Source organism: Quercus lobata, chromosome 9 (genome assembly GCF_001633185.2).
Source record: "Quercus lobata isolate SW786 chromosome 9, ValleyOak3.0 Primary Assembly, whole genome shotgun sequence".
NCBI classification, from domain to species: Eukaryota; Viridiplantae; Streptophyta; class Magnoliopsida; order Fagales; family Fagaceae; genus Quercus; species Quercus lobata.
Genome location: NC_044912.1, coordinates 3,341,511 through 3,407,423, shown reverse-complemented (window position 1 = coordinate 3,407,423; position 65,913 = coordinate 3,341,511). Strand labels below are relative to the sequence as shown.

General features: G+C 33.4%; 6 protein-coding genes and 2 long non-coding RNA genes across 8 annotated transcripts; all 8 read right to left on the bottom strand.

The window, feature by feature from the left end:
* Positions 1 to 912: 912 nt before the first annotated feature.
* On the bottom strand, positions 913 to 6,492 carry LOC115960804 (12-oxophytodienoate reductase 2-like). The gene is made up of 5 exons (XM_031079794.1): positions 6,286 to 6,492; positions 3,644 to 3,784; positions 3,402 to 3,532; positions 1,898 to 2,074; positions 913 to 1,530 (listed from the first exon to the last, which is right to left on the bottom strand). The coding sequence occupies exons 1-5, from the start codon at positions 6,354 to 6,356 to the stop codon at positions 938 to 940; spliced, it is 1,113 nt and encodes a 370-aa protein (XP_030935654.1). The 5' UTR covers positions 6,357 to 6,492; the 3' UTR covers positions 913 to 937.
* Positions 6,493 to 10,083: 3,591 nt separating this feature from the next.
* LOC115960395 lies at positions 10,084 to 10,869 on the bottom strand. The gene is made up of 2 exons (XR_004085176.1): positions 10,481 to 10,869; positions 10,084 to 10,388 (listed from the first exon to the last, which is right to left on the bottom strand). It is a non-coding gene; the product is annotated as an uncharacterized LOC115960395 (long non-coding RNA).
* Positions 10,870 to 12,638: 1,769 nt separating this feature from the next.
* On the bottom strand, positions 12,639 to 22,293 carry LOC115961062 (probable disease resistance protein At5g66900). The gene is made up of 8 exons (XM_031080109.1): positions 22,177 to 22,293; positions 22,060 to 22,084; positions 19,789 to 19,982; positions 19,152 to 19,365; positions 17,947 to 18,037; positions 17,224 to 17,435; positions 17,020 to 17,141; positions 12,639 to 12,866 (listed from the first exon to the last, which is right to left on the bottom strand). Exons 1-8 carry the CDS (start codon positions 22,291 to 22,293, stop codon positions 12,639 to 12,641), a joined length of 1,203 nt encoding a protein of 400 aa, XP_030935969.1.
* A 5,206-nt stretch (positions 22,294 to 27,499) lies between these two features.
* On the bottom strand, positions 27,500 to 33,407 carry LOC115960394 (probable disease resistance protein At5g66900). The gene is made up of 5 exons (XM_031079277.1): positions 32,524 to 33,407; positions 29,781 to 30,181; positions 29,005 to 29,366; positions 28,501 to 28,712; positions 27,500 to 28,404 (listed from the first exon to the last, which is right to left on the bottom strand). Exons 1-5 carry the CDS (start codon positions 33,131 to 33,133, stop codon positions 27,566 to 27,568), a joined length of 2,424 nt encoding a protein of 807 aa, XP_030935137.1. The 5' UTR covers positions 33,134 to 33,407; the 3' UTR covers positions 27,500 to 27,565.
* Positions 33,408 to 36,735: 3,328 nt separating this feature from the next.
* LOC115959758 lies at positions 36,736 to 37,311 on the bottom strand. Its single transcript, XR_004084985.1, has 3 exons — positions 37,224 to 37,311; positions 36,853 to 37,125; positions 36,736 to 36,746 (listed from the first exon to the last, which is right to left on the bottom strand). It is a non-coding gene; the product is annotated as an uncharacterized LOC115959758 (long non-coding RNA).
* Positions 37,312 to 39,025: 1,714 nt separating this feature from the next.
* LOC115961061 (TMV resistance protein N-like) lies at positions 39,026 to 41,228 on the bottom strand. The gene is made up of 3 exons (XM_031080108.1): positions 41,142 to 41,228; positions 39,919 to 39,971; positions 39,026 to 39,554 (listed from the first exon to the last, which is right to left on the bottom strand). The coding sequence occupies exons 1-3, from the start codon at positions 41,226 to 41,228 to the stop codon at positions 39,026 to 39,028; spliced, it is 669 nt and encodes a 222-aa protein (XP_030935968.1).
* A 6,687-nt stretch (positions 41,229 to 47,915) lies between these two features.
* LOC115959165 (probable disease resistance protein At5g66900) lies at positions 47,916 to 55,160 on the bottom strand. Its single transcript, XM_031077477.1, has 9 exons — positions 55,096 to 55,160; positions 54,618 to 54,907; positions 54,023 to 54,508; positions 52,565 to 52,620; positions 51,162 to 51,758; positions 50,037 to 50,437; positions 49,286 to 49,647; positions 48,878 to 49,089; positions 47,916 to 48,779 (listed from the first exon to the last, which is right to left on the bottom strand). The coding sequence occupies exons 5-9, from the start codon at positions 51,739 to 51,741 to the stop codon at positions 47,941 to 47,943; spliced, it is 2,394 nt and encodes a 797-aa protein (XP_030933337.1). The 5' UTR covers positions 51,742 to 51,758; positions 52,565 to 52,620; positions 54,023 to 54,508; positions 54,618 to 54,907; positions 55,096 to 55,160; the 3' UTR covers positions 47,916 to 47,940.
* On the bottom strand, positions 54,066 to 61,701 carry LOC115961059 (probable disease resistance protein At5g66900). Its single transcript, XM_031080107.1, has 6 exons — positions 61,321 to 61,701; positions 60,880 to 60,945; positions 60,394 to 60,755; positions 59,888 to 60,099; positions 59,166 to 59,789; positions 54,066 to 54,508 (listed from the first exon to the last, which is right to left on the bottom strand). The coding sequence occupies exons 1-6, from the start codon at positions 61,699 to 61,701 to the stop codon at positions 54,066 to 54,068; spliced, it is 2,088 nt and encodes a 695-aa protein (XP_030935967.1).
* Positions 61,702 to 65,913: the final 4,212 nt, after the last annotated feature.

Genomic DNA, 65,913 nt, shown 5'->3' with positions numbered 1-65,913 from the left:
TTAGCAGCAGAGGGATGACTGCAAAATGGTCTCAATGATTTTGATATATTGGTTCCTGAAGATGTTGCTAGCTCTGGTGTTAGCTTTGATTGATCTTTGCACAGTATATTCACCTTTTCATTTAGTAAACAACAAGTAAATCCAGTAAGTAGAACCCATTACAGTTCTACTTAAACCACGTTATCATGTCAGCAATAGATTCAACACACATACCCATGATATGTGTTATGTATATGTTCTCTTCAATCCAGAGATAATCCTCCTGACTTTTTTTGCTTTTGAACTATAAACATTGGAGCTAACCTTATAATGCCAATTGTGAAACATAAATAACTTTTCTTAGACTCCTCTTGGTTGCCAAGAAACTGATGAAATGCTGTTTGCAAATCATGTGTATGTGTATAATTCCATTTGTAAACTCCACTTGTGTTTGTGCTTAATGTCAAATATTTTGTACAAAATTGGTCTTAAGCTTAGAAATATAAGGTTGACAGCTAGATTGAAATTTAGTCACTTTATTATGAACGGAAGTGAGAAAATAAGCCTACTTGCCCTAAATATGGATAATATCACAAGTAATTGAGTAGCCACTTATAATGGTTCAATGCAGACCTTATGTACGCCAAAAAGTAAAGGAGATTGAGTCCATTGTAGCTAAAGCTGAAGGCAAAATCCTATGTGCATAGTTGCCAATTTAAGAAAAGAATCATTGCTTGTAATAGCCAAATTATGCTTCAAAATCATGATTAGTCTAGCTCAGAAGCAGATCAGCACCAACAATATTATCACTAGAAGAGAATAACCACTTCAAAATTATTTAGATCTATCAAATTTTTTTGTTGCACTTGTACAGTACAATGAAAACACGAAAAACAAGAAAGAAATTACATAGGGCAATGTTTTTGGACAATATATTTTCACTCTTCTACTTGAAAACCTAAGCAATGTCTTCAAGGAATGGATAATCAGTGTATCCAAGGATAGGGTCAGAGATGTAGAATGTGTCTCTGTTGTACTTGTTGAGAGGAGCATTGAGCTTAAATCTCTTAGGCAAATCAGGATTGGCTAAAAATAGACGACCATAAACAACAAGATCTGTACGGTTTTCAGCAATAGCTCTGTTCCCATCTTCCCTGTCATAACCCCCAACAACTAAAAAGCTACCCTTAAAAGCCTTTCTCATTGGCACAAGACTATGGGGACTTTCACTCTTTTCTCCAAGTGTCTTCATTCTTGGCTCAACCATGTGGCAATAAAGAATCTTATATTTGTTTAAGGATTCAGCCATGTAAAGGCCCAAAGCTTCTGGATTTGAGTCTCCGGATTCCATGTAGTCTGCAAAAGGAGATAGCCTTATTCCAACCCTATCTGCTCCTATCTCATTAGAAACAGCTTCAACTATTTCTAGAGCAAACCGACAACGATTTTCGAGGGATCCACCATATTGATCCGTTCGATCATTCACTTGATCCTTCATAAACTGGTCAATTAGGTAACCATGAGCCCCATGGATCTCTACTCCATCAAAGCCTGTGTATAAGACAAATAATGACATTTTTTTTTTTTTGATAAGTAATAAAGATTCATTGATATCAAAAAGAGAGAGACACCCAAGTACACAGGGGTGAACAAATCAAAAACGAACATTACAAAAATCAAGTAAATCCAAAATAGAAGAAAAAGGGTGGTTTCTCTGCACAGAGAACCAATCAAGTAAGGTTCTAAAAAAAGAAGCTTGAGATCAGGCATGGAACGCTCCTTGACAAATAAAGGTAACCATGAGCCTTGTTGTTCTTTCAGTTTTCTTTCATCAAGTACAAAGTACATTTCTTCATTCCCTTGTATGTTTGACCAATCAAATATCATTTATCTTATATAAACACATGAAAAGAATTACCAGCTTCAATAGCATTCCTTGCAGCAAGTCTAAAATCATTGACAATTTGAGGAATTTCCTCTATCCTCAGCCGCCTTGGAGGAGTGAAGTCTGCAACGTTAAATCCATTAGCTTGAATTTGAGGGGTCAAAGGCCTGTCAGAGGAAGAAAGTGGGGCTTGACCACTTGGCTGAAAACCTGTAAACAACAATATAAAGAAAAATAAATATCCAATTAATTCAAATGAGTTTGATAAGAAATTATCAATCACCACTTAAAGAATTAGAAAAATGAGAGTTATGATTCGTTAAATTACTTTGAAAAAGATGTTTCTTCATAAAGATTTAATTTTTATTTTAAAAAAAAAATTATCTAAAGAGGTAATTGACAAGACCTTCATTGATTTGAAAACCACAAAAAAAAAGAGAGACAAAATTAATACTTCTTTTCGATCATGAAGGCATAATAGCTCCATTATGTGTTTCACATGATTGTACAGTAAGGATGGGGCTCCATAAATATTCCACTCCAAAAAAGGAAATTTCAAGATCTTATTACATTTTTAAAAAAGGAAAGCTCCTGATCTTAGGGCTGTCTAACACGCCAAAAAGTGGTGGTTGGTTGTCTATGACTGCCATAGATATAGGACTCAATAATGATTTTGACAACTGATTTAGAGCAAGTGGTGTCTGCAAATCTAAAACAAAACTACGAAGATTTTCAAAGACCAGCCAACTGAAAGAACCATGCTTTTGAAAAAGTGGCATGCAACCACCACTCTAGCCTTTTCTATTGAAATGACCAAATAATATTCTATTCAATGGTGATATAAAACATCCTTTTTAGCTGAAATGGCAACAACATTAGCATTTTGTCCAACCAACCACAGTGATTTGATTTTGTTAAAGGTGTAACCTTATTCGTATCCTAAAAACAAATTTACATTAACATATCAGACTTATAATAGAAGATGCCCCTTCCACTGAGGCAATGATCATCATAAAAGCCCCCTTGTAATAAAAAAAAAAAACCATTTATAGTAGAGAAGAAAATGCAACAAAATAATTATATTGTTGCATAAATTTCCTTTACTCCCTCAATCCAACAATGATCATCACTTTTGCTAATTTTACTTTCTCCATAATGAGAGTCCATCCAATTAATGCTCTTCCTCAAAAAGTATGTTTCTATTTCAAATGTGAAACTTATTATGCAGGGAATAACATTCTACGGCACCAACGGATGGTTATTTCAGCAGTCAATAAAAACTTCAATCCAATTTGATTCTCTACCAAATAGGTTCACATGCAATACTTCCTTCAGGATCAACATCAATCAATAGTTAAATAGCACAATGTGGTATAGAAAACCCAAATCTACTCAATTCATGAATCATTTACCATATAGTCTTTGTAATTTATCATATTGCAAAACATTCAACTCTCTCCATCCATTACAAAAGTTTAATTGTCAACAAGCAATATTAGAAGAGAAGATATAAAGGTGGTCTCAGTCAAAGACAAACCTTGATTTGAAACCCTCCCCGTATGCCAAATTTGACAAAAGAAAACTCCACCTTTGGCATGAACAGCATCTACAATGGGTTTCCAGGCTTCAACTTGCTCTTTTGTCCATATTCCAGGTGTGTCTGCATACCTTTACAATAGCAAAGAAACCTAAGAAGTCATAAAAATTTTCAAGGCAAGAAAGGGAACCCTCAAAATGGAGATTGTCTCTTAGTGTGAAACATGGTAAGAAATTGATTACCCTTGAGCAGTGTTAGAAACTCCAGTGGCTTCAGCTATCAGTAGACCACCTTTGGAGGTTCTCTGAGAATAATATAAGATAGCATGTGGCTGAGGAACATTGCCATAAGATCTCTGTCTCATCAATGGTGCCAAAACAACCCTGAAAATACAAATTAAATGATAACTTGAGTAAATCAAGTAAGAAATCTTTCTAATTGAAGAAAGCAGTACCCTATAAGAATGAAATATATATTTCCTGTAGCAAAGTCGGGAAGAATAATATGATTAAGCCCCTTTCTATATGTTATACTAGATACTAAAAAATAAAATAAAATAAGGCAAGTAACAAATGAAACCAAATCAAACAATTCATTTTTGAATGATTATGGTGGAGATAAGGACAGCTTCACAACTTCACCTGTGGATTGCTAAAATATAAACTTTTAAATAAGGTTTGAGAAGCTGAAGAAAAACACAAAATCAGAAAAACTCTGCCTATAATATAATGCTTTTCCTTTTGAGTAGACAAATAAAAACCTAAATGAGAAAGTGATAGAGAAAGAGACAGAATGTTTGACTTGATCTATAATTTCTTTTTTTCCTTTAGAGTTTGTTCATCGTTAAAGTACAACCATATTGTCAAGTATTAAAGATAGATTTCACAAAATGCTGTACTGGAGTGGGGTAGGAGAACCTCAAAGATCCTATATGCCCTTCAATTATGATAATTTCTATATCATTCATAGCTAATTTGCCATGCACTTGAAATTTGAAAATACTTAGGGTCTGTTTGGATAGAACTTATTTTGTTGAAACTGAAAACTGAAAACACTGTAGCAAAATAATTTTTAAATGTGTGAATAGTATTGTGGGACCCATTTTTAATGAAAAAGTTGATGAAAAATATAATTTGTGGGACTCGTGAACAGTGCACGCAGAAAACGCAATGCAGAAACGTGGGATCCAAACTGCCCCTTAGTTTCAAGTTCAGGGCCTACGTTGTTCTTAATTCGTGTACCTCTCTTTTCAACCTATGTTTATATCATAAGCTCACCTTTTCCAACACCTACAAAGCCGCAGCAAAGAGCACTAAGTTTTTTTTTTTTTTTTTTTTTTTTTTTTTTTTTTTTAAAAAAAAAGAATGGCACTTTGTTTAGGACTGTTTTCGAACATAAAACTTAACAATTCTAATGCGAGCATTTTGGAAAGAAGGCAAGTATATATTAGTGTAGTATGGACTTCAAAAGTGACTGCTTATGACATTTCAACTCTTGTAGTATCCAAACCTAGCCTAGACTTAGTGTACAATAAGTTAAATTGGTGAAGTCGCTTCCACTCCTGGTCCAACCCCTGTACAAGCAGACCAAACCGAATGCAGCAGTTGACCTCGGATATTTCTTATTTCAACAGAATCACAGTCGCTGCTTTTCTAAGGTAGAAAATCATATTTTGGCAGATCCAAAAGGAAGTTTGTACTTCCCAGTTGTCTAGTTTAAACACCCTTGAGTAAAATCCCATGAGTACTGTAAATTTGCTGCTGAGGGGCCAGTGGCTTGTGCAATACATGCATGGCCACGTGTTACTTTGAGAAAATACTAGAAAAGATAAGTAAGAAACAAAATGAAGCATGTAAAAACTTGATGAATTTGATGAATTTTTATGCACAGAATGGGGTGAATTAGTTCTGTTAATCACATGTAGGTTCAAGATCATCAAATGATAACATACAGCATTTGAAGAATGACTTGGGTACTATGGCAGGATATAGATGAGGCAGCCAAACTGGATTGCTCTTCATCATACAGAATGTGCAGTCATTGGTATCAAAACAAAACTGATAAATAGAAGGATTTCATCCCCCCTCCCCAGCCCCAAAAAAGTCAGACCAAAATTGTTGAGAACTGGTTTTATAACTATAGATTGATATCTTATATAATCAAAGCAACTGTAAATAAATGTAAGCACTCTCAATCTCTCATGATGAAGCTACAAATACATTACTTAGAGGTTCTGAAAACACAAAGAATCCTGACGGCCAAGGTGATCAGATACCTTAATCTGCAAATCTGAAACCAATTTACACAACAGAGATGCCGTACAAGATTCAGGTAAACCAAATGACAGCTTGATTTTCCTTTGAGATCAAGTAAACAAAATCATCACTAACAACTCATGAACTGAGTAAAGCTCAGCAAGACAGCTAATACAGTTCCAACAAAATCCATCAATCTTAACATTAGAAAAATTAGCATAGTCTCAGACTTTTAGCAGATTAATATTGAGAATTCTTGAAAAAAAATGTGTAATTTCTTGGTCAGAACACAAAACAAACACAAATGTGAACTGACAAGAAAATGCTTAAAAGGGCAATAGTGTTACATAATGAAAACGACATATATAAATAATCAACTACGATTTCTTGAAAGTTGAAACCTTTGTAAACAAAACAATTCATTATCCCAACTGGGATATGTCACAAACAACTTTTTTTTTTTTTTACAAAGTCAAAGTCAAACCAAAAAAAAACATAACGTGATTCTTAAAAAAAAAGAAAACCCAAAAAAATAAAAAATAAAAACACATCACACATATTAACAATTCGGATCATACTAAACAACAAAGACAAAAAAAGAAAGAATTTTGCAAGGTGTATTGGTATACCTATGGGAAAGGTTGAACTTGCCAAGTTTGTAAGGAGTAAGAAGAGGAATGGTGGGAGCTTCAGCAGCCATTTATAATGATTCTATTCTATTCTTTCCTGTTGAATGCTAGTACTTTACTTCTGTTCCTGATTTCAGACAAAAGTGGGAATGAAATACTTGTTACACAAATGGGTATTTATAGAAATGAAAAAAGCATTAAAGATTTGTGTCCCAAAAAAAAAAAGTCTCCTATAAGCTAGCAGGATGGTTCCATTTGGACAATGATGTTTCCTTTTAAAATGGTATTCATGACTTTTTTCACAGCGCCTGATGTCTGTGGTGACGTTTGGAAGCAAACACGTGGCGGGAATGGGTCTACACTATACGTTGAACCCTCAAGAAAATTTGGCCACCAACGTGGACCATTGGCCTATTTAACTAGAAAATACCATGTATACTGGATGCGTGATATACCACCTTTTATTTAACTATATGTTCTGCTTCTATGAACAGAACCACTTTAAGTCCACAATCAATTTCATAATTTTTTAAAATAATTTTTTTGAGAATATAGATTGTGTTTAGATTTTTGTATATTATTTTGAGTAAAACTTAGGTACAATATTTAGGTTTTATTGTTTAGGTTCTCTTTTTAAAATTATGCCATTTGGATTTTTTCTTATAGGATGAAAGTGTATTTTTTAATTAAAAAGCTACATGGTTGAATCTTAAAAAGAGAATCTAGGGAACAGCATCTAAGGTATTATACCTAAGTTTTGTCCAATTATTTTTATATGAGATCACCACTGTTTTATTTTTTATTTAAAGAAAAAACATTTTTATAATATACTACTCATAATTTATGTCCTCAAAAATCATGAAAATATAGTTAGATTTGTCATGTCATCAATTGTTCTACTTAAAAAAAGAGCAATCTTTGAGACATAAAAGAGTTCAATTTTTTTTTAATTTTTTTTATAGCTTCTTAAGGCGGTAAATTAATATTTATAGCCAAAAAAATTATAAATATTTTTCTTAATATGAACCACATATATATATATATATATATATATTTTAATTTTGAAAGAAAACTAGAATTTGCCAACTCTTTTGAGGATATATATATTTGGAAGGTAGGGATAGTGCCACCCAAGGAGGCCATGGCCCCTCTAGATTTTTATTTTTAAAGTTAAGAGTATATATGTTTTATGAGTTTTTTAGAATTTGGCCAAAGAAAATTATTTTTAGCCCCCTTCATATAATTTTTTCCCCTTTAAATAATAAGAAAACGACAATGGTGACGACAAGAACAACATAATTATTTCAAATAACAACAAAACATCTAGCCCATACAACAACAAAAATTAGCCCAATCAACCAAAACATCACTTTAAAAATCATTATTTATCAAATCTTTTTTTTTTTTGGAGAAAAATTATTATTTATCAAATCTGGTCAATGAATCTTAGATCTATTAATTATTTTTTTATATAAAAAAATCCCTAAATCTATACAATACCGATCAAATAAAGAGAGAATATTTCCAAGACATTGACGAATGACTAATACGCATAGACACAATTAATTAATATCATAATGATAACCTATAAATTTACAGTTAGTGATTGTTGGTGGATGGGTGGGAATCATTATTTTTTAACTTACTACCGTAATACTTTAGTTTATTTATCTATTTCATTGGGTGGTCCACTATTTTTTTTAAGTAAAGTTTGTGATCTATGTCTCAGTGTTTTGAGCACTTTAGCATTGTTAGGCTTACTAAATATAATTCTCACTTGTTTGTTAATTTATTTATTATTATTTTAGTTTTGACATTTTTTTTTCCTATCGGATTCCCTGTATTGGATCGAGTAATTGTGGTTTTAGAAGACCACACTTGCCTTTTCAATTTGAATTTCTACAGACACACTCAAATTTATATTTGATCTCACATGCTTGAGAGTGTCATCTTATGGTACATAAATATTTTTTTCTTTTTCATAACTAGTCGACCCATTTGTAAGTGACGAACCAATTGACAAATTGAGAATCAAGCATTTTATTTTTACTCTTGTTAAAGGCAACAGATTTTTTTATTTATTTTTATTGAGTAAGTCCATAAACACTCTCTTTCATTTTTGTCAAGAAAGGCAACTCATTATGACTTATGAGAACGACCAAAAAAAAAAAAAAAACCCTCATAATTATGTATATACAGACTACGTACAGAGGACTCCGGTGATGTGGATGGATCATCTGTTTTCATATGATATGAATTTAGACGAATGGCTGTCGAAATTCAGATTAGAAAGGAAGTAGTATAGAAAAGAGCTTCTTCTTCTTCTTCTTCACCAAGTAAAAACCAATGGGTGGTCAAAGAATGAAAATTTTAAAACAAAGACCAGCACAAAGTAACAAAGTTCGTCTCATTATTAAAGTTTGCATGGAATTTGAATTTTTGTTCTTATAAACTATTAGTTTTCGTATGGTCCTTAAATTATTAAAAACAATTTTACTTTCTGTTGATTTTCTATCATGTTTGTCTGATTTCAAACAAACTTTAGATATGAAACCAATAAATTCTTCCCAAAAGATAAAATCATAAAATTAAGGAAACACAAAAATCTACATAATTCTAGGATTTACAACAATCATATTTTCTACTGATACATATTTTTTTATGTGTTCAATCTGACCGAAATGTAAGAAAAAAGAAACAAAGAGTAGAAGATAATGATAATAAGTTGACAAAGCCTACAAAATTTTCCAAAAAGAAACAATTCTCATAAATCATGGTTTGAGAAGCCAAGTCAAGTTGATATCTTTTTCAGCCACCTTGACCTCTAGATTGGTAAGAACTTCCTTGATAGGCTCCCAAAACTTAGCCCTCTCTTCATCACATATCACAAGCTTCAATTGCTCAAGATTTGTGGTTGATGGTGGCAACTCATTACGCAAGCTCAAGCACCCTTTCATGTGGATCTCCTCTAATTTACGTAACTCACCAATCTCTTTTGGCAAGTGTCCAATGCTTAGGCAATCAAATATGTCGAGAAGTCTTAAGTTTTTAAGGCCTGTGATAGATTCAGATTTTTTAAGGCTTGTGATAGATTTTGGCAACTCAGATAAATCAGTACAAGACCTAAGCCTGAGCACTTCTAAATTCACTAGCTTTCCAATCTCTTTGGGAAGTGTAGATAGTTGATGACAATTGGTGATAATGAGTGTTTTTAGGAGGATAACATCACACAACACTGCAGGCAATTCACTACAAAAAAAGAGTACTAGCGATGGTAAAATGCCCTCGCAAAAATTCAAATATTGTCGCAAAAAGTTATTAGCGAGAGTGTATGGCTCTCGAAGGCTGTCATATTTGTTGTTGTTGCTAAAATAGATTTTGCGACTGTACCTTCGCAAATAGATAATTTACAAGGGCAATCCATCATCGTTACTGAACAAATCTGCCCTCACAAATATATTATCAAATGACGAGAAAAGTCAACGACTTATTTTTAGTGAGGGGAAGCAGTCGTCGTTAACAACTATTTGTGAGGACCTTTATACCCTCGCAATTAGTTATTTGCACTACAAAAAAATTGTACTATTGTGGCGGGCCAAAAATGCCGCTATAGGTCTTCAATTATATTAAAATGTTTGCCCTTTAATGGCGGTTTTTGCTCACTGCTATGGGTTATTTTTTTTTTTTGTGGAGAAATTTCCTCATGGATTCTAAACCCACATATGTATTACAAATAACTTGTAATAATTTTAGTTCCACTAAAACAATACCACAAATGTAATTAAATAACACCATAAATGTCTCCAAACTAACATTATATTAACATAGAAATATATTATCAAATACATAACGTTGTCTATAACCATTATCAAAGTTCCAAAGTATTTAAACAAATCCTTCAACACTTCCAAAAAATGCAGTTGTTTAAATGTGGTTCTTTGTACATAAAAAGCTATCAAAAAATCAAAGCATCTTCAGTATTGTAGCACCATCATTAGTAATTGTCACATCTCCAATATCATCAACAAGCATCTAAAACCATCAACCAAAAAGCGAATCAAAATTATACCCTTTGGTAGAACCACATAGTCCAAATAAACCACCTGTAAACAAATGAAATTGTAATTAAAAAGCAAGAAAAAAAAAAAATCATTGTGTTGCTTTGAAATCATAGATTGAAAAGTATAATTGTTACCATTCAAGCATTTTCTTAGTGGTATAGCTTGACCAAGTCGAGAGAATATCAAACATGGAAGTAAAAGTGGAAAGACCAACTACATTCCACAAATAGTGGGAACAATGATTTATGGTGCTCAAATTTGCTGATACGTAAATCTAAGTAGCAAAGAAAGTTAATAATAAGTGAGTATCAGTATGACATATTCAACAACAACACCAGTAACAAGAAGCTTTAGTCTTAAAATTTTAGGGTTAACGAGTATTACCCCATTTAAAAGTTTCCTTCCACTAGCAGGCAAAATGTTGAGATACTTGGAAGCCATAAGGAAGCCTTAATCTTTCATCTAAGATATATATTATAAAAAAACAAAAATAAAAATAAAAAGGTAAGGAAGCCCCAGACTTCCTTACAATATAGTATAAGCCAAGATGCAACCCTCATAATCATGCTTTTATACACTGGACTAGGGCTGTCCACAAGTCGAGTTTGTACCTAACCAGGAATTGACCCGACTAAATCGGGTTTCAAAAAAACTCACATGCTGCTGACCGCCGGAGTAAACAAGTTTGGCGGATCAGACTTCAATGGGTACACAAACAGGTCGATCGGAGTCAAAGATCTGAGAAAACGACAAAAAAGGGCGAGGAAACTGAGAGAAAAGGTGAAAAAAAACCTAGATCTGGCAAAAATCTCATCGGAATCTATGAGATTTCGCCAGATCCGATGGTAATCTCACCGAATTTGATGAGATTTCGCTAGATTCACTCAAAATTTTGTCAGATCTACGTGAAATAGTGCCTGAATCCAGGTTTTTTGGCCGAGATCTGGGTTTTCTATTGCTAGAATCTGGAATTTTCTCGTCGAAATCTGGATTTCTTGTCAGAATCTGGGTTTTTCTTCAGATTATGGGTTTTTTTGCTGGTCGGTTTGGGTTTTTTTAGGTTTTTGGGGAGAGAAACAGAAACCGACCCACCGGAGTCGATTTCTGGTGGAGAAAATCTGCTGCCAACCACTGGAGTAGGTCGGGTCGGCTGGTTTCGAATTAGTTCCGATCGTGTCTCCGATGGGTCGGGTCATCAGATATGTTTGGACAGCCCTACACTAGACAAAGCACATCAGCCTTGACAAAGTAAAAATAATCAATCCCAATCTACAATACTATAAACCCAAATATACATCTAACATCTCTAGAGTACCAGGATTCTCAATTTGTCATTTGAATCTCCATAATTAAAATAATTCCTTTCTATTGGTAACAAGATCCAACTATTATTAGATTGCCAACTTGGCAATTTTGCAGGCCAGGCTTTTGGAGGACCACCTAATGGCCATAATTATAACACGAAATTTAACAAGTTCTTTGCAAAAACTTATCCTTTGCACATGAAAAATGTAGACAAAAGTTGAGGAACTCGAAAGTCAAAATGACATGAGTCCAATTATACGGGCATGGCCCACAAACCCATGCGATCCGACCATTCTCCTAACACCTTCATTGCTCCTTTCTTGTCCCATCCGTACCGTTTGCTCAGCTCCCTCACTCTCTCATGCCTAAACACAAAAATTGAAAGCTTTTAATTTTTATTTTTTTTAGACTTATTCTAATATAAGTAATAGATTTAATATTTTTTGGCAAAATTTTTGTTGCCATTCATGGGTTAGTAGCAACAACAACAAACTCAACACTTTTAAAGTGAAGTGAGTACCTTAGCCGGGTAGGGCACTGATTCATCCGCATCCAAAATGCCATGAACCCCAGGAGAGCTAGTATAGATCAGTCTCTTCACTTTAAGCTCAATACAAGCATCAACAACATTCTTGGTCCCTATAATAGATCATAAACAAACCACAACATAATAAGACAAACAAATCCAAATACCCAAAACAAAGAAAGATTTAACAAAGTACAAAGGAACATCAAAAAAGCCAATAGGCTAGATACCCATCCCGCGCCTAGCACTCTGTACCTTCCACATTGACCGAATAATGTAGCTGGTAATCGTTCATCGAAGAACTCATCGAAGAATGCTGTTTATTATCATTATTAAAACAAAAAAAAAAAAACAACAACAACAACAACAAAATTCAAAACTTATGCAGAAAAATTTTCAGCTAGGCATTTTTTCAAACAGTTGGAAGGGATGAGCAAACCTTTGAGAACTTGGGCCTCGTTTCAAAGATCCATGGAAACATAAACAGCTTGAGCAGAGCGCAAGGCTTGGCTGAGAGTTCCATTCTCCTCATGAGGGTCAAGGTTAATGGTGGGACCCATATCTGCAATTCGGACGAGGAACATGTTATATGAGATGAGCTTTTCAACCAAATGACGAGCAGCAAAACCACGACCTCCTATCACCACGCACCATCTCTCAGTGCCATCATCCCCAGATGCCATTTCTCTCTGTAAAACCAGAAAAACCCAATTGACTAAAGCATTAATTGTGTGTATTTGTAATGTGTTTGACACAGATCTTGATAAGGAAGAAGAATTATGAAGTAAACTTTCAATAAGGGAGTGGTTGATGGCTGGGCTCGTCCAAAAATATGCATCACAAAAATTAAATTACTTCACCAAATCCAAACCCAAATTTCATAAAAATCATAAAATAAAAATTAAATAAAGTATCTACATATTACACCACAAAATCCAAACCCAAATTTCACAAAAATCAAAACTGAAAATTAAATAAATAACCTAAATGTTAAGTATCCAAATCCAAACCCAAAATTTCACAATAATCAAAAACAAAAAATCAAATAAATAACTTACCAAGCAAAATCGGAATGGGTATGGGTATGGGTATGGTGAGGAAAAATGAATGGGTATGGGGGTGGTAATGAGAGAGAGGGAGAAAAGGAGAAAGGATCTTCTAGTGAGGGAGAGAGAGATCGAGGAGGAGAGGAGTCGATGGCTGGGCTCAGCCTCGTCGGCGTCGTCGCTGGGCTGGGCTGGGCTCTGCTGGTCGACGCCGGCGGGGTTGTGTGTGTGTGTGCGCGTTGTGTGAATGTGAGAGGCCGTGTGAGAGATAGAGAGAAAATGAGAGAGTTTTGTGAGTAAAAACTTTGTGTGAGAAATGAAACTTTTGTGTGGGAAATGAAAATGTAAGTGGGAAAATTTTTTTGGAGAATTTTGTGCGGGAAAGGAAAAAAAAATTTGGGGGGAAATTTTCTTCCTAACACCTCTGTTCTTTAACTTTTCATTTTCGTCCTCAACTACCTAACTCCTTATATCTATCTATATTTGAGCAGTGAACAGCATTTGGTTAAGTGTGCCCTTGACAAGTGACAACATCACTACACTCATGTGAAGTACTGAAGTTTAATGGAGTGTTTATTCAACTTTTTTTTGAAATTTTTTACCATCTGTCAAATTGATAACGTGTTGTGCACCACAAATACTATTATTATTATTGTATTATTATTTATTAAATAAATAAACTAAAAAAAACTATCTATTGAGTATTTATTGAATAGATAAACTATCTATTATTATTATTAAAATGAGCTAACATTTTAAGTTTTTAACTAAAGTTTAGCATATTATTTAAGATATAGACTTATAATTGTAAATATTTTTAATAAATTATATGGATTTTGACTAAAGAACTTATAAATAAGTAAATAAATAGTTATATAATTATTTTTATATATACATATATAAAATTAGCGGTAATCCCGAAATGGTACACTAGTTTTAATCGGTACTGAAATATTTCATTTATTTGATCAAACCGAAATAATCTCTGGTACACTAATGAAAATTGCTTACATGACAAACAGAGTCCATTGTTTTCATACTAAATGCTGACATGACCATTAAAAAAATGATCTTGAGACCATTAGACTTGGTGAAATTCATATTCAAATCTTAATCAATAGAATTGAAGAGTATGGTGACACACTAGACAATTGGATAGTCAGATTGAGTAAACATAACCATACAAGTACAAAGCACATGTCTATCATGCGCTATACTTAGATTTGAAATCTAACCGTTAGATTTGAAGAATATAATGAAAGGTTAATTCTAGTAAATTATGATAATAATCAAATTATTAGATTTAGAGAAATGCGTGGTCAAAGTTGGTCAAATCCGATCAAACTTAATAGATGGTCCCAATAACACTGGATTTGGTGAAATTCATATTCAAATCTTGATCATTAGGATTGAAGAGTATGGTGACATATTGATGTTGGTGAAATTTGAGACCAACTGGATGGTCAGATTAAGAGAATATATATAGTCATATAGGTACACAACACATGTCCATCACGTGTCATACTTAGATTTGAAATCTAACCATTGGATTTGAAATCTAACCACCTAGTAACTTATTATTGAAATCATATTTTGGAAATCCAATCATAAAATTACATTTTCTATATGTTTTTAACATGCATGCCAATTTTCATGCTAATCGGATGTAATTTACCATTTATTATATAAACTCATCTTTTATGCATTATTTTAAACTATAAAAACTTGAATTTAGACAATTGATTGTTGACATACCTATTAATTTTTTATTACCTTCAAATTTTATAACCATAAAAAATGTATGAAAATAATGTAATCTAACGGTAGATTTGTCAAAATTCACATCGAATTAAGAAATATAGAATTGGGTTCAAGTTATACCTGATGTAACTCTAAAAAATGTTACACCACCAATAACTTATTATTGAATTCATATTTTGAAAATCCAACCATTGGATTACATGTTCTATATGGTCTTAACATGCACGCCAATTTTCATGTCAATCGGATGTAATTTACCATTTGATCTCTAAACTCATATTTTATGCATTGTTTTAAACTACTAAAACTTGAATCTAAACAATTGATTGATGACATGGCTATTAATTTTTGATCACTTTGAAATTTTGTAAGCATGAAAAATATATGAAGAAATTGCAATCTAACGGTAGATTTGTCAAAATTCACATCGAATTAAGAAATATAGGGTTAGGTTCAAGTTACACTTGATGTAATTCTAAAAAATATTACACCACCCAATAACTTATTATTAAATTCATATTTTAAAAATTCAACCATTGGATTACATGTTCTATATGGTCTTAACTTGCATGCCAATTTTCATGCCAATCGAATGTAATTTACCATTTGATTTATAAACTTATATTTTATGCATTATTTTAAACTACTAAAACTTGAATCTAGACAATTGATTGATGACATGACTATTAATCTTTGATCACTTTAAAATTTTGTAAGAATGAAAAATATATGAAGAAATCGTAATTTAATGGTAGATTTATTAAAATTCACATCGAATTAAGAAATATAGGGTTGGATTCAAGTTACATGTGATGTAACTCAAAAGAATGTTGCATCACCAAATAACTTATTATTGAATTCATATTTTGAAAATCCAACCATTGGATTACATGTTCTATATATTCTTAACATGCATGCCAATTTTCATGCCAATCGGATGTAATTTACCATTTGATCTATAAACTCATCTTTTATGCATTATTTTAATGGGAATAAATTTTTATTCATTTTGTGAGAGAGAGAGAGTACAAAAGGCTGAAATTCTTGAATTTTAGGCTACCATTTTGAAGTTGAAAGTGCTATCATTTTTTTATGGGTACAATTGTTTAGAAAATAAAGACAAACATTTCTTATATATGATGTATATAAAAGGTTTTTTAAACAAAAAGTTCACCTAAAGAATACAAAGTGCTCTATGTTTATACGTTTCTTTTTATTTTTCTTTGAATTTTAGAATAACTTTTATCTCCAAAAAAAATTAATATTTTAATGATTTTTTGCGAAGGTCAATTGTGACCCTCTCAAATAATTTAGTGTTAATAAGGGCATATTTTTAACCCACACAAAAAATAAACTTTTTACAAGGGATTTTTATTGTCCCTCGGAAATAATTTGGTAGGAATATTTCCCTCCAAAATTTTTGACATTTTTAATGATTATTTGTGAAGGTCAATTTTAACCCTCACAAATAATTTAGTATTAGTGACAGTTTTTTTTTACCGTCACAAATAATACACTTTCTACAAAGAGATTTTTAATTGTCCCTCGCAAATAATATGGAGGGAAAATTTCCCTCCAAAATATTAGTATTTGTGATGGCTATAACACATAATTGCGACAGCTTTTCTTGTTAGTAAAAAATATTTCACATTTTACCAAGTATTTGAGAGGGCTTTATTTTGCCTTTGCAAATAAGATTTTTTGAGAGGGCTTTTTGGGTCTGTCAAAAGTTCTTAGTCGCTAATAGGCATTTTTCTTGTAGTGATTCCACAAGATCATTACAATAGTCAATGTTTATCTCCATTAGATTTGGCAATGCATCTGAAACTTGGATAGTACAATTCCCAAAAGCCTGAGCAATATTACACATGAACAAGGATATTTTCTTCAAACTCTTCAACAATATAGGGGCATTGCAAAGGGAAGGGATTGAAGCCTTCTCCAATCTGATTGTCTTTAAATTGGGTAGAGAATTGAGTAGTTGAAAATTTCTTAATTCAGTAGGAAAGAAACCATAATTGGTGATGATCAAAACCTTGAGATTATCCATTTTATCCACAAACGCAGGTAAGCTGTAATTATTTGTTTGGAAGTTCAGAACTAGAACCTCAACTTTGGGTGCTTGAATGTTGCACCAAGTTGACGAGAATGATTCATCTGCAAAAAGTATTATAAACGATGTGAGAGGGCACTCAACATGTATTGTGTGCATGTGTGATAGAGGGAAACATAAACAAACCAGTTAAGATTAATAACAAGCGGGCATTGATGGGTTGCTGAGCCTGTTTTGTGCACCAACTTGGTAGAGTGTTTCTACTTATGTCCATAATCAATCTTTGCCTTTGTCTTTTTGGCCCTTGGCAGCTTTCAAATATAGCTAGCTCTCTAAGAAGATCATGTTGTGTGACATAGTCTTCATTGTAATATTTGTTGATCTCACCTGCATCTTTCCTGGTGATTGGCAAAAATTATAAGTTGGAAAAGTTTCAAATTATTTCTTCAAATGGTTCATAAAAAAATAAAAATTTCTTTCTTCAAATGTAAAAAGTATATCTTAAATAATCTATGATAAAGAGTAGGTTTGGATAGCAACGTAGTTTGCGTTGCTATCCACATTTGCGTTTTCTTGGGTGGATCCCGTGCACTGTTCACAGGATCTACAAGTACCTCTTTCAGCAAATATAACTTCTAACCTGGGTCTCACAGTACTATTTACACATTTAAAAATTATTATGCTGCAGTGTTTTCAGTTTTCAGATTTCAGCCATAAGCAGTATCCAAATAGACAGAAAACGTTGTTGCCATAAGAAGTTAATTAATCTATAACTTACAGGACATTAAAATAATTTGTGCCTAAGGCTGTGTATAGAGTTATTGCTAATTATATCTAGCAACTAGCAATGGTTACATGAAGAAAGAGGCTACAAGAATATCAGACCATAGAAATAAAGAGTCAGTATACCTTTTCCTCACAAGATTAGCCAGATTCCGGGTGGTGATTTTATGTAAATTGTGAATGGCATTGTTGCCAACTTCATCTAGTTTATGTAATTCTGCCCACATATCAATAAGGGCAGAAACAGGGATCCTTTGGTAGGGGTGTCAATTCGGGTTAGCGTGTTGGGTTCGTGTCGTGTCAAGGTAGGGGTATTCGACTAAATGGCTCAACCCTAACCCGACCCATTTAATAATCGTGTCATGATTCTTCAACCCTAACCCGACCTGTTAATAAGACGGGTTGACCTGACCCAACCCATCTGACACGCTTAATAAACGAGTCGTGTTGGGTTGACACGAATGTAACACAACTCATTTCAACCTGCATAATATTAAATATAACATCCATCTAGAAATAATTTTTTTTACATCCCAAAAAGCAATGCATACACTTCAAGTCTTCAACTCACATTCAAAATAATATAGTTCAACAAAAATATAATATTCATCTAGAAAATAAGTTCTTTACACTCTAAAAGAAGTGCATACACTTCAACCCAAATTCAAAATAACTAAGTTTAACAAAAATAAAATAACATAGTTAAAATATATATATATATATATAATATCCTTGGAACTCGTCAAATGCTAAGTATCAATATTTAAAGAATTTGAGTAAACAATAGACTAATCCTGACTATGACCACGATTATCATCCATAGATTCTTTGTTGATGTTCAAATTCATAACATCTTCCACAAGCTCATCCAATTTTATTTGTGCAAGTTCTATGCCAAAAAAAAATAAAAAATAAAGTATTAGTAGTTCTAGGGTCTGTAAAATTTCAATTTCCAATTATATCTCTTGTAAATTTTTGTAATTACTCACTTTTCTTTTTAAATTTAAAATATATGTTGGATATAAAAGGTATTTGACAAATCTAAAATAAAATAAATATTTATTTGTTAAATGAGTTAAACGAGTTGTGTTAAGTGGGTCATTTCGGGTTGACACAAATAAATTGGCGTGTCAAACGTGTCTATTGCGTGTTATGCGGGTTGACCCACTTATGACACGTTTCTTATCGTGTCGCTTTCGAGTCGACCCATTTATGACCCAAACCCATTAAGGTCCAACCCTAACCCGAAAAAACCCGTGTCGGATTCGTGTCGTGTTCGCGGGTTGGGTCAAACATTGACACCCCTATCCTTTGGTCTTCAGGAAATGAACCTAGATCCATGAAACGTTCTTTGAAGATGACCTTGTGATCTGAAAATTCTAGGCTTTTTCGAAGACAATCAAGCAAATCAGAACTAGAATTGAAAATATAATGACTATTAGACCAATTCTTAGCTATACTGCACCAGGCCTCAACAGGGTTCTCATCGAGTAATCTACCAATCACTTCGAGCGCCAGTGGGAACCCACCACAACCTCTCACTATCTGCAATTTAAGAAACCAAATAAAATCAATCATAGTTTGGAGGCTACAGGGGTAATATTGGCCAATGCTATAGAAACTCAAACCACATGATTTGTTTGGAAATATGAAACAAGGCCAGTAGGGACCTTCTTATTTTTCTCCTTTTTCACTCAAGTTTTGGGAACAATTGGTTCAAAACAAAACAAGCAAGCTCAAATGTATGTATAAGTATGAAAGCATGATTTTGGCAAATGCATATGTTTTTTTTTTTTTTTTTTTTTTTGGTTGGGAATAGGGTACATACGGTATCATGTACTCATCAAAGACCAAAACCTGATAGTATTTCTTCATTCATATGCATATACATACCTTAACCAATGGTGATAAGTATAAATAAAATTAAGCACTTTTCATCCGAATATTTATGCAAGATTAACAAAGCACCTTGTTGATGGCTTCAACAGGAATGTTAGAACTCTCATGTTGCAGAGATGCTGAATGATGAAGCAGCATCGTTGCATGGTCATCATTTAACGGATTTAAGTAATATGTAAAGCTAAATCCTGGAAGTGCAGTTCTTGAGGTCACCAGAATATTGTAATTTGGAATATCAAACATAAACTTCTTAAGACGGAATTCTGATCCAGACCAAACATCATCCAAGATCAATAATATAGGATTTGATCCAATTTTGGTCAGCCCTTCCCGTAGCTAGTTGATTGCATCTTCATCACTTTGGAACTCGGGCACCTGATCACTTATATATTGGTATAGTCTTCGCACAATGACCATCAGGTTGAAATTTTAAGAAACGGGGACAAAAAAAATATTGTCCTAAAATTTTCCTACCCAAAAACAATCCAGTTAGAAAGTTGCCATTGAGGCACATTTCATTTCTTATAACATAGTAAACTGAAAACATGGACAATAATGGTGGGCAGATGAAGTGAATTACACACAATTTCAATCGCGGCTAAGATTAAGAGGTGTGTGTATGTATGTTACATTTTCTTTGTTACTACGCTTCTAAGGCAATAAATGCAGAGGATGAAATGTTCCAAGAACAGTGCTTCATGATTGTCAAGAGGGTTAACACTTAACACAAAATAATGAACATAATTAGCAAAGGCCTATCATATCTTACCTAATGAGACATAAATTTGTTTCAAACTGTAGTTTAATTTCACCTTTACTCTTTTTTTTTTTTTTTTTTTTTTTTTGAGAAACCAGACTAAACTTTCACCTTTACTTTTTTAATTTTTATGAATCGTTGTTTAATTTCACTTGCAGAAATTCAATTCTTCATGTGTGATCACATTGCAATCCCATTTATTCCAATTACCCATCTATATATATATATATATATGTATATATATAAAAGCTAAAGTGTAGTATTTATTGTTACTATGTTCTTGTTAAGCCACCTCATCTGCTACATCATTGATCACACGATTAGTCTTTTTCATATTTATTTTTACCTCTAATTTTTTTTTTTACAATATTAAATAGAAAATAATATTTGCTTTACAAATTCATTTTAGATGGTTTTAACTTTACATATTCATCTACTTTAATTTTGATATTATAACTAAATAATAAATCAATGAAAAATCAAAATCAAAATGTTGTCTATATATATTCCTCTCTCAACTTTTTTTTTTTCATTTTTTTTTTGGTTGAAATTTTTTATTTTTCTTGCATCTTTACCTTAGATTGATGAATATTATTGACTAATTCATATGTGTTCCCTAATACAAGTATTTTTTTTTTATCATTTTCTTTACAACACTAAATACTTTTAATGAATGGTGCTTGTTGTTGATCTTATTTGAGGAAAATCATATTATAATATGTAAAATTTTGTGTTGTTTTCAGGTTTTAATTTATTTGAAAAAAAAATTTGGATAAGCTAATTAAGAACAGTTAGTGTAGTTGAAGACAATAATTTTTGTGCAGTTTACTTTCACTGTTTGTAAATATTTTGTTTAAAAAATTAGTAATGGATTGTTATGTCTTTTTTATACGATGTTCTTAGATGCTTCAGCAATTACTTTAAGCGTTTACTAATATTTTATATTGTCCTTTATCTTCCTTATCTTGTTAGTGTATTCTTTGAGATTTTTAAGAAAACAAATTCAATTTTGTGCTTCTAATTATTTATTTATCTCTTCATTTTTCACATGTTGGATTAGATGTAACATTAGATTATAGCAAAATTAACACAACACTTCTTCTTTTTCAAAAACAATTCTCTACTTTTTTCCCCTTTGGAATTGTACCCTTGGTTTTTTTAAAAGGAAAAAGAGTTACAATCTTTTATTTTTCCCTTTCTTTTTATTATTATTTTGAATTGTAGTTTTGTTAAGTTTTATTAATTTTTTTAGATACGTTTCTTGGTGTTTTTGATTGTGTGGTAGAAAAAATTGGGTTTGAAAAAATTGCTAGTTGTGATATAAACGATTGTACCTTAAGATTATTGAGTATTTTACTGCTAGTCGTAATGCAGTAGTTGCGATATAATCGATTAATTGTAGCTTAAGATTATTGAGTATTTTATTGCTAGTCGTAATGCTTGAGTGTGTCAGGTGTTCATTAAACCATAACACAGCATTGTACTTCTTTCTCATCTGATTTAAAAAAAAAAAAAAATGTGTAGCACTCTTGTTTATATAGCATTTTAACAGACTTCTATACGTATTTTGTTTTAGGTGGTACCTAACAGTTTACTAAGATCCACATACTAGCACAATAAATAGCTTTAAGAATATGCAAACACATGCCAATTATGCATATAAAATTACATACACAAAAAAGAAGAGAGAGATCAAATACCTTTATTTCCTGGTCATGACCAAGCATTTTCACCAGTGTGGTCTTTCCGCATCCTCCAGGGGCAGTCAGTAGAATCTGCTGCCTCTTCTCATTCAGCAGCTGCATCTTCAACACCATCAATGGCAGATCCATCCCGACAGTAAAATCCGGGGTGGAGGGACCACACACGTTGCCCCACTTTTAATCGCTAGCGACTCCATTCGCTTGCAAAGAAAATTCTGCTTCTCCAAAATCTGCAATATATCCCTTCTGTTCTGAGCTGAGATATGAAGCTGAAAGAATGTCACAACGGACTCATCCAACTCTGCAAGTTCTCTCCCAAAAGAGGCTTGTGAAGGGTAGTCCAACTCTTGGTTGTCCAACATGCCAATGAGCTCCTTGGCCTTCCTCATATCTTCGATCAAGCTCTTTGTTTCCTCTTCTCGGTGACCAAGTATTTCATTTAATCGTGTTATCTCTTTAACCACTGGACCTAAAAGATCTAGATTGAATTTGACGCTTTTAAGAATTGGCTTGAACATAAGGGCATCGCTTCCAACACTCTTAACTGTGTCATGCAACACATTAAATACCTCTCCAAACACTGCCCCCAGAGCAGCCCCTCCTACCAATGATGCCATAGCTTTGCTTTGCAAACTAACTCAAACTACCAATATGACAAAAGAAAAGAAACCAAAGATTCTGTATGCAAGATCTTTGGAAACTAGTTAAGAAACAAACACACTACATATCAACTTATCAAGGAATAGGCCAAATACTAAAAAAAAAAACTATTGGATACCAATTTAGATCTCTATCTCTTCTGTTTCTCCTGATCAGTTACCTTGCGCTGATAAGGAAACAGAGCAGAGGATCAAAGTAAAGCCATTTGAGACGAAAGAAGAATGTATGCTTCTTCCCTGGAAAACAATCATAGGGGTATAAATAAAAGACTAAACCAAGTTACAGATTTATACTTTTATCTGCAATTGTGCATGTAATTTCATGCCACGAACCTGGAAGTTTCCCAGTTTGAACACATTGACTTCTTTGTGTTTTTGAGTATAGACTTAGAAGGAAGGCATAAAGTATAAACCTTAAGAAGATGCTAGAGTTTTATTTATTTATTTATTTATTTATTATTATTATTTGGAATAAAAGACTAAACTCTGAAGTAATAGATTTACACTTCTATCTGCAATTGTGCATATAATTTCATGCCACGAACCTGGAAGTAACCAAGTTTGAGCACATTGACTTCGTTGTTTTTAAATAATGACTTTCATTCTTCTTCTTCTTCTTCTTCTTCTTTTTTGGGAGTAAATATTGACTTAGAAGAGAAGCAGGGTATAAACATAGGACCATGTTAAAGCTACTAAACATATTGTTCATATGTTGGTGCCTTAAATATTCTTTATGATATATGGTGATTTACTATTAAAAAAAAAAAACACAAAATGTTTTCATATCATCTACTGTATGCTAAAAATTAGTTCTTTTTTCTTGGGAGAATCTTTTTAAATATTGACTTAGAAGGGAAGCAAAGTATAAACCATAGGACCATGCTAAAGCTACTAAATATATTGTTCATATGTTGGTGTCTTAAGTATACTATATGATATATGGAGATTACCATAAAAGAAACACCAAATGTTTTTATATCATATACTTTATGATAAAAATTAGTTCTCTTATACATGGTTCTTGTGTCATCTACTGATTCCTAGGTTTATTTTTGTTATTTTCTGTCTTTGTTTATTTTTATTTTTTTGAGAGAGATTTTTTCTGTCGTTGTTGATTGTCAATCCCTTTGAAAATTTGTGTTGCATCTGGAGAGCCATGTGTGTACATTAAAATAAGGTACTCGGGGAAAAGAAATCAAAGTCTAAGAAGAATAGAAGTGATTACTCACTTTTTTTGTTAGCAAAGAAGTAAGTACACACCATAAAAGAAAAAGAAAGACAGAAAGAAAGAAATAAACATGATTCCGATAGCCATGATGTAATGTCAAGAACCATAACTGATTGAGTATCTAACATCAACACACTTAAGTATCTAACATCATAGGTCATCAAATTTGGGATAATAGTCCCAACAGATAGATGAAGATAAGAGAATAAAAAAAAAGTTACAAATTCATCATGGGTCATCATGATATAATGAATTTATCTTCTTCTTAATAAAGTTATGAGTTTTTCATCAAAAAAAGAAAAGAAAAAGAGAATCTTTTTACTTCTTGGTTCCACTCACAAGCCATCGATTTAAATATAAAAGTGAGGAAATGATTGCACATTCATGGTTTAGAAATACGCTTAATTAATAAAAGTTTGGGGAAAGCTCCTGCAAACAGAAGTTCAAAGGAGATGCTAACAAACTAAGTCTTAAATCAGCTGCAGATTTGTTTATTTATTTTTATCAGAAAAATATAAGATTAGACCATTCTTCTTATCTAAAATTACATATTACACTTTCTAATGTCTCTAGAGTTCAAATCCCCCTTTCCCCAAGTACATATAGTTTTTCCTTTTAATAATAAAAAGGAAAAACTTTAAAACATTATTTTCCTTATTTGATCCTATCGTTCAAAGATTAAAAAAAAAAAAAAAAATTGTTATTAATGTGTGAAAACAGTTTAGACCCTTTAAAAAAATAGACACCAAAAAGTTGTATACCATGACAGAAAAAAAGTGACAAAAATATGGTGTTTAGAGATGAATTGCAGGCACCTACAATAGCATTGGATTGAACCGGATTCCACCTCGTCATCACGGTTTTGGGCTTGCGCATATGATATTTCACGAAAACTTCACGATGTCTACTGAGGTCATCAGAGAGAGGCCAGGGCAGCTCATTCTTGTTGTGAGAGGGCCGCCTCATGAGCCCGCCAAAAATCTTCCGTTCCGAAAAATTTGTTGGCTTAAGATTTGTACAAATTGTACCAAATCTGGCTCATGGAGTATACGTGCACCACACCCTTTAATCTCAATATCTGGGCTGTTGGTTTTAATGAATGGCCTAATGTCATCACATCCATGCAATAGTACTCCTAACTTCGCATGTGAAATATATAGCCAAATTCCAAATGAGCCAACATGAATTTTGTCTCTAGGGAACTTATAGTTTCGTGGAAAATCTTCAGGACCACCGTGCATTTCCAAACGAAACTCATGAAACTCTGTAGGATCACCAGGAGAAACCTCGCTTAAGTTTTTTTGGACTTTAATATCAACATATAGAGCAATTCCTATCCAATTAGTATCATACTGATGTAGCGGGATTGAAACATATGACCCACGATTCTGATGATCGAACCACGTTGGAATTTCAATTTGATTTAACACGCTATAAAATTCTTCACTTTCACGAATATGATCCTGTAAAATATTAATGCAAAAGTAAAAAGATGTTCAAATTAAATAAAAAATAAAAAAGTGTAAAAAGATGTTTTCAATGCATGCATGTTTGTGAGAGAAAAACCTCCATGTAAAATCATAGGTTGATGAATTTATAATTAGTGATTGTTGGCGGATGAGTTGGAATCATTATTTTTTAACTTACTACCTTAATACTTTAGTTTATTTTAACTATTTTGTCTTATCTATTTTATTGAGCGGTCCATTATTTTTGTGAGTCAAGTTTATGATCTTTGTCTCTGTGTTTTGAGTAGGGATGGCTATACCCATTGGGTAATAGATATCCAATCCTATCCAAACCAAATGTTTTAGGTAATACTCGATTCTTCATGGGTAGAGCTTAACCGGGTAAGGCTTGGATATTACCCGAATTGTTCGGGTAGGATATGGATATTATCCAAACCCGACCTGTAAAAAAAAAAAAAAAAAAACCCTAAATCTTATTAAGTTAATAAGGTTTACAAGCACAAAGCAAAACTTGTATTTAACCCTAACAAGTATACAACAAGTGCATGCCCAACTATAATCTCCACCCAAAAAAAAAAAAAAAAAAAAAAAAAAAAAAAACCTACTACTTTTGCAAAGAGATTGACTCAGTCATCTGGGTCCTATTAATATTCCCCAACCACTAATAAAAACCACAACATGACAGGTGTGAAACCATAGAAAGATGAAGGCAAAATCCTATGTGCATAGTTGCCAGTTAAAGTAAAGAATCATTGCTTGTAATAGCCAAATTATGTTTCAAAATCATGATTAGTCTGGCTCAGAAGCAGATCAGCACCAACAATATTATCACTAAAAGAGAATAACCACTTCAAAATTATTTAGATCTATCAAATTTTTTTGTTGCACTTGTACAGTACAATGAAAACACGAAAAACTAGAAAGAAATTACATAGGGCAATGTTTTTGGACAATATATTTTCACTCTTCTCCTTGAAAACCTAACAATGTCTTCAAGGAATGGATAATCAGTGTATCCAAGGACAGGGTCAGATATGTAGAATGTGTCTCTGTTGTACTTGTTGAGAGGAGCATTGAGCTTAAATCTCTTAGGCAAATCTGGATTGGCTAAATACAGACGACCATAAACAACAAGATCTGTATGGTTTTCAGCAATAGCTCTGTTCCCATCTTCCCTGTCATAACCCCCAGCAACAAAAAAGTTACCCTTAAAAGCCTTTGTCATTGGCACAAGACTATGGGGACAGTCACATATTTCTCCAACTGTCTTCATTCTTGGCTCAACCATGTGGCAGTAAAGAATACCATATTTGTTTAAGGATTTAGCCATGTAAAGGCCCAAAGATTTTGGATCCGAGTCTCCAGATTCCATAAGTCCATAAACACTCTTCCATTTTTGTCACGAAAGGCAACTCATTATGACTTATCAGAAGGACAAAAAAAAAAAAAAAACCCTCATTATTTTGTATATACAGTGGACTCCAATGATGTGGATGGATCATCTGTTTTCGTATGATATGAATTTAGACAAATGGCTGTCAAAATTCCGATTAGGCAGGAAATAGTATAGAAAAGAGCTTCTTGTTCTTGACCAAGAAAAAACCAATGGGTGGTCAAAGAATAAAAAATTTAAATCAAAGACCAGCACAAAGAAACAGCGTTTGTCTCATTATTAAAGTTTACATGGAATTTGAATTTTTGTTCTAATAAACTTTTAGTTTTTGTATGGTCCTTAAATTATTAAAAACAATTTTACTTTCTGTTGATTTTCTATCATGTTTGTCTGATTTCAAACAAACTTTAGATATGAAACCAATATTTTCTTCCCGAAAAATAAAATCATAAAATAAAGGAAACACAAAAATCTACATAATTCTAGGATTTAAAACAATCATATTTTCTACTGATACATATTTTTTCATGTGTTCAATCTGATCGAAATGCAAAGAAAAAGAAACAAAGAGTAGAAGACAATGATAATAAGTTGACAAAGCCTACACAAGTTTCCAAAAAGAAACAATTCTCAGAAATCATGGTTTGAGAAGCCAAGTCAAGTTGATATCTTTTTCAGCCACCTTGACCTCTAGATTGGTAAGAACTTCCTTGATAGGCTCCCAAAACTTAGCCCTCTCTTCATCACATATCACAAGCTTCAATTGCTCAAGATTTGTAGTTGATGGTGGCAACTCATTACGCAAGCTCAAGCACCCTTTCATGTGGATCTCCTCTAATTTACATAACTCACCAATCTCTTTTGGCAAGTGTCTAATGCTTAGGCAATCAGATATGTCGAGAAGTCTTAAGTTTTTAAGGCCTGTGATAGATTCTGGCAACTCAGACAAATCAGTACAGGACCTAAGCCTAAACACTTCTAAATTCACTAGCTTTCCAATCTCTTTGGGAAGTGTAGACAGTTGATGACAATTGGTGATAATGAGTGTTTTCAGGAGGATAACATCACACAGCACTACAGGCAATTCCACAAGATCATTACAATAGTCAATGTTTATCTCCATTAGATTTGGCACTGCATCTGAAACTTGGATAGTACAATTTCCAAAAGCCTGACCAATATTACACATGAACAAGGATATTTTCTTCAAACTCTTCAACAATACAGGGGCCTTGAAAAGGGAAGGGATTGAAACCTTCTCCAATCTGATTGTCTTTAAATCGGGTAGAGAATTGAGTAGTTGAAAATTTCTTAATTCAGTAGGAAAGAAACCATAATTAGTGATGATCAAAACCTTGAGATTATCCATTGTATCCACAAACTCAGGTAAGCTATAATTCTTTGTTTGGAAGTTCAGAACTAGAACCTCAACTTTGGGTGCTTGAATGTTGCTCCAAGTTAATGAGAACAATTCATCTGCAAAAAGTATTATATATGATGTGAGAGGGCACTTAACATGTATTATGTGCACGCGTGTTTATGTATGTGTGATAGAGGGAAACATGAACAAACCAGTTGAGATTGATAACAAGCGGGCATTGATGGGTTGCTGATTCTGTTCTGTGCACCAACTTGGTAGAGTGTTTCCACTTATGGCCATAATCAATCTTTGCCTTTGTCTTTCTGGCCCCTGGCAGCTTTCAAATATAGCTAGCTCTCTAAGAAGATCATGTTGTGTGACATAGTCTTCATTGTGATATTTGTTGATCTTACCTACATCTTTCCTGGTGATTGGACAAAAATTATAAGTTGGAAAGGTTGAAATTATTTCTTCAAATGGTTCATAAAAAAATAAATATCTCTTACTTCAAATGTAAAAAGTATATCTCAAATAATCTATGATAAAATGTTATTGCCATAAGAAGTTAATTAAGCTATAACTTATAGGACATTACAATAATTTGTGCCTAAGGCTGTGTACAGAGTTATTACTAATTATATCTAGCAACTAGCAATGGTTGCATGAAGAAAGAGGCTACAAGAATATCAGACCATAGAAATAAAGAGTTAGTATACCTTTTCCTCACAAGATTAGCCAGATTCCGGGTGGCGATTTTATGTAAATTGTCAATGGCTTTGTTGCCAACTTCATCTAGTTTATGTAATTCTGCCCACATATCAACAAGGGCAGCCACAGGGATCCTTTGGTCTTCAGGAAATGAACCTAGATCCATGAAACATTCTTTGAAGATGACCTCATGATCTGAAATTTCTAGGCTTTTTCGAAGACAATCAAGCAAATCAGAATTAGAATTGAAAATATAATGACTATTAGACCAATTCTCAGCTATACTGCACCAGGCCTCAACAGTGTTCTCATCGAGTAATCCACCAATCACTTCGAGCGCCAGTGGGAACCCACCACAGCCTCTCACCATCTGCAATTTATGGAACCAAAAAAAATCAGTCATAGTTTGGAGGCTACAGGGGTAATATTGGTCAATGTTATAGTAACTCAAACCACATGAAATTGTTTTGAAATATGAAACAAGGCTAGTAGGACCTTCTTATCTTTCTCCTTTTTCAATCAAGTTTTGGGAACAATTGGTTCAAAACAAAACAAGCAAGCTCAAATGTATGTATGAGTATGAAAGCATGATTTTGGTAAATACATTTTTTTTCTTTTTTTTTTGGTTGGGAATAGGGTACATACGGTATCATGTACTCATCAAGACCAAAACTAGATAGTATTTCGTCATTCATATGCATATACATACCTTAACCAATGGTGAAAAGTATAAATCAAATTAAGCACTTTTCATCCGAATATTGATGAAAGATTGACAAAGCACCTTTTTGATGGCTTCAACAGGAATGTTAGAACTCTCATGTTGCAGAGATGCTGAATGATGAAGCAGCATCGTTGCATAGTCATCATTCAACGGATTTAAGTAATATGTAAAGCTAAATCCTGGAAGTGCAGTTCTTGAGGTCACCAGAATATTGTAATTTGGAATATCAAACTTAAACTTCTTAAGACGGAATTCTGATCCAGACCAAACATCATCCAAGATCAATAATATAGGATTTGATCCAATTTTGGTCAGTCCTTCCCGTAGCTGGTTGATTGCATCTTCATCACTTTGGAACTCGGGCACCTGATCACTTATATATTGATATAGTCTTCGCGCAATGACCATCAGGTTGAAATTTTTAGAAACGGGGACAAAAAAAATATTGTCCTTAAATTTTCCTACCCAAAAACAATCCAGTTAGAAAGTTGCCATTGAGGCACATTTCATTTCTTATAACATTGTAAACTGAAAACATGTATAATAATGGTGGGCAGATGAAGTGAATTACACACAATTTCAATCGCAGCCAAGATTAAGAGGTGTGCGTGTGTGTATGTTACATTTTCTTTGTTACTACACTTCTAAGGCAATAAATGCAGTGGATGAAATATTCCAAGAACAGTGCTTCATGACTGTCAAGAGGGTTAACACAAAATAATGAACATAATTAGCAAAGGCCTATCATATCTTACCTAATGAGACATAAATTTGTTTCAAACTGTAGTTTAATTTCACCTTTACTTTTTTAATTTTTATGAATCGTAGTTTAATTTCACTTGCAGAAATTCAAATCTTCATGTGTGATTGCATTGCAATCCCATTTATTCCAATTACTCATCTATAAAATATATATATATAAAAGTTAAAGTATAGTATTTATTATTGCTACATTCCTATTAAGCTACCTCATCTGTTACGTCATTGACCACACCGTTAGTCTTTTTCATATTTATTTTTACCTCTAATTTTTTTTTACAATATTAAATAGAAAATAATATTTGCTTTACAAATTCATTTTAGACGGTTTTAACTTTACATATTCATCTACTTTAATTTTGATATTATAACTAAATGAAAAATAAAAATAAAAATGTTGTCTATATATATTCCTCTCTCAACCTTTTTTTTTTCTTTTTTTTTTTGTTGAAATTTTTTATTTTTCTTGCTTCTTTACCTTAGATTGATGAATATTATTGACTAATTCATATGTGTTCCTTAATACAAGTTTTTTTTTTTTTTTTGTCATTTTCTTTCCAACACTAAATACTTTTAATGAATAGTGTTTGTTGTTGATTTTATTTGAGGAAAATCATATTATATAATATGTCAAATTTTGTGTTGTTTTCAGGTTTTAATTTATTTGAAAAATAACAAAATAATTTGGATAAGCTAATTAAGAACAGTTAGTGTAGTTGAAGACAATGATTTTTGTGCAGTTTACTTTCACTGTTTGTAAATATTTTGTTTAACAAATTAGTAGTGGATTGTTATGTCTTTTTTATATGATGTTCTTAGATGCTTGAGCAATTATTTTGTTTTAAGCGTTTATGAATATTTTATATCGTTCTTTATATTCCTTATCTTATTAGTGTATTCTTTGAGATTCTTAAGAAAACAAATTCAATTTTGTGCGTCAAATTATTTATTTACCTATTCATTTTTCACATATTGGATTAGATGTAACATTAGATTATAGCAAAATTAACACAATACTTCTTCTTTTTCAAAAACAATTCTCTACTTTTTTCCCCTTTGGAATTGTACCCTTGGATTTTTTAAAAGGAAAAAGAGTTACAATCTTTTATTTTTCCCTTTCTTTTTATTATTATTTTGAATTGTAGTTTTGTTGAGTTTTATTAATTTTTTTTAGATACGTTTCTTGGTGTTTTTGACTGTGTGGTAGAAAAAATTGGGTTTGAAAAAGTTTGTTTAAAACTAAAAGAATAATTTCCAAATTATATATACTTTTTAATGATATACAAAATATTAAAAATTAATTTTATTAAAAATTAATATTTCACTACATTGCCTTTGAATTCTTGAGAAAAAAATGTATTGTTTTGATTTTGGTACAACAGAAATTATATATATATATATATATAAAGATTACATTTTGTGATTTTTTTTATAATAAATGAAAATATGATTATGAATTACATTACTATTTATTAAATTAGTACAAGTTGTAAAAAAATAATAATGAGACTATCCTAAAAATATTATCATGTACAACATGCAGGATCTGCCTCTAGTGCTTATAAAATTGAAGCAATAGTTCAATTTCAGATTAAACAATGAACTTTGTTAAGAATTCAACTGATAAATTAGTTGATTCGAAGAAGGATTGAGTTTGCTAGTTATGATATAAACGATTGTACCTTAAGATTATTGAGTATTTTACTGCTAGTCGTAATGCAGTAGTTGTGATATAAACGACTGTAGCTTAAGATTATTGAGTATTTTATTGCTAGTCGTAATGCATGAGTGTGTCAGGTGTTCATTAAACCATAACACAGCATTGTACTTCTTTCTCATCTGATTTAAAAAAAATAAAAAATGTGTAGCATTCTTGTTTATATAGCATTTTAACAAACTTCTATACGTATTTTGTTTTAGGTAGTACCTAACAGTTTACTAAGATCCACATACTAGCACAATAGATAACTTTAAGAATATGCAAGCACATGCCAATTATGCATATAAAATTACATACACAAAAAAGAAGAGAGAGATCAAATACCTTTAATTTCCTGGTCATGACCAAGCATTTTCACCAGTGTGGTCTTTCCGCATCCTCCAGGGGCAGTCAGTAGAATCTGCTGCCTCTTCTTATTCAGCAGCTGCGTCTTCAACACCATCAAAGGCAGATCCATGCCGACAGTAAAATCCGGGGGTGGAGGAACCACACACGTTGACCCACTTTTAATCGCTAGCGACTCCATTCGCTTGCAAAGAAAATTCTGCTTCTCCAAAATCTGCAATATATCCCTTCTGTTCTGAGCTGGGATATGAAGCTGAAAGAATTTCACAATGGACTCATTCAACTCTGCAAGTTCTTTCTCGAAAGAGGAGTCCAACTCTTGGTTGTCCAACATGCCAATGAGCTCCTTGGCCTTCCTCATATCTTCGATCAAGCTCTTTGTTTCCTCTTCTCGGTGATCAAGTATTTCGTTTAATCGTGTTATGTCTTTAACCACTGGATCTATAAGATCTAGATTGTGTTTGAGGCTTTTAAGAATTGACTTGAACATAAGGGCATCACTTCCAACACTCTTAAATGTGTCATGCAACACATTAACTAACTCTCCAAACACTGCCCCCAGAGCAGCCCCTCCTACCAATGATGCCATAGCTTTGCTTTGCAAACTAACTCAAACCTCCAATATGACAAAAGAAAAGAAACCAAAGATTCTGTATGCAAGATCTTTGGAAACTAGTTAAGAAACAAACACACTACATATCAAGGAATAGGCCAAACAGATTTTTTTTTTTTTTAAATGGATACCAATTTAGATCTCTATCTCCTGTTTCTTCTGATCAGTTACCTTGTGCTGATAAGGAAACGGAGCAGAGGATCAAAGTAAAGCCATTTGAGATGAAAGAAGAACGTATGCTTCTTCCCTGGAAAACAATCATAGGGGTATAAATAAAAGACTAGACCAAGTAACAGATTTATACTTTTTTTCTTTCTTCTTTTTCTTCTTCTTCTACTTTTTTGGGAGTAAATATTGACTTAGAAGAGAAGCAGGGTATAAACATAGGACCATGATAAAGCTACTAAATATATTGTTCATATGTTGGTGCCTTAAATATTCTATACGATATATGGTGATTTACTATAAAAAAAACACCGAATGCTTTCATATCATATACTTTATGCTAAAAATTAGTTCTTTTTTCTTGGGAGAATCTCTTTAAATATTGACTTAGAAGGGAAGCAAAGTATAAACCATAGGACCATGCTAAAGCTACCACATATATTGTTCATATGGTGGTGTCTTAAATATACTATATGATATATGGGGATTTACTATAAAAAAAACACCAAATGTTTTCATATCATATACTTTATGATAAAAATTAGTTCTTTTATACATGATTCTTGTGTCGTCTACTGATTCCTAGGTTTATTTTTGTTATTTTTCTGTCCTTTTTTTTTTTTTTGAGAGTTTTTTCTGTCCTTGTTGATTGTCAATCCCTTTGAAAATTTGTGTTGCATCTGGAGTGCCATGTGTGTACATTAAAATAAGATACTCGGGGGGGGAAATAAATAAAAGTCCAAAAAAAAATAGAAGTAATTACTTTGTTAGCAAAGAAGTAAGTACACACCTTAAAAGAAAAAGAAAGAAAGAAAGAAATAAACATGATTCCAATAGCCATGATGTAATGTCAAGAACCATAGCTGATTGAGTATCTGACATCCAACACACTTAAGTATCTAACATCATGGGTCATCAAATTTGGGATAATAGTCCCAACAAATAGATGAAGATAAGAGAATAAAAAAAAAAAGTTACGAATTCATCATAGGTCATCATGATGTAATGAATTTATCTTCTTCTTAATAAAGTTACGAGTTTTTCATAAAAAAAGAAAAGAAAAAAGAAAGAGAATCTTTTTACTTCTTATTGGTTCCACTCACTAGCCATCGTTTTAAATACAAAAGTGAGGAAATGATTGCGCATTCATGGTTTAGCAATACGCCTAATAAAAGTTTGGGGAAAGCTCCTGCAAACAGATCGAAGTTCAAAGGAGATGCTAACAAACAAAGTCTTAGATCAGCTGCAGATTTATTTATTTATTTTTATCAGAAAAATATAAGATTAGGCCATTCTTCTTATCTAGAATTACATATCGCACTTTCTAATGTCTCTAGAGTTCAAATCCCCCTTTCCCCAAGTACATAATAACAAAAAGGAAAAACTTTAAAACATTATTTTCCTTATTTGATCCAATTGTTTAAATTTTTTTTAAAAAAATTAATTGTGATTAACGTGTGAAAATATTTTAGACCCTTTAAAAAATATAGACACCAAAAAGTTGTATATTGATAATATATATACACTCACTAAGCTATCATGACAGAAAAAAGTGACAAAAATATGGTGTTTAGAGATGAATTGTAGGCACCTACAATAGCATTGGATTGGACCGGATTCCGCCTCGTCATCACGGTTTTGGGCTTGCCCATATGATATTTCATGAAAACTTCACGATGTCTACTGAGGTCATCAGAGAGAGGCTGGGGCAGCTCATTCTTGTTGTGAGAGGGGTGCCTCATGAGCCCGCCAAAAATCTTCCGTTCCAAAAAATTTGTTGGCTTAAGATTTGTACAAATTGTACCAAATCTGGCTCATGGAGTATACGTGCACCACACCCTTTAATCTCAATATCTGGGCTGTAGGTTTTAATGAATGGCCTAATGTCATCACATCCATGTAATAGTACTCCTAACTTCGCTTGCGAAATATATAGCCAAATTCCAAATGACTGAAATGAGCCAACATGAATTTTGTCTCTAGGGAACTCATAGTTTCGTGGAAAATCTTCAGGACCACCGTGCATTTCCAAACGAAATTCATGAAAATCTGTAGGATCACCAGGAGAAACCTCGCTCAAATTTTTTTGGACTTTAATATCAACACATAGAGCAATTCCTGTCCAATTAGTATCATACTGATGTAGCGGGATTGAAACATCTGACCCACGATTCTGATGGTCGAACCACGTTGGAATTTCAATCTGATTTAACACGCTATAAAATTCTTCACTTTCACGAATATGATCCTGTAAAATATTAATGCAAAAGCAAAAAGATGTTCAAATTTTTGTATATAAAAAAAAAAAAAAAATTTAAAAATTAAAAAAAAAAAAGTGTAAAAAGAAGTTTTCAATGCATGCATGTTTGTGAGAGAAAAACCTCCATGTAACTTTGTCACAATGGCTGGAAGTGTATATCTGGCAAAGAATTCTCAATTATTTTGCCTCCATTCTCGAGCAAGCTGTCCAGCAAAAAACCCTCGGTGATTTTTCCTTCTTCATCCTCAAGAAAGCTAAGGCAATTAATAAAAGCCAATCCTGCTTCACCCGAAGTCCAGACAACAGAGTTATTTGAATAATTTTCCAATGAAGTACATCCTCGTGCCATTACATACTTCGTACTTAATGAAAGACATGACAATGATTGAAGCTTGCTACAATTATCCGAGAAAAAGAAGTGTAAGCATAGAAAGTTTTGAAATGGCATCAGGCAAGCGTGTAAAATTGTTTTTGCTCAGATTCAGAGACCGCAGTGAGGATAAGCTACTAAGATCAGGGAGTGCTCCATCTGACAAATTGCAATCACTTAGATCAAGAGATTTTAAAGAGCTTAATCCTGAGAATGACTCGGGTAACTGCAGGTTGGCGGGCTCTGGTTCAGGACGTTGAGCATGGAAAAATCTGTGTCCATAAAGCAAGGGAGAGCCCGGGTAAATGACGTGATTTTGGTAGTTGAACCCTACATCCAGATAGTGTAAGGATTTCAAGAGATGTCAAAGCACGAATGGCACTAGGAAAACTCAAGAGGTACTTGCAATATTTAAGATTCAATATGGTCAGGCCAGCTAGATGTTTGATTGATGATGGTAGTTCTTTTATGGCAGTCTTGTCCAAATAAAGCTTTGACGAGCGTGTCATATTTTCCCCAATCTCTCAAAGCTTCTCGAGTCTTGAACAGCCTGATAGAATAAGAACTTCAAGGGATTCTAATTTGATCTCCTGTGGAAGGTTCTTAAGACTTTCACAATCTTTTAGATTTAATAAAGTAAGATTTTTGAGAGCTCCGACTGATGGATGAACATTATACAGTCTTGTACAACCTTGAAAAGTTAAACTCCTAAGATTTTGAAATCCACTGAAATCAGGAGTCTTGATTAAGTTTTGAGAGTAACTAAGGTCCATAACTCTTAGCAGGTTCAAATTCTGTGATTAAACAAAAAATAGATACGAAAAATTAAGCATATAATAACTTAGTCTAATTTACAGTAATAATAATAATAATAATAAATTGCATTAGTAACAGTCTTACATTAAATACTTCTGGTAGTTGCTCAATCTGGCTATTAGGCATAGTAAGTTCAACAAGATTGCATGGTCAAAAACTCCTTGGCATGGATTTCAATGGATAATCATGCCATTCCATCATTCGTAATTGATTAGAAAGATGATTAAGGCCCCAAAAACGGACTGCACTGCAGATCTTAATCAACTCTAGTCCTCCCATCTTTGAGAAGGCATTGGCATTCAAGTGTTCTTTACATGGAGGGGAGTTTAGCATCATGCCTTTAACATATTCTGTTCCCTAGTTACCATCAAAAACGAAATTAGTGTAGGAAATTTGGAAAATTATAGAAATGTATACTTCCCTAAGCTTATGTGTATATATATTAATGCACTTACAGTATTATTCCTCAGTATAGAAAAGATATCCTCATACTTCCACAACCTACTTCGTCTTCCAGGCTCGTGTATTGCTTCATGACGAACCATTGCCCTACCCATTGCTTGTAGCAAATCATGCATCCATAATTTTCCTTGAAAAATAGTAGTGAGAGAATTGTTCTGTAGAAATACTAGGTTTGCAAGATAACCAGGATCATTTAGAATATTTGCAACTTGATTTTTGTCCATTCCCTTGAAGAAAAATGCAATGTCCAAAAATAATTCTTTCACATTCTTGTCCAATATTCTCTTATAAATAATTTCAAGTTTAGTCAAAACTTCTCCTTCAGAATTTTCCTCTAGTTCACCCAAGTAACTTTTCCATACATCTATTTCTTTGTTATGCAAGAAGGAACCAAAACATTCAAGAGCTAAAGGAAGGCCTTGAGCATACTTCACAAAATCATTTGACAAATCCACAAAATCATTTTCAGGATGGGCTTGCTTAAAGGCTTTCCTACTAAAGAGCTCCAACGCTTTATAATTATGTACTGGCTTTACCTCATATATATCATCCACTTCATGTGTTACCAACAACTGTTTGTCTTCACTTGTTATAATGATTCTACTCCCTTGAGCAAACCAATCATGGCTCCCCACAATTGCATCTAGTTGGCCTTTTTCAGACACATTATCAAGAGCAATAAGAACCTTTATACCGCAGAGCATTTTCCTAATAATCTGCTTTCCACTATAAATACTTGTTATATTAAATTCTCTTTTGAAAATGTGCTTAAGAACTTCCTTTTGATAAGAAACTAGATTTCCAGTTTCTGTATCATGTTTAAAATAAATAAAGCTTTTGTCATCAAAATCTTGAGAAATTTCGCAATAAATAATTTCTGCCAAAGTTGTCTTTTCCACCCCACCAACCCCCCAAATCCCAATAAAGAGAACATCTTTCAACCTTTTATTTACTAAATCCATCATTTCCTTCACACTGGATTCCATTCCAACAAGATGTTTGGAAATATTTAGGAAGTTGTTTCCATCAACAGATTCTCTTATAAGTTTAACAATTGCCTGAATGACGATGACGCTTGATTTAGAACTGTAGAGAAGACAAAAAAAAAAAAAAAAAAAAAAAAAAAAAAAAAAAAAAAAAAAAAAAATTTCTTAAAATGATGCTAGATTAATTACTGCAATTTTTACCATATAAATCTCATGCATCAACTTTTAAATGCAAAACTAGAAAATGTGTTTATTATTTTGTTGATGTAATACCAATCACATTAATTAAAATGTCAATTTATAGATTTTTTAGAATTAAAATTGAAAATCGTAGTTTTAGTAATTTCTATTCATTTATTATTATGTTATTAATGTAATACCAAGTATCAACACATTGATTGTTAGCTAAATTTATAAGGGTTCATTTTTTTTTTTTTTTTTAAATAAAATTGATAGCAGCCAAGGAAATCTCTAAGCTATAGTGTCTACAAGTCAGTCTCTCACCAAAGCATGTGAGCCTACAAGTCAGGGTCGGCTCTAAGATGTGTATTATAAGAAGGTCCCAAAATTTGAGGAATGATAGCAGTTTATATATACAAACTAGAAAATATATATATATATATATATGTATTGTGAAACAAATTATGGTCTTGATTGGGAGGTGAAGGAAAGAGTACACACTATGTTACTTTCACAATATATAGTATCTAAACAAAATTTTACGATGTTAAAAATCTGAAAATAAATTAAATTAAATTAAGAATCCAACATATATGTTACTTTCTCACAGGTTAAAGCAAAGTAAGATATTACCTTAGGTCCATATCCCATCCGGCTATATTGGCCACTAGTCTCAATGCATCCCTCCACTTCTGTATCCTCTCATCGTTGACGCTGGTTCCATGAGCAATATCAATTGCAAATGGCCCAGTCTGTTTGCGTACATTAGAGGGTTTTACATTGTAAAAGACCGGCAACACTGTTTGTCCCGTCTTATTTTTGCATTCAACAATTTTGACAAGTTTATCCAAACACCACTTGGAAGTAGCATAATTTTCTGATAAAACAACGATTGCATACTGGGACCCTTCTATTGCCTCAATGAGCGCTGAAGAAATATATTCTCCTGGTTGGATACTTTTGTCGTCTCTAAATACAACAAAGTGCGCCCGTTCCAATGCCTCATATAAATGGTCTGTAAAGGTATTGCGGGTGTCTTCACCCCGAAAACTGATAAAATCATCGTATTGCTGTATAGGTGTTGAATATGATGAAGAGGGTCTTTCAGAGCTAGTGGAAACCATTGGAAACTTACTAACAAGCTTGTTTGTGGAAAATCTACAAAGAGAGTTTCAGAACAAAGAAAATGGAAACCTGAAACCTGAAAATTGAACCATCCGAGCCTTAAGAGTGCTTACTTTCACGTCAAATCATTAGAAACTCATCAGAATATATTTTTTATTTTTTAATTTATCGTTGGAGAACAGCTTTGGGAGTTATGTTCCAAGCAGTTTCCTGGACTTACTAATATTGCCTTTTTAGTATTTTTCTATTTGTTGGTAGGGAACAGTCGTGAAGGGGTGTAATCGGTGCAGTTTGGTCGGTTTGAACTGCGATTTTTCCGCCGAACCGAAATTTTCGGTTTTACCAAATTTGGCACCGACACCGAACCGTAAGGGAGGAACACCGACACCGAACTGACTGGATTTCAATCGCTTCGGTTCGGTTCGGCCGGCTTTCGGTTGCTTCCAATTTCTTAGAAACCAAACAGATCAAAGAAAAAGAAAAAGCCAATTTCCCTTTGGTTTCCCACATTTTCTCATCATCCAAACACCAAGCACTAAGCAAACCAAAAAAAAAAAAAAAAAAAAACTCAAAATCATGTATATATTCAGAGTTCATACCAAATAAGAAAATATATATATTTCCCTCTGCTTTCCCATGTTTTCTCACCACCCAAACACTAAGCACCAAGCGAAGTAGCAAACACAAAAAAAAAAAAAAAAAAAAAAAAAAAAAAAAAAAAACGAGTGTACTGAAGCAGCGTGATAGAGAGAGAGAAACAGCGGCGTGATGTAGAGAGAGAGAAACGGAGGCATGACACTATGACAGAAAGAGAGAGATGGGGAGGAAGAGAATGACTGGAGAATTAAGACTATAATTTTTTTTTCACAACTACTCTTATAAGATAACTCTTTTTAGGTTTTATTGAGTATGTAGTACGTGGACACAGATTTACCAACAATTTTCCACATTTTTTGTATGGGATCCACACTGTCAATCATTTGTGTCACGATGGGGTTGTGGTGAATATATGTAACAGTAACATTGTGTCCCTAGCCCCATTTTTTTATTTTGCTCAAGAAAGGCAACTAAAAAAATATTTAATTAAGTATTATTATTTATGAGAACAATAAATAAAACTCATTATATATATATATATATGTACAATGGACCCCAATGATGTGGATGGAGCACCAATTTTTGTTGATAAAAGCACCAAGAAACATTTTTTTTTTAGAGATTCAACTTATGGTGTTACTAAGATATCAATTAATTTTTGATGTAGACGAAAATTGAACCTCAGATCTCTTATACAATCATCAGAGACATTACTAGTTGAGTTAATTGGAACCCACAAGTACCAAAAAAACATATGATTATGAATATAGAGCCTTATAGACGTAAGGTTGTTGAAATTCAGATACGACAGGTAAAAAGTTAATAATATAGAAAAGAGCTTCTTGTTCTTGACCAACAAAAAACCAATGGATCAAAGAATAAAAAAATTAAAAATTAAAAACAAAGACCAGCACAAAGTAACAGTGTTTGTCTCGTTATTAGAGTTTGCATGAAATTTTACTTTTTCGTTTTTATAAACTATTAATTTTTGTTATGGTCCCTAAATTATTAAAAACATTATACTTTCCGTTGATTTTTGTTCTCAACTATAATGAGCTGCTCAGCAGCCTCCATATCTGCCACATCCTGATTCCTGAATGGACAGTGCATGGATATCTAGGACTTGGCTTATCGATGCGGGCGCTCTCTCTAGTCGGTTATACTTCTACCAGGTAATTATGTTGTTTCATTAACTTAGCCATTATTATATTTGTTATAGAATCCTGGTTGAAATCACACACACTCACAGAAAAAGGAATGTTATGCAAATGTGGACTAATAAAATTTGGCTACATGCTAAGTTCATGTTCACAGTAAATGCATTTAGAAGCCTGTAAATTTTTGTCATCTACTTATTCTATGCATTGACAATTCAACTAATTGAAATTCCTTATCACTAATGGTATGTTTCTGTATGTTATCTTTGAGGAGAGACTCCCCAAAGGCCTTGTGAGACTTAAAAATTTTCAATTCTTCCTTTTATCTCCTATCTGATCTTCTCTTTCTTACTTTATTCTTAATTCTGCAGTACCGTACAAACTTGTCATCCGTAATTCTGTCCTTTCACCCATACTCATCCTTGAGGTGCTACAGCTTTGTCCAAAAATTCTAGCCCTAACTCTATGCAGCTTTCAATCATCAGATTGGATGCGGTTGAAATATATCATAGGATTGCATTGGATTTTTCATAGCATCCTGAAGGACCTGAACCCATTAGAGCAATTTCTTCCATAATTCACAATTGTGAACTTTCTTAGTTTAATCTAACTTAATTAGTGCAGCTGAGTTTGCCCCTCTGCTTCAAGATGGACAATATAATTATAGGACACTAATGGGAACCATATTACCATTGCACAGGATCCAGGAACAGAACCAACAAGGCGTGTATGGTCTTCAATTAATGTTGGTCTTCAATATAATTCTCACTTGTTTATTTATTTATTTATTATTATTTTAGTTTTGGCATTTTTGCCATGGGATTCCCCATATTGGATTGAGTAATTGTGGTTTTAGAAGACCACACTTGCCTTTTTAATTTGAAAATTTCTACGGACACTCAAATTCATATTTGATTTCACATGCTTGAGTGTCATCTTATAGTACATTAATATTTTTTCTTTTTCATAACTAGTTGACCCATTTGTAAGTGATGAAACCAATTGAAAAATTGAGAACCCAACATGTTATTTTTACCCTTGTTAATGGCAACTGATTTTTTATTTATTAAGTCCATAAACACTCTTTTAATTTTGCTCAAGAAAGGCAACTCATTAATTTAGCATTATGACTTATGAGAAAGACAAAAAAAATATTTTTTTTAAAAAACCTCATTATTATGTATGTACAGTGGAATCCAATGATGCGGATTAGGGGTGTGCATGGGTCGGGTTGGGTCGGGTTGAGGGAATTTTTTGACCCAACCCACCATGGTGGGTCAAAAAAAATTCAACCCAACCCAACCCAACCCAACCCACGTGGGTCGGGTTGGATCGGGTTGAACCCATGGGTTTGACAATTTTTTATTTATTATTAAATTGAGTAGAAAAAAAATATAAATATTAATATATTAAAAAAACCTAAAGATTAGTATCAATATAACTCCTTGAAAGCTCAACACTAATGACTAAACAACAATAGTAATTTATTAGAATTTGTGTGAACTAATTGACTTTTATATAGGATAGGAAAAATTGGTTATTTAAAAAAATTTATTAATTATATAATATATTATATATATATATTAAATTAGTATTAGTAGAAGGAATTGAGGAAATGCAAATTATTAAATATATAATATATATTTATATATATATATATATATATATATATATAAAAGTGCCCTACAACTGATTTTTTTTAAAAAAAAATTATTAAATATAAAATATATTTTAAATATATATTAAATATGGATGGGTCGGGTCGGGTTTGGCGGGTTTGTAATTTTATGACCCAAACCCAACCCGACCCGCTATAATAATTTTTTTGGTAACCCAACCCAACCCACCAAGCCTTAAAAACCGACCCAACCTGGTGGGTCGGGTCGAGTTGGGTCGGGTTTGGCGGGTCGGTGGGTTTTCTGCACACCCCTAATGCGGATGGAGCACCAATTTTTCTTGATATAAGCACCAAGAAATATATGATTATGAATTTAGACGTACGTATGGTTGTCAAAATTCAGATTAGACAGGAAATAATATAGAAAAGAGCTTCTTGTTCTTGACCAAGAAAAATCCAATGGGTCAAAGAATATAAAATTTAAAACAAAGACCAGAACAATTAAATATCCTTTGAGTCAGTTTGTTCAAATGAATGTCTTAACGTGGAATTGCAGGGGTGCGTTAAATCCTGATTTTAAGAGAAGGATTTTTGAGATGGCTGTGAATCATAATGCGGCGATCATGGTGATTACGAAGACTAGAGTGGGTGGAGATAGAGCTGAGAGGATCATTGTTGATCTGCCATTTGATGGCTTTATCACAACTGAGACAATTGGTTATGCAAGGGGTCTATGGGTGCTTTGGAAGACGGATGAAGCTGAAATTGAATTGCTTGCTGCCACAGAACAAGAAATTCATGCCACCGTTAAGGTACGCGCTTCTGGTCTTTACTGGTTCATTTCAGCTATTTATGCTAGTCCACGGTTGGCTAAGAAAAGAATGGTCTGGGCCAATTTGTCGGAAATTGCTAAACTCCATAACCAACCTTGGCTGATGCTTGGTGATTTTAATGAAGTTTTGAATAGTGAGGATAAATTTGGAGGGAATCAAATAAATTTAAATAGGGCTTTGGAATTTAAGGCTTGTTTGGATAACTGTAGTTTTTTGGATTTGGGTTTTGCTAGCCCAAAATTTACTTGGATTAATAAAAGGCCAGTCACTAGCCTTATTCTTGAAAGATTGGACAGATGTTTTGCTAACCCAAGTTGGAGGCTTTTACATCCTAAAGCATTGGTAACCCATCTACCCAGGTCCTTTTCTGATCATTGTCCTATTTTAATTGAGCTTATGGGAAAGAGGCCTAACTGCTCTAATAAACCATTCCGGTTTCATACCATGTGGTTACTTCATCCACAATTTCCTAAGGTGGTGGAGGATGCTTGGTTTGAGGGAAGAACCCTTTCCTCTGCCATAGCTGATTTTTCTAAAAAAGCTCAGAAGTGGAATAGTGAAGTTTTTGGTAATTTATTTACAAGGAAAAGGAGAGTGTTGGCCAGATTGGGGGGAGTTCAAGAAGCTATTGCTAATAACCCTAGTGAATCCCTTCTCAAACTGGAAAAGCAGTTGATTAAAGAGCATGCTCTAATTATGTTGCAAGAAGAGGAATATTGGGCACTGAAATCTAGGCTGAATGCTCTTTTGGAGATCGTAATACTTCTTTCTTCAACATCACTATTGTGGTACGTAGATAGAGAAATAAAATTAGAAGTCTTGTTAATGGGGTTAGGGAATGTATTCAAGATGAGGAAGGAATTAGGGAGATGATCCAATCTGGTTTTATGAAACTGTATTCCTCTGATATGAGTGTGGTTTATCTCAAATCCCCTATTACTGAATTTTCTTGTTGTGTACTTTCTGAGGAAGATATGTGCTGTTTGGAAAGAGTGGTGGGTGATGAGGAAATCAAGGAAGCCTTGTGGGCTTTCAAACCCTTCAAGGCACCTGGGCCTGGTGGATTACATGCTGGTTTTTTCTAGCACTTTTGGCATGATGTCAAAGATTCTATTTGCAATGAAGTTAAGAAAGCTTTTGGCCTTGGTGTTATTCGGGAGTATTCAAACAAAACTTTGATCACTTTGATTCCTAAATGCCAATATCCTGAATCTCTAGCCAATTATAGACTGATTAGTCTGTGTAATTCAGTGTACAAAATCATCTCCAAGATTTTAGTGGCTAGGATTAGACCATTGCTTAGCAATCTTATCTCCCCAATCCAAACTGCTTTTGTGCCAGGGAGGAAAGGGGTGGATAATGTGATTATCGCTCAAGAGCTTATCTATACCATGGATAATTTGAAAGGCAAAGAGGGGTATATGGCTATCAAGGTGGATCTTGAAAAGGCCTATGACAAATTAGAGTGGAGTTTCATCCACAAAGTCCTCCAAGCTTTCCATTTTCCCTCCAGCATAATTAAAGTGATCATGATTTGTGTTTCTTCATCAACAATTTCCGTGTTGGTTAATGGGAATGCCCTTGAAGCTTTTTCTCCATCTAGAGGCATAAGACAAGGTGATCCTTTGTCGCCATACTTGTTTATTTTGTGCATGGAGTACTTGGGTAGTCTTGTTGAAGAGAAGTGCTCTAAAGGAGCTTGGATTCCCCTTAAGGCCCCTCATGGGAATATAAAGATTTCCCACCTTTTTTTTTTGTGGATGATCTTATATTGTTTGCTAAAGTTAATAAGGAAATTTGTGAAGCCATCCCGGATGTTTTGCGTACTTTTTTTTCAGAATCGAGGCATAAGGTTAGTTCGGATAAGTCAAGAATTTATTTTTCCCCTAATGTTGCTCCTGAGCTAAAAGAAAGAGTGTGTGAGAATTTGGGTATGCTTGAAACTAGCAACTTTGGGAAATATTTGGGATTCTCCCTTAGACATAGAGGGGCTTCTAGAAGGCAGTTTAACTTTGTGGCTGAACGGGTGATGGGTAAGTTAGTTGGGTGGAAGGCTAAATTCTTATCCTTTGCTGGTAGGGCTGTGTTGGTGAAGTCTGTGATGTCAGATATTCCTAATTATATCATGCAAGGGGCTGCTCTTCCAGTTCACTTGTGTGATAAGTTGGATAGAATTAATAGAGATTTCCTTTGGGGATCATCAAATGAAAAGCGGAGAATGCATCTAGTAGGATGGGAAAAAATTATTAGGCCTAAAGATGAAGGGGGTATGGGGATCCAATCTACTAGAGCAAAAAATATTGCGCTTTTGGCAAAGTTGAACTGGAGAATGTATCAGGAAAAAGAGGCTGTTTGGGCGAGGATTCTGTTGAATAAGTATTGCTCTAATTCCAGAAGGAGGGCTGCTAACCCGAATGCTCTCCCTTCTTCTCCTAATTGGTCTGCCATTAAGTTTGGTTTTCCCACCTTTGCTAAGGGTATTTGTTGGGGGATTGGAAATGGCTCAAGGAAAAGTGTGTGGATTGATAATTGGATTAAAGGGCAATCCTTAAGGGAACTCATTGAGGGGCCATTAACAAGGAATGACATGAAGTTAGCTATAGCTGATATTCGGGATAATCATGAGTGGAATTGAGATAATTTATCCTTCGTTTTGCCATCTATAATCAAGGATAAAATTAGAGCTGTTCCATGCCAAGAATTTGGTGATGAGAAGGATGTAATTTTGTGGAAACATACGAAGGATGGGGAGTTTACTGTTAACTCGGCTTATCTTCAAATTATTGGTGGTGCTGGGGATGGTAATACTTTTAGGGGCAACTGGATTTGGAAGATGGACACTTATCCAAAAATTGTTAGCTTTTTATGGTTATGTTTGCATAATAGCATCCCAGTCAGGGAGGTTTTGGCTGCTAGAGGTATCAATTGCAGCAAGCTATGTCTTATATGCAGAGAGCAAGATGAGTCAATTGAGCATTTGCTTAGAGAGTGTATTTTCACGCGACAATTCTGGGCTGAAATTCATGCTCCTCGGGTTTCCTCTATGCCTATTAATAATGTGAGTGACTGGTTGCAAGCCAACTGCCAAAGCAAGCTAATCCATCGCAGCGCTATTCCATGGAATTTAATTTTTCCACTTGCTGTTTGGAGCATTTGGAAACACCGCAACAAAGTTGTGTTTGAAAATGTCCCTCTTAATTTGAACCTTCATAGATTCTGTCTTAATGAGGCAAGGGATTATTTTTATTGCATTGTAAAATCTGGGAGGAAGAAACAGTTGACTTCCATACCTGTGAAATGGAACAAGCCACCTAAAGAGTGGTTTAAATTAAATACAGATGGAGCTTCAAGTGGGAATCCAGGTAAGTTAGGGGGTGGTGGTCTAATTAGAGACTGTAATGGGAGATGGATCAAAGGTTTTTCGAGATCCATTGGGCATGCCTCCAGTTTTGTTGCGGAATTTTGGGCTTTAAGAGATGGATTGAAGCTGGCTTTAGGCATTGGAGTACAGAGGTTGGTTGTGGAGTTGGATGCTAAAGTGGTGATTAGTCTCATCACATCCACAGGTGGTTCTAATAAACCGTATCTTCCTCTACTTAATGATTGAGGATACTTGTTAAGCAGGTTCCTCCAGACCTGAGTGGTCCATGTGTTCAGGGAAGGGAATAGGTGCGCTAATGCACTTGCAAGAATGGGCAGCAACATGGCTGAGGAGTTTCTGGTTTTTGATAATCCTCCTAGTCCTGATGTTTTGTATTTTGTTAATACAGATGCTGATGGTGTTTTGTATAATAGGACCACTAACTCTGTTCTCACTGTTATGGTGAGATAGCTCTGTTTGTATTTTCCCCTTAACCCAAAAAAAAAAAAAACAGCGTCTGTCTCGTTATTAAAGTTTGCGTGGAATTTTAATTTTTGTTCTTACAATATACAAACTTTTAATTTTTGTTATGGTACCTAAATTAAAAACATTTTTACTTTCCGTTGATTATATGAAACCAATATTTTCGTCCCCAAAAAACCCATAAAATTAAGGCAACACAAAAATCTACATAATTCTAGGATTTACAACAATCATATTTTCTATAGATATATATTTTTTCATGTGTTCAATATGACCGAAATATAAGGAAAAAGAAACAAAAGAGTGGAAGATTATGATAATAAGTTGACAAAGCCTACAAAATTTTCCAAAAAGAAACAATTCTCAGAAATCATGGTTTGAGAAGCCAAGTCAAGGTTATATCTTTTTCAGCCACCTTGACCTCTAGATTGGTGAGAACTTCCTTGAAAGGCTCCCAGAACTTGGCCCTCTCTTCATCACATATCACAAGCTTCAATTGCTCAAGATTTGTAGTTGATGGTGGCAACCCTTTACGCAAGCTCAAGCACCCTTTCATGTGGAGCTCTTTTAAATTACATAACTCACCAATGTCTTTTGGCAAGTGTCTAATGCCTAGGCAATCGGATATGTCAAGAAGTCTTAACTTATTGAGGCTTTTGATTGATTCTGGCAACTCAGATAAATCAGTACAGGACCTAAGCCTGAGAACTTCTAAATTCACTAGCTTTCCAATTCCTTTGGGAAGTGAAGACAGCTGATGACAATTAGTGATAATGAGTTTTTTTAGGAGGATAACATCACATAGCACTGCAGGCAATTCCACAAGATCATTGCAATAGTCAATGTTTATCTCCATCAGATTTGGCAATGCATCTGAAACTTGGACAGTACAATTCTCAAAAGCCTGACCAATATTACACATGAACAAGGATATTTTCTTCAAACTCTTCAACAATACAGGGGCCTTGCAAAGGGAAGGGATTGAAACCTTTTCCAATCTGATTGTCTTTAAATTGGATAGAGACTTGAGCAGTTGAAAATTTCTTAATTCAGTGGGAAAGAAACCATAATTGGTGATTATCAAAACCTTGAGATTATCCATTTTATCCACAAACTCAGGTAAGCTGTAATTCTTTGTCTGGAAGTTCAGAACTAGAACCTCGACTTTGGGTGCTTGAATGTTGCACCAAGTTGACAAGAACGATTCATCTGCAAAAAGTATTATATACGATGTGAGAGGGCGCTCAACATGTATTTTGTGCACGCGTGTTTATGCATGTGTGTGATAGAGGGAAACATGAACAAACCAGTTGAGATTGATAACAAGCGGGCATTGATGGGTTGCTGATCCTGTTCTGTGCACCAACTTGGTAGAGAGTTTCCCCTTATGTCCATAATCAATCTTTGCCTTTGTCCTTCTGGCCCCTGGCAGCTTTCAAATATAGCAAGCTCTCTAAGAAGATCATGCTGTGTGACATAGTCTTCATTATAATAATTTTTGATCTCACCTGCGTCTTTCCTGGTGAATGGGCAAAAATTAGGAGTTAGAAGATTCAAATTCTTTCTTCAAATGCAAAGAGTACATCTCAACTAATCTATAATAAACTATTATTTCCATAAGAAGCCAATTAAGTTGTAAGACATAAAAATAAGTTGTGCCTTAGGCTGTGCACGCTACAAGAATATTAGACCATCAAAATTAAGAGTTAGCATACCTTATCATCACAAGATTAGCCAAATTCTGGGTGGTGAGTTCATATAAATTGGTAATGGCATCAAAGCCATCTTCATCAAGTTTATATAATTCTGCCCACATATCAACGAGGGCAAGAACAGGTATCCTTTGGTCTTCATGAAATGAACCAAGATCCATGAAACACTCTTTGAAAATTGCTTCATGATCGGAAAATTCTAGGCTTCTTTGGAGACATTCAAGCAGATCAGAACTATAATTGAAAATAGAATGACCGTTAGAAAATTTCCTAGCTCTACTGTACCAAGCCTCTACAGGCTTCCCACAGAGTGATCTGCCATTCACTCTGAGGGCTAGTGGGAACCCGCTAGAGCCTCTCACTATCTGCAATTTAAGGAAGCAAATAAAATCAGTTTTAGTTTGGAGGGTACAGGGTCAATGTAAGCAAATGCTATAGTTATTAAAAGTTTAAAACTACATTAATTGTTTGGAAATATGAAAACGAAGTTGTAGGATTTTGGGGACAATGGATTTAAAACAAAACAAGCAAGCTCAAATTTAAGTAGAAGCATGGAAGCGTGATTTTGACAGGTACATATGGTATTACGTAATAAGCAAGACCAAAACTAGAATTTATTTTTTCGTTCATATGCATATACATAAGTACTTGCCTCATGGAGAAAATTATAAATAAAATTAAGCATACGTACATATATATATATATGGATGCTTAATATATATATATATATATGTCTCACAGATTGACAAAGCACCTTGTTGATAACTACAACTGGAATGTGAGAACTCCCATCTTGCAGTGATGCAGAGTGACGAAGCAGAGTCGTTGCATCTTCATCATTTAATGGCTTTAAGTTATACGTAAAACTAAATCCTGGAAATGAAGTTCTTGAAGTCACCAGAATATTGAAATTTGGCACATGTATCATTAACTTCTCAAGCCGAAATTCAGATCCTGACCACACATCATCCAAGATCAATAATATAGGACTGGATCCAATTTGTGTCAACAGTTCCTGCAGCTTGTTAATTGCATCTTCATCACTTAGGAACTCAGGCTCCTGATAACATATATTATGACATAGGCTTTGCACAATGACCATCAGGTTGAGAGTTTTAGAAACGGGGACAAAAAAAATATTGTCCTCAAATTTGCCTATCCAAAAGCAATCTAGTTAGAAAGTTGCCACCAAGGCAAATTTCATTTGTTATAAAATTGTAAACAGAAAAGATAGATAATAATGGTAAAGTCAAATGAAGTGAGTACATAATCCCAATCGCAGCAAAGATTAAAAAGGAGCAAAAATAAATTAATTAATTAATATTTTTTTGAGAAACAACAACAATTCTTATGTAATGAGTATTTTTTTTAGTTTACATATTCTTTGTTACCAGTTACTACTCTTCTAAGGCAGCAGTTCTGAAGGATGAAATGTGCCAAAAATACTGCTACTATTGTTGAAAGGGCTAAAACAACGTAATGGGACATATATTTATTTCAAACTGTAGTTTAATTTAACTTGCAGAAATTTGAATTTTCATGTGTGAATGCAATTCTGTTCATTCCAATCACAGTCATGTATATGATGCTCAAGCAATAGTTCAATTTAAGATTCAGCAATGAGTTACTTCTCTATGTATTTGTTTGTGGTAGTACCTAACAGTTTACTTTTACTGTAAAGGATCCACCTACTAACAATATAAATAAATAGAAGAAAATGTAACAATAACAACAACCAAGCCTTGGTTCTAAAAGTTTGGGTCAGTTATAAATCTTTAACAGACTAGTCTTTCTTTTCAACTTAAGAATATGGAAACACTTTCCAGTTATAAATTAAATTAGACACACAACAACAACCAAAAAAAAAAAAATCAAATACCTTTAATTTCCTGGTCATGACCAAGCATTTTCACCAATGCAGTCTTTCCAAATCCTCCAGGAGCAGTCAGTAGAAGTTGCTGCTCCTTCTCCTTCAACAGCTGAGTCTTTAACTCTTTCAAAGGCACATCCAGCCCAACAGTAAAATCCGGGGGGCTAGGAACTGAGCATGACAACAAATCTATCTTCAAGATGGGCAACTTCATTTCCTCCCGAGTAGGTTTACACTGCTCCAAAATCTGCAAAATATCCCCTCTATTCTGTGCTTGCATATGAACCTTACAGAACCTCACAATGGCCTCATCCGACTCGATTAGTTTCTTGGCAACAATGTGGTAAAGTTTGTTCGACTCTCGGATTTCTGAGCAAATGTGAATGAGCTGTTTGGCAGCCTTCATTTTTTTGATCAAGCTGTGTGTTTCTTGTTCTGGGCAGTCAAGTTTTTCGTTTATCTCTTCAACCACAGGTGCTAAAAGATCTAAATTGAATTCAAAGTTTTTAAAAAAAGATTTGAACATGAGGACTTTGCTTCCCACATTCTTAACTGTGTCATGCAACACCTTAAATACTTCTCCAAACATTGCTTCCGGAAAGGCCCCCCCAACAAATGGTGCTGCCACTAGAAAAGAAACCAAAGATGACAAAGCAATTTAGATCTCTTACTCTTCTATATCTCTTGATCAGTATCCTTGTGCTGATAAGGAAACGGAGCAGAGAATCAAAGCAAACCATTTGAGATGAAAGATGAATGCAAAGGGGATTAGAAGACTAAACTCTGAAGTAATAAATATAAGTAGGATGAGGATTTTTATTCAAAATATTATATCCTACTTTCTATGTTCCACTTCATATAAGAAGGAATGCAATACTAAGCACATTGACTTCGTTGTTTTATTAAGTATAGACTTTTTTTCTTTTTTCTTTTTTTTTTCTTTTTTTTTTTTTTTTTTTTTCCCCTAAATCAAGTATAGACTTAAAAGGGAAGCAAGCTGCAAAACATAGGGTATATATTGTTCATATGTTAGTGCCTTAAACATTCTTTATGATAAGTAATGCTTTGTTAGATATACTAAATATTGTCAGTATAATATACTATAGGCTAAAAGTTTGGTCTTATACATGATGATTGTGTCATATGCTAATTGTGAATTATCATCCTCTAAAGTTCTTAGGGAAACTTCACAAAATTCTTAAAATTCTATCCATTCAAAACATTGATGTCGTGATTAAATCAAATCTCATTTCTAAATTAATTGATAGTATTTTAAGAACTTTATAGTGGAGGTACACTAAAAACTATAGAAGATGTACTACAACAAACACTTAATAATTCTGTTATTTCCTCCGCACATGATTCCATTCCAACTAGTCCAACAAGTTCCTTAGTAAAAGTAAAGAATTTACCATATAATTCACGACGTATGTCTCCACTGATACGCTGGATAACTGTTGATTCAGATCTATAACAAAGGAAAATAATTTTGAAGAGGCAGTGATAGGCATAAGAGATGAAAATAACTCAAGGTTTCTTACTATTTTTAGTCAGCAGCCAAAAGGAATAAACATGAAGAACAATAAAAGGAAGCAAATAGAAAGGTGGGAAACTTAGGGTGTTTGATAGTGAGGAGGCAGGCCCAAACCCACTAAAATTACCCCCAATGTAAAAATGCTGCATTTTCCCATAAGTAGGGAGTTCAACTTGAGCAAAAATAAACCTTTTCTTGTCTTATTGCCATTTGTATTCTTATCTGAAATTGAGTTTTTAGCCTTTTGGATAGATTATTGTTTGTTGACATTTGATATCTTTCTAGTTTACTTATTAATATGTTGTTTGCTTGTTATGAGTTATGACTAACTAATTGGTAGCCTGTGCAAATGCAGAGGCACCATTTCTTTATTTACTGGCCAAAGTTTGGTTGAATTCAATTGATTTTTCATTCTAATTAATATTTAATGACATCTTAAATGTGTATTTAAAAAAGTTCACTAAAAGCATTGTTAATTTAATGATAAAGATTTCATATATTTTCATGAATTACATTTCACAGATTTAAGAGTAATATAAATGACACGTATAAACATAAAAATATAATAACTATTGAGTTTTAGAGGGAGTATAATTTGAAAACTGATATTTAATTAATCTAACACTTATAGATGGCATGATCTATATTGATTAGGAATCCTAAAAACATGTAAAAAAAAGTCTGTTAGCTAGGTGTGTGTCTATATATATATCATCATGTGTATTTTCAACCTAAATTGATGATACTATATAATAATATCAATTACTACGAAAATGTTTAAGGAAAATGAAGAGAGTAAATGATTTTTTTTTTTTTTTGGTAAAGGTTAGCTCAATGGATCTACCAGAGAAACTTTGAAAAGCCAGGGAGCATTGAATCCAATTAGCTTTGTCTTTGTTAATTGGATTACATTGAATCCCCTAGTTGTAACTATAAAATTATCCAAAAAAAAAAAAAAGGGTCCTGTACTCAATTTGATTTGAAACATTAAAAATTAACAATAAAAATTTCATGTTGAGTCAGTAATACATGTTGAGTCAGTCAAGTATTACTGTATTAGTCTGATAATTACAGATAATTTGAAGAAAGTGACTATCCAAGTTTGGTACCATATTTGCTTAGAATTTATCAAAAGATATAATTTTTTGTAACTTCTTTTATTTTAAATTTGTAATAAAACCCTGAAAACTTAGTTATTTAAAAAAAATAAAAAAAATGAAGAAGCTAGGATTCAATTTTATATTTGCAAAAGAAAAGAAAAGAAAAAAAATACTAACTGAGACAAAAATAAAAAATCCAAACACACATCTATTCAAAGCAGAAAAGGAAGACTTACGTGGTGTCTGTTACATGAAACCCAGTAATCTTGCGCACGCATTTCAAAGCATTTTTCCACTTTTGTATCCCTCACTCTTAACTTTGGAGTCCCTTTTATGTTTAGCAAAGGCTGAAGCAAAAGTTCCATTCTGCCTCCCTACATTAGAAGGATCCAAATGATAAAAGACGGGTATAACTTTTATACCCGTCTCTTTTATGCATGCAACAATCTGGGCAAGTTCCTTCAAGCACCATCTTGAGAAAGCATAGTTTTTTGAGAGAACAACAATTGCGATCTTGGATTCTTTTATTGCTTTCGTGAGCCCTGAATCGATGAATGTTCCTTGCTTGAGTCCTTCTTTATCCCTAAACACCTCAATGAAATTGCCTTTCAACGCAGTAAATAGATGATCCGTAAAATTATGACGGGTGTCCTTGCCACAAAAACTTAAAAAAACATCACGTTTCAATCGAGGTGTTAAGGATGATGACGAAGAAGATGCTCCTGCAAAACCAGTGGAAGACATAGACTTAGTATACAAAGAGAATTGCAGAGTACGTTCACCAAATAGGTACAAACTCATATAACAAAATTTAAATAAGCATTTAATTACCTGTCACCAAGGAAGGGCCTCTGCCTATAGATCTTGTGAGCACCATGTTAGTCCATGTTCAACCGGTCGGATCTTTTTTTTTTTCATCAACGGTGTCCGGAATTTCAAGCCAATCTCGTTCGTCGGTAGCCCAATCAGATAAGATCTTGCCTGGTGTTGGGACGAGTAGCAGTGGCGGAGCCACCTGACGACCGAGGGGGGCCTTGACGCCCCAATTTTATTTTTTTTTTTTGAAAATATCCTAAATAATTTGAAAATTTTTAAATTACCTTATCAATTTGCCCCCATACCTGTCTAAAAATAAACATAATTTTCATTTAAATAAAATATAATCCATAAATCAATGTTATTAATTTCGTGAAGAAAAAAAAAAAGATGAAGATGAAACTTTTTTTTTTTTTTGAGAAAGAGATGAAGATGAAGCTTACGATGAGAACAGAAATTAAAAGATAAGATGAGATAGTTTCAAGAAATTTACACAGAGCAGTAGACCCGTAGAGGCATCCTTGGAGAGAGAGAGGAGACAAGAGACAAGAAGAGAGCATCAGAGTTTAGCAATAATGTGGGAGTATCAGACTTTAGTAGGAGAGTATAGCTGTGATGGGTTCTGAAGGGAAGGGCGCGTTAGGATACGGACACGTGTCTAATAGTGGACACGTGTCCGCAATTCAACGGGTCCAGTGATAGTAGCCGCACCCGGTTTTGAATATCCCGTTGTGATGGGTTTTTTTTTTTTTTTGGATTTGGGTTGTGATGGGTTTTGGTGATGGATAAATGAGAGATGAAAATAGGGGAAGAGAAGACCAAAAATCACGTGAGATAGAAGAAACTAGAAAGAAAATTAAAGAAATGAATCTAAAGATGTGGCAGGGTGGAATCGGTAAGAGAAAATGAATGAGCAGTGAAAATTAAAATCATTATTTTATATAATTAAATTAAATTTATTGTTTTATATATATCCCACTTTCTTGAATTGATAGTTTTAGGTTATATATATATATATATATATATAAAATAGATTGGTATCACCCTAAAAAGAAAAAAAAAAATTAGTATCAAAATATTTTATTCCATTGGATAAATTAAAACAGGATTTGAACAGAATCAATAATATTGTCATAAATACATATATATCAACAAATTATAATACTATTTTATATTTCATACACAGAAATATATATATATCAAAAAAAAAAAAAAAAACCTTTTTGTTGTTGGGAACATGAGTCAACAATGTGTATGATGCTATACTTGTCTTTTACGAAACTGTCCACAGGCTCTACAATGGAGTAACATGTGCGAACCTTCTTCAATTGCTACTTGAATGCTTTATAATCTTTGTACGCCATTTTTTTTTTTTTTTTTTTGTGCCGGCAACCTGTGGAGGTGGTGGAGGAGAAAGAGAGAGAGAGAAATGGAGAGAGAGAGAGAAAGTCAAGAGTGTAACTTTTTTTGAGTTTAGAGATAAGTTTAGAAGGTAATAAATGAGAGTAATTAATTAGATTCTAATCAGAGTATTTGTAATAATTATACTCTTTTCTTAACCGTTGGATCTACTTAAATTTAAATGGTTTAAAAAAAATGTAATTCTAAAAAATTACACTAAGTGTAACTTGAACTTATCTCATATATATATATAGCTTTCAAAGATAAATTTCTAACTTCACAACTGATGAGTAGCCAAAGATCCAGAGGAGACATTAAGTGAAACGGGTTCATGTGAACAGTCAAACAGCCAATGTGCTATTGACGTTCCACTTTTCATTACTTTTTCCCCTTTTTTTTTATATGAGGTTCTCGGTAAAATAATATAATTCCGAGCAATTAGTAGGTTGTATCTGAGCAGGTCTTGGTGTTCTATTATCTTTAATTAAATTTATGGTGAAATCTTAATGAATGTGAAAGGAATGAGCATATTAAATAGCCTTTCTCCTAGATAGGAAAAAAGGTAAATAGCAGACCAAAAGATCTATAAAGACGCTTTTGGCATATGCTTTGCTATAACTTGTTTGTATGTTAACTAATGATTGAAGTACTTTAAGTGGTAAATTCATGTTTAAGTAAGGATTTAGTCAAGATTTCACCTGAGAGAGTCAAAGTTTGGAGTCTATGAACAAAAGAAATTCATGAAAATCTAAAATAGCACCCACTTAGTCTTTGAGAAAGTGAAAAGATACCAAATGATTCTTTTATAATACATAGTAATACATTTATTGCTGCTCATATTAAATATGGTTATTACTACTTGCTAGGTAAAAAAGAATACAATAAAATCAAAAAAATTCAAAGTCAGTTGTCACTAAGATTAATTAAAGGATTCTCAAAAAAAAAAAAAAAAGATTAATTCTTATTGTTAAGTTAATTATTTTTGTCTAACAATGTTCTGTCTATTAAAAGTCAAATGCTTATCTAACTTTATTAAATATTCAGTGAGTCGGTAATAATTTTGACTATCAAATATCTTAATCTGCAAATCTAACAACAATTTACTCAATACCGATGAATTACAAATTTCGGATAAAGTAAATTACAGCTTGATTGTCCCTTTTGAGATCGAGGGAAAAAATCATCACTGACAACTCATGAAATGAGTAGTTCAGCAAGTCAGCTAATACGTGTTGTTTTGTTCATCAATCTTAAAATTAGCGTAATTAGCAAAGTCTTAGACCTTCAGCAGAATAACATAGAGAATTCTAGAAAAACTTTGTCATTTCTTGGTCAAACACGAAGCAGACACTGATGTGAACAGACAAGAAATGCAAAAATAAGGCAGGAGTGTTACGGTATGAAAACGACATATATTATTATAAACTAGGGTTTCTTGAGACCTTTGTCACATACACCCTTTATTTAATTTTTTTGCGAAATCAAAGGCAAACAAAATTCAGCCAAAAAAAAAAAGAAAAAAAAATCAAAGGCAAACAAAAAAAGAAGAAGACATCACATACATTGACAATTCAGATCATACTAGAAAAGAAATATATAAAAAAGAATTTTACAAGGTGTATTGTATACACACCTATGGCAAAGATTGAACTTGCCCAGCTTGTAAGGAGTAAGAGGAGGAATGGTGGTAGCTTCAGCAGCCATTTTTAATGATTCTACTGTTATTATTAGAGTAGTAGTATGGGTATTACAAATTGTACTACATTGAATTTAAAAACTGACATGTTACTCATTATAAAAGGAAAATTCAAATATTTGTCAATGAGTGGTTTAAGCCCACCAATCACATTAATTATCATATCAATTTGTAAAACTTATAGTACATTTAAAATTTTCCTCATTTTTATTATTTTTTTCTTCTTCTTCTTTTATGTTTTTGCTCAAGAAAGGCAATTTTCTCATAAAAAATGAGAAGAAAGGCAACTCATTATGTCATTATGAATTATGAGAAAGACAATAAAGAAAAAGAAAAAAAAAAAAAGGTAATTACATATAACCCACTTGAAGTTAGGTTAGATTTCATTTTGTCTATTTATGATTCAAAAGTTAGATTTGTATTATCCACCTCAAGACTTTTACCGTTAAACACGTAAAAATCAAGATCTAAATGTGATATGGACAGTCGATTCCAAAGTTGTGGATGGGGCACCATTTTTTGTTGATATGCACACTAAGAAAATACTTAATTATGAATTTAGACGTAAATTTACCAAATGAAAAATAAAAAACTAAGACCATTTGCCTCATTATTAAAGTTTGCATAAAGTTCACTTTTTTTTTTTTCTTTTTCCTTCAAACTATTATTTTTTTAATCATTCCTAAATTATTAAAAACATTATACTTTTTTGTTTTGTTTATTTTCCTTAATTTCTATTATATGTGTCTAATTTTATACAAACTTTAGGGAGAAAATAATATTTTTTTCCAAAGAAAAAAAATCATAAAATTAATTGATTGTGTCTTATGGAGTGATAGAAATTACTTATATATATATATATATATATTTATTTATTTATTTATTTATTTATATTTTTAAATTTTTAGGGAGAACAAATTATTTATAATAAAATTTAGCAAATAAATTATACATTATTATATCTTAAAATAATTATATATTCTCATGCATTGTGTGAGTTTGCGAATAGTGTAATTAATAACACAATCAAGTGAAATATTGCATTGATGAGCATCAAGCTCAACCCACCTCCTTGGCAGTATGTTGATATACATAATTCAAAGTATTACAGCAATCACACACACATATATATATTGTCATGTATTTGGTATGACCGAAACATAAAGGGAAAAAATGAAACAAAGAGTGGAAGAGAATGATATAACATGACAAAACCTACAAAATTTTAAAAAAGGAAACAATTCTCAGAAAATCATGGTTTGAGAAGCCAAGTCAAGTTGATATCTTTTTCAGCCACCTTGACCTCTAGATTGGTAAGAACTTCCTTGATAGGCTCCCAAAACTTGACCCTCTCTTCATCACATATCACAAGCTTCAATTGCTCAAGATTTGAAGTTAATAGTGGCAACCCTTTATGCAAGCTCAAGCAAACTTCATGTGGAGCTTTTTTAAATTACATAACTCACCAATCTCTTTTGGCAAGTGTGTAATGCTTAGGCAATCAGATATGTCGAGAAGTCTTAACTTATTGAGGCTTTTGATTGATTCTGGCAACTCAGATGAATCAGTACAGGACCTAAGACTAAGAACTTCTAAATTCACCAGCTTTCCAATTCCTTTGGGAAGTGAAGACAGCTGACAACAATTGGTGATAATGAGTTTTTTTAGGAGGATAACATCACACAGCATTGCAGGCAATTCCACAAGATCATTGCAATAGTCAATGTTTATCTCCGTTAGATTTGGCAATGCATCTGAAACTTGGATAGTACAATTCCCAAAAGCCTGACCAATATTACACCTAAACAATGATATTTTCTTCAAAGTCTTCAACAATACAGGGGCCTTGCAAAGGGAAGGGATTGAAAGCTTCTCCAATCTGATTGTCTTTAGATTGGGTAGAGACTTGAGTAGTTGAAAATTTCTTAATTCGGTAGGAAAGAAACCATAATTAGTGATTATCAAAACCTTGAGATTATCCATTTTATCCACAAAGTTAGGAAAGCTGTAATTCTTTGTCTGGAAGTTCAGAACTAGAACCTCAACTTTGGGTGCTTGAATGTTGCAACAAGTTGACAGTAACGATTCATCTGCAAAAAGTATTATATACGATGTGAGAGGGCACTCAACATGTATTGTGTGCACGCATGTTTATGCAAGTGTGTGATAGAGGGAAACATATTCAAACCAGTTGAGATTGATAACAAGCGGGCATTGATGGGTTGCTGATCCTGTTCTGTGCACCAACTTGGTAGAGTGTTTCCACTTATGTCCATAATCAATCTTTGCCTTTGTCTTTCTGGCCCCTGGCAGCTTTCAAATATAGCTAGCTCTCTAAGAAGATCATGTTGTGTGACATAGTCCTCATTATAATATTTGTTGATCTCACCTGCATCTTTCCTGATGAATGGGCAAAAATTATAAGTTAGAAAAGGTTCAAATTATTTATTCAAATGGTTCATAAAAAAATAAAAGATTCTTTTCTTCAAATGTAAAACTTATATCTCAAATAATCTATGATAAAATGTTATTGCCATAAGAAGTTAATTAAGTTATAATTTATAAGACATTACAATAATTTGTGCCTAAGGCTGTGTGCAGAGTTATTACTAATTATATCTAGCAACTAGCAATGGTTAAATGAAGAAAGAGGCTACAAGGATATCAGACCATAGAAATAAAGGGTCAGTATACCTTTTCCTCACAGGATTAGCCAGATTCCGGGTGGCGATTTTATTTAAATTGTGAATGGCATTGTTGCCAACTTCATCTAGTTTATGTAATTCTGCCCACATATCAATAAGGGCAGCAACAGGGATCCTTTGGTCTTCAGGAAATGAACCTAGATCCATGAAACATTCTTTGAAGATGACCTCATGATCTGAAAATTCTAGGCTTTTTCGAAGACAATCAAGCAAATCAGAATTAGAATTGAAAATATAATGACTATTAGACCCATTCTCAGCTATACTGCACCAGGCCTCAACAGGGTTCTCTCTCAGTAATCTACCAATCACTTCAAGTGCCAGTGGGAACCCGCCACAGCCTCTCACTATCTGTAATTTAAGGAACCAAATAAAATCGGTCAAAGTTTGGAGGCTACAGGGGTAATATTGGCCAATGCTATAGTAACTCAAACAACATGAATTGTTTGGAAATATGAAACAAGGCTTGTAGGACCTTCTTATAGAGTGATTTGCCATTCACTTTGAGGGCTAGTGGGAACCCCCCACGACCTCTCACTATCTGTAATATAAGAAACTGAATAAAATCAGTTATATTTTGGAGGCCACAGGGGTAATATAAGCCAATGATATATCTATTCAAATCACATGAATTGTTTGAAAACATGAAAACAAGGCTTGTAGGATTTTGGGGCCAAATGGTTCAAAACAAATCAAGCAAGCTCAAACGTAAGTATAAGTATGAAAGCATGATTTTGGCAGGTACATATGGTATTACATATGTACTATTCAAGATCAAAACTAGAATGTATTTCTTCATTCATATGCATATACATTAATGCATACCTTACCCAATGATGAAAACTATAAGTAAAATTAAGAAAATTTAATTTATATATATATATATATATATATATCTCACAGATTGATAAAGCACCTTTTTGATAACATCATCGGGAATGTGAGAACTCCCATCTTGCAGAGATGCAAAGTGATGAAGCAAAGTCATTGCATCTTCATCATTTAATGGTTTTAAGTCATATGTAAAGCTATATTCTGGCAATGTAGTTCTTGAGGTCACCAGAATATTGAACTTTGGGATGTCAAACTTAAACTTCTCAAGACGAAATTCTGATCCAGACCAGACATCATCCAAGATCAATAATATAGGACTGGATCCAATATGTGTCAACAGTACCTCCAGCTGGTTAATTGCATCTTCATCACTTTGGAACTCAGGCTCCCGATCACATATATGATGAAATAGCTCAGGCTCCCGATCCCATATATGATGAAATAGTCTTCGCACAATGACCATCAGGTTCAGAGTTTTAGAAACGGGGACAAAAAAAATATTGCACTTAAATTTGCGGAATTTATTAAAAAAATAACTATAAAACCCAATCTATATTATTAGTTAGACAACGTTTCAAACATATTTGGTTTCTAACAATTCGAGTTTTCTACACTCGATTTTGCCCAGTGAATTTGCACTTGGAAATGGAGTGTCTGACTCTCGATTTCGATACTCACTTGGAAATCGAGTGTCTCACACTTGATTTTCTCAGAACAAAATCGAGTCCTTTGGACTCGATTTGTTAGAAATGAAATTTGTTTCAAACCTTGCCTAACTAATAATATAGTTTGGATTTTATAGTTATTTTTTAATAAAATCCTAAATTTGCCTATCCAAAAGCAATCTAGTTAGAAAGTTGCCACCAAGGCACATTTCATTTGTTATAAAACTGTAAATAGAAAACATAGATAATAATGGTAAAGTCAAATGAAGCGAATACAGAATCCCAATCACAGCAAAGATTAAAAAGGAGCGAAAATAAATAAATTAATAAAAAGTTTTTTTGAGAAACAACAACAATTCTTATGTAATCAATATTTTTTTTAGTTGGGAAAAATACATATACACCCCCTAAACTTTCAGCAACTGACCGAAAGACCCCTAAACTTTTATACCAGCCAATTTACTCCTTAAACTATTCCTATCTGCCAAATTAATACCTCTGTTAGTTGGGTGTTAAAAAACTAACGTTTAAATCACGTGAGAAGCACACAAAAATTACCAAACTAAATCAGCTTAGTTGGGAGGGAGAGAAAAGGCCAGGTTTAGAGAGAGGAAGACGATAGACTGTGGAACCAGAATATTGAACCGCCACGACAACCTTCTCTGCGGTGCTAGACTCTTTGTCCTACAATTGTCTTGCCACTGGTATGCTTTTTTTTTTTTTTTTTTACCTACTCTCTGTTTTTCTAATCTCAATCTCCATGTGCGAATTTTTGCATTTTTTTTGTTTGGTTTAATTTTCAGGCTTACCCTTTACCCTTTACACTTTACACTTTACACTTATCCAAGTGTTTCAAGACCTGTGGTGGATTGCATAGAGTTGACTGTGGTGAAATTTTCATTTGATCAAAGCTGGTTATGAGTATGCTATACAACTGTTTGATGAATTGCCTAAGAGAGATATGACCAGTGTTCTAATGTGTTTTCGTTGTTTGGTAGGATTTTAGATGGGTTTGCAATTACTTGAAAATAATTTTCATAGCCGGGTTTATGTGTGCTTGATTGTTTCATATAAACTAATTGAAATTACAAATTGCATAAGAAAATTTTAAAACTTGTGGCTATATTACATTTAGTTGTTTAAATTGTAACATTTTATTTTTCAAATTTTCTTCTTCTAAATGGTTCCAGCACCTTGTGCAAGCCTTCAGTGCAGAATCCTTCAAATGGTTTGCCATTTGAGTTCATCATATTCATGTCCTGCACAAACTCTTTGAACGTGGCATTACTATTCTCATTGGATTCGCTTGTGTAGGGGGAGTAGGATTTAGCCCAGCTGACCAAGTTTTTTCTATTGTTTCTTAACATCATTATTTTCTGCAATTTTTTGGTTTGGTTTAATTTTCAGGCTTGGGGTTTGATTGCCCTATTGGACTTGTATTTGTGAAATGTGGTTGCAAATGTAGCTGTTTGTACTTTGGTGACATAGAGGGGGGTTGTTTTAAGTGTTGTTGCTGGGCTATTGGTTGTGTGTCCAACTTTATTTGAAGTTTTTCCTACCATTTTTTTTTTATCTATATTGTTTTATTTGAAAAAAATATCTAGCTTTGAGGGTACAATTACCAAGGTGTTCTTTATATTTTTCTTCTTCTTTTTTCTTTTTTTCATTAAGCTCTTTTTGTTGATCTTCTTGTTAATTTTGTGTCGCAGTCATGGATGAATGTCCACTATCACTCCCTCAAAATAATGCATTTGTATTGTGGTTGTCTTGTTATATAGAGTACTTGGCAATCATGTATGGGTACTCAGCAATCAAGTCAAATTCGTATAGAGAAGAACAACGCTAGTGGAAGCAAGAAGGACAAGGGAAAGGCCAAAGCCTAGTGGTAGCAAAAAGAACAAAGTTGCAAAGCATTAGAGGATTGTGTTTTAAGTCCGAGTGTTAATGTTGGATGCCACTTAAAGTGACTATTTATGTATGAGTACTAAAAAATGGTTTGTGACATAATAAGAATGGCTCCATCAATATTCTTAAAAGGATCTCAATCTACCATGAATATAAACATCAAATGAGTGCCTCCTTGAAGACTACATGTGATGCAAATTTGAGATCCTTCATTAACTGTACATTTTTCATGCCAGTGCATTGGTTAAACTCAAGGAACCTAGGCCTTGAATTTCCTTCATCATCAGATGACCCTTCTACACTCCTCAACTCATCATTGTCCCCATGGTTTGAGTTTTCTTCACCATTCCAAACTCCCTCAAGCCTTGCCCCCGATTGCTCTATTGATTCTATCATCCTCCATACCAATATCTTCATTTATATCATCATCTGATTCAGAAAAATCACTCAAATCGTAATCTTCATCATCCTCATCATCCTCCAATTCAATTGGAACATTAACAATTTCAAATTGGCCATCAGACTCAATAAAATCATATTGGAATTGAGGAGCTTGAACATTTGGCATTGAATGTGAATTTCCAGTGAGTGACAGTGGACATTCATCCATGACTACAACACAAAATTAACAAGAACATTAATATAAGAGCTGGAGAGAGAAAAAAAAAACACAATATAGAGAATAGTGGGAAAAAAAAAAAAAATACTTGAATGCAATAAAAGGACGAGTCAATTAAGCTCACCAAAGCACACAAGAATACAGCAGTGAGATATATAAATGTCACATGAAAGCGGACAAAGGACATCAACAAATAGGAATGTTAGTATGACAAAAATTGTCACTAGTCACTACCTGATTAGATGAACATTGAATACGCATTCAGTTGCTATAAAATAAGGTGTAAGCCACACTCAGTCAAAAAAATAGGTTCATAGCTAATGTGCAAAAATGTTGGGCAGCAGTTGATATCAAAAGCCTCAAAGAAACAGAGCAAAGCACATTGAACTAAGTCTCATGTATGAGCAGCAACTGATGCTCTAGTTGGGCGTGGTCCTCCTAAGCATTTATCATTCACCTAATAGAGCTTTAATCAAAATATATTCCACTGAGTGCCCCACAACAAGCCTCTAACAATCAATTTCAAATAAAATTAGCTCGTTGTAAAAGTATTTCATCTAACACAATAAGTTATATCTTTCTTAAGCATTTAATCAAGCAACTCTATGGCATACTCAATAGCAACAGCCCTATAGCATACTTAAAAAATTGAACAAACAAGAACTAAAACAACCCAAGAATTAAACCAAACCAAAAAATTGCAGAAAATAATGATGTTAAGAAACAATAGAAAAAACTTGGTCAGCCGGGCTAAATCCTACTCCCCCTACACAAGTGAATCCAATGAGAATAGTAATGCCACGTTCAAAGAGTTTGTGCAGGACATGAATATGATGAACTCCAATGGCAAATCATTTGAAGGATTCTGCACCGAAGGCTTCCACAAGGTGCTGGAACCATTTAGAAGAAGAAAATTTGAAAAATAAAATGTTACAGTATAAAAAACTAAATGTAATATAACCACAACTTTTTAAAATTTTCTTATGCAGTTTGTAATTTCAATTAGTTTATATGAAACAATCAAGCACACATAAACCCGGCCATGAAAATTATTTTCAAGTAATTGGAAACCCATCTAAAATCCTACCAAACAACAAAACCCATTAGAACAATGGTCATATCTCTCTTAGGCATTTCATCAAATAGTTGTATAGCATACTCAAAACCAGTTTTGATCAAATGGAAATTTCACCACAGTCAACTCTACGCAATCCACCACAGGTCTTGAAACACTTGAATAAGTGTAAAGGGTAAGCCCGAAAATTAAACCAAACAAAAAAAAAAAAAATGCAAAAATTCGCACATGGAAATTGAGATTAGAAAAACAGAGAGTGGGGAAAAAAAATCGTACCAATGGCAAGGCAATTGGAGGACAAAGATTTCGGCACCAGAGAGAAGGTTGTCGCGGTGGTTCAAGCTTCTGGTTTCACAGTCTGTCGTCTGTCTCTCTCTAAACCTGGCCTTTTCTCTCCCTCCCAACTGAGCT

Excerpts from the sequence above, each read along its gene's own strand:
- LOC115960804 (XM_031079794.1), bottom strand. The coding sequence starts at position 6,356 with ATGGCTGCTGAAGCTCCCACCATTCCTCTTCTTACTCCTTACAAACTT. Across the intron at positions 3,785-6,285 it reads AAGTTCAACCTTTCCCATAG|GGTTGTTTTGGCACCATTGA; the intron begins GTATACCAATAC and ends TTGTATTTTCAG. Across the intron at positions 3,533-3,643 it reads GTTTCTAACACTGCTCAAGG|GTATGCAGACACACCTGGAA; the intron begins GTAATCAATTTC and ends GCTATTGTAAAG.
- LOC115961062 (XM_031080109.1), bottom strand. The coding sequence starts at position 22,293 with ATGGTGTTGAAGATGCAGCTGCTGAATGAGAAGAGGCAGCAGATTCTA. Across the intron at positions 19,983-22,059 it reads GGATCTTAGTAAACTGTTAG|AATTCCGTCTTAAGAAGTTT; the intron begins GTACCACCTAAA and ends GGTCTGGATCAG. Across the intron at positions 17,436-17,946 it reads GCTAATCTTGTGAGGAAAAG|GAAAGATGCAGGTGAGATCA; the intron begins GTATACTGACTC and ends GCCAATCACCAG.
- LOC115960394 (XM_031079277.1), bottom strand. The coding sequence starts at position 33,133 with ATGGCATCATTGGTAGGAGGGGCTGCTCTGGGGGCAGTGTTTGGAGAG. Across the intron at positions 30,182-32,523 it reads TCATGACCAGGAAATTAAAG|GAAAATTTAAGGACAATATT; the intron begins GTATTTGATCTC and ends GTTTTTGGGTAG. Across the intron at positions 28,713-29,004 it reads GCTAATCTTGTGAGGAAAAG|GAAAGATGTAGGTAAGATCA; the intron begins GTATACTAACTC and ends TCCAATCACCAG.
- LOC115961061 (XM_031080108.1), bottom strand. The coding sequence starts at position 41,228 with ATGCACTGTCCATTCAGGAATCAGGATGTGGCAGATATGGAGGCTGCT. Across the intron at positions 39,972-41,141 it reads AGAACAAAAATCAACGGAAA|AAATTGGAAGCAACCGAAAG; the intron begins GTATAATGTTTT and ends TTGGTTTCTAAG. Across the intron at positions 39,555-39,918 it reads ACCGAAGCGATTGAAATCCA|ATTTTCCACAAACAAGCTTG; the intron begins GTCAGTTCGGTG and ends CTCTCTTTGTAG.
- LOC115959165 (XM_031077477.1), bottom strand. The coding sequence starts at position 51,741 with ATGTTTGGAGAAGTATTTAAGGTGTTGCATGACACAGTTAAGAATGTG. Across the intron at positions 49,648-50,036 it reads CAGTTGTAGTTATCAACAAG|ATAGTGAGAGGCTCTAGCGG; the intron begins GTGCTTTGTCAA and ends CTTAAATTGCAG. Across the intron at positions 48,780-48,877 it reads CTTGTTATCAATCTCAACTG|ATGAATCGTTCTTGTCAACT; the intron begins GTTTGTTCATGT and ends TACTTTTTGCAG.
- LOC115961059 (XM_031080107.1), bottom strand. The coding sequence starts at position 61,701 with ATGGTCATTGTGCGAAGACTATTTCATCATATATGGGATCGGGAGCCT. Across the intron at positions 60,100-60,393 it reads GCTAATCCTGTGAGGAAAAG|GAAAGATGCAGGTGAGATCA; the intron begins GTATACTGACCC and ends CCCATTCATCAG. Across the intron at positions 59,790-59,887 it reads CTTGTTATCAATCTCAACTG|ATGAATCGTTACTGTCAACT; the intron begins GTTTGAATATGT and ends TACTTTTTGCAG.